Here is a 72,089-nt window from a genome sequence, read left to right as displayed (position 1 = left end):
GACATACAGTAGCACCCAGGAAAGACATGCTATGTTATAAACAAAGTATAAAAAATATAGCTTTTTACATATATAAAAGTTACTGTTGGAATGATCTCAAATAATTAGAGCAGCATTTATACTTTTAAAAGTTAAACCTGTATCACGCTTAATTGCCATTCTTTTAATGCATTAATCATCTCATACAAACAGTTCTTGCTGAATTATTAAATGTTATTTCTTTTAGTGCAATGGCTTTTTTAGTGGTTGGGTACTTTGTGATTTTTTTGTGTTGTTTTTTGGTGGTATGGAGGGGTTTGAGGGACTGATGTGTGGTGTGGAGGTGGCTTGGATTCATTTGTGAGCATTTTTGTATGAATTGTAGCTGATAAACTGTTCATTTTCAAGCCCTTATCATCAAAACCAATTTGAATCAACTTAGAGTCATGAACACTTTTCTGATGCTGCAGGAGTTCTGAACCTGTAAGGACTGTCCAGATTACTTCTTCATATCTAAAAGTAAATAATCATAATATTTTGAATCATATGCAAAAATGTCAAAGAATACAAGTTAGATAGTAAGCAAATGACAGTGAATTGCATTCTAAACCACTGTCAGTTATTACATTGTTCTGAATGCTTGATACTGATAGTATACTCAACATGCAATAGCACCCAGAAAAGTTATGCGATGTTATAAACAAAGTATAAAAATATAGTTTCTTACATTTATAACAGTTATTATTAGAATGTTATCAAATAGAGTAACATTAACACTTTTACAAAAACCTGAATCATACTAGCTGCCATTCTTTTAATGCAAGTTTATATTCTTCTATCTGTCCTTTAAAAAATGACAGTCTACTATATATTAAACATCTCATACAAATAGTGCTTACTGAATCATTAAATGTTATTTTTTAAAGACAATAGCTTTTTAATGGTTAACATACTTTGAATTTTTTATTTTTAGTGGTTTGGAAGGGTTTAAGAAATTGATGTATAAAGCAGAGGTGGCTTGAATTCACTCATGAATGTTTTGTGTGAATTGTAGCTGATAAACTGTTCATTTGCAAGCCCTTGTCATGAGGACTAGCTTGAAGCAACTTAATTAGCATCTTGAGAACTTTTGTGATGCTGCAGGAGTTCTGAAAATTCTAAGAACTATCCAGGTTACTTCTTCTTGTCTAAAAGTAAATAATACTACAATTATGAATCATATGCTAAGATGTTAAATAATGCAAGTTAAATAATAAGCAAATGTCAGTGAATTGCATTCTAAACCACTGTCAGTTATTAAATAGTTCTAAATGCTAGCAGTATACCAAAAGTATAGTTTATATAATAGCCTATAGAATGGCACTTCTGATAAAAAATATGATTGTGTTTCTCTGTCATTGTCTCTTTTTAGTGATAACAAAACTTAATATCACAGAACAATTTAATATGGAAAGTTCAAATCTTAAAAGGAAAGATTTTTTCAGTTGTTTGTTCAGTTACTATGAGACATAATATTTAAGGAAAAATAAGACTGATTCTAGCAGTAGTACTAGATTAAAGAATATCAAATATATAAGAGTAAATAGAAATGTTCTATTTAAGCAATAACTGATGACGTAGTGTGGTATATTGAAGATTGACCCACGGTTGGCAAAGTCCAAGTGATTAAATAAAGCCAGCCATGGATAAACTTCAATATACCACAACCACAGAGTCTGTTATTGTTATTACCCAATGACATTATTTAAGAAAAAAATACTTACTTTTCTTAAATAATGTCTTTGTATAATGGTGCTGTACTGTTCTTTCATGGCTGGTGGTATCCTGCTGCCTTGTTTTGATGTACTGTGCATGCGTATGGGACTTGCGTTCCCACGCATACCCAGTACATCAATGCTTTGAAAAGGAAGCAATGGAGAAAAGAAAGTCTCCGCTGCTCCATTTTTGTTTTCTTTTTTTTTTAATTAAAAAAAAAAGTTTTGGCTACTTTAGGGGTAGGAGAGAGAGACAGAATGGGGGAATTGCAAAGAAAATCAGGTGCATGTCTTTAGTTTTAAACAACAAACCTGATTTTCTTTGTATTTCCTCCATGCTGCCCTCTTTGGTATGTCCAGACTATAGATTTTTTTTAAACTTTTTGTTAAAAAAAAAAAAATAAAAGTTACGGAATATACGAACAGAAAGAAACCCGGGTGACCGGACCTTTTTCCGTTGGTATATTCTAGGATTTACAATGGGCACACTGGTTGGGCTGGCCAATCAGCATGCTCATTTTTTTAATATTAATGGGCAGTCATTGTATAATACATGATAGTCTACAGTAGGATTACAGATAACTATAAAACCCAGAAACAGTAAACGTACTAACATGGTATTCCAACAGAAATAGAAAGATATCAGAATAAGTAAATATGTATGTAGTTAAATAACATAAATATGCCTGCAAAGATGGGAGGTTAGCATACAGGTTAAGGTGTCCACCTTATAGGCACTAAGTGCAGGGTTTGACTCTGACATGGGGTAATTGGCTGGGCTTAGAATGGCCCATATCAACAGTTAGCTTGGTACTAATTTATGATCCTTTGAGCAACTTTACACATAGCAAATAAAATAGAACAAATATACAATCATCTGATCTATAAATTAATAAATATGAAAATAACAACTGACTTCCTCCCTATAGTAGACCAGGGAGATAATGTGAGGTGCAGGGAAAGATGATAGAAGAGATATTCAGTGTGATCAACTTATAATAGAGATTTTGCACACTTGTTTAACTTTTCTTATTCATAATAACTCACTGATGGGCTTTTTAAGATGATGCATACTGAAAATACGAAGCACATTAATATGAATTAGAAGCATGAGCTATGCGCTGTTAGCCTAATGAATAGTTTGAGAGGTAGTTTGTTCATCTTTTTTAACAAACTAGGACTATGTTATTCCATGGCAGAATGTTTTAGGGTTATTTCATTAGGTATTTTTTATTTGTTTCAAAAGTTTTGCCCATAGCTGAATATTTCATATTGTTATATAATAAGTTCTGTACATAAATGTGATTTCATTATACATGCGTTTTTTCTCTCTTGTATAATTAACTGATTTTAAATGCATACCTATTGATATTAATGGACTGAATAATCAGTAAAGAGGGAAAGTCTGTTAAAATACTTGCAATTGCATAAAGCTCAAATAGTATTTCTACAGGAAAACATTTGCTTAATAAAGATGTAAATAAACTTTCATTAAAGAATTATTTTGGTTTTAGCAGGTTCTGGCTTTTGAGCCAAATGAAGAGGCACCCTCATTTTATGGGAGAACTCACCAGTAATGCCTAAAGTCAAAGATATTATTTTGATAAAAATGGTATGGTAAGCATTGTTATGAATGACTGGAAAAGAAGACTATGTACATAGGTGAACTCTTATTGGATTCCAGTGGTTGGAGCTAAAGATCCAAAAAATTACACAGACACTATAGCCTATTACATGAAAAGTGAAGTCGTAATGGCTGATGATTTTAATTGCAATTTATCAGACAAAGATTCCACTGCAGATAGAAAGCTGAGAATCACATCTCCATTCAAATGCTTAATGAATTTTGTAAATGTAATGAATTTAGAAGGTATATATGAGCTAAGGAAAGCAAACTCACTTCAATTTAACTATTATTCATATAGATATGGAACACAAACAAATATTGATAAAATTTTTGTCTCAATCTATCATATACCAGAGATGATTCAATAGTTCCATGTCCATTATCAGATCATAATGCTATAATCTTTAATATTATTTTAAAAACAAAGAATTTAATACATCACAGAAGATTACCAGTGTACATTCTTAAAATTAAAGGATTCAAGTATTGAAATGTTAAAGAGATTAAACATTTCCTAGAAATAAACACGAATGGTGAAGTATCTGACATTGTCCTAGGGGATTCACTAAAGGCTTACTTATATGGAATAATTACAAGCTGGTATATTAGTAAAACAAGAGAATGGGACAAAGAATTGAATACACTATAGGCCAAAATAGTCACACTAAAGGTAAATCTAAAACCAAATGACACTATCAGTCAGTCTGAACCTAAAAACATAAATACAAAATATGTTGAAATTCTAATTCATAAAGTTTCAATAAACTTGAAAAAACTTAAACTTCAGGCATATTCAGTAAACCCTTTAAATTACATCTGTAAGGCCATGGAACATATCATTATGAACCTATGTACCTATGGAGTGGTAAGGGACCTGGGATCACAGCCTGTCCGCAACTTTATCTTTGACCACCATGTGCCTACCATTGTAAGGGAAACTTTCCATGTAGCTCACTTGATTAGTAAAGGTATCACCTTGAAAGCAAAAGAACTTATAACCCCCATATATATTGACATTTATCTGGCCCATAATTGAGTATAACACCCCATTCAGTATGTACCACACTAAGCACCTATAGCAATTAGAGAGACCTCAGAGGTTTATAACACAGAATATCAAGGGCCTCCAGTATGTGCCTTACATGGACTGACTAAAATCCCTGTCACTATACTACATATCGTATAGACTTCTTAGGGGAGACTTATGCCTGTTCGACAAAGTAACCCAAGACCCAAACCTAAGGAATATACTGCATATCCATAAATAAAATGGGTCTAGGGCTACCCATTCTAAGGACTTAAATATAGCCTGTGACTTAAATAGGACATGGTGGAGGGACACATTTATCTCCCAGCGACTGCCATGTCTTTGGAGTAGGCTACCAATTTGTGTGAAAAAGAGCACTTCTATGACACTGTTCAAGATGAACTTGGATGAGTGGATGGGGAACCATAAATTCTTACCAGGGATAGTGCTCACAACCCTTCTGGACATGGGCAGTCATCACTAAATGCAATCTAGGGTATTGACTAGTACTTCTGTATTACATTGGCTTGAAACAGCTGGCTTAAAATGACATCCTGGTCAATAGACTAATAATTTCCTAAGATCCTATGAAATTGCTCTTAGATCAAAGAAAATTAATAAAGTAAATCATATCAAAGAAATTATAACACATATAAATAATAAAAAAGAAAGAAGAACAGGTATTAAAGGCTTTAAAATATTTTATGAAAATATAAATAATGACACAAATTACCTAGACAATGATGATATAGTTGAAACTTTTCTAAGAGAAAATATAAATAATAGAATAACAAGTGAACAGATAGAAAATGATAGAGCATTCACTTTAACAGAAATGAAAGATCAAATAAAAAAGTTAAAAAATAATAAGTTGCCGGGCTCAGATGGTCTTATACCAAAACTCTATGAAATGCTACCAGATGATACAGTTAAAATATTAGATAAGGTCTATAGACAAATAAAAACAACTACTGAAGTCCCCCATCATGAAAATATTCCCTAATATCACCTATTTTAAGACAAGACAAAGATCCTACAAAGTGTTCATCATATACACCCATTTCACTTTTAAATGTGGACTATAAGATGTTCATGTCCATTTTAGTTAACATAATTAATCTACTTATACCTAAACTAATTGGGATTATTTTAAATAGATAAGTATAGGATAACATAATAAGAATACAAACATTAATAGACTACAAAAATAAAAATAAAAAAGAACTTTTGATCATTAGTCTCAATTTAGATAAGGCTTTTGACTCAGTTAATTTAGTTGCACTTGTTTAAAACACTTAAAGTGTATAATTTCACACCTGAGCTAATTGCATTAATTTCTAAGTTATACAATAACTTTTGTGCTTATGCTAAAATAGGTTATTTTCTTTACTAATTCATTTAAATTACAAAAAGGCACAAACCAAGGCTGTCCATTATCACCTTTACTTTCTGCATTAGCTATATAACTCTTTGCTAATAGTACATGACCCAATAAGAACATTAATGGTATCAAAATAAAATAAGATTTCAAACTAAAGATTAAATTATTTGCTGATGATATTTTACTAACAATAGGAAATATAGAACATTCATTAGAACATATAATTAGTTCTATGAGTCAGTTTGAAGAAATTTCAAACTTAAGATTTAATCATAATAAAACAAGTGCATTATTAATTAATAAAAATGTTAAATTAAAAAAATCAAATAAAACAAATTCTAATGTCAGTTGGAATAGCAACCAAATGAAATACATTCGTATAACCATTGTGTTTAACAGTAATTAAATGATATAAGCTTTCAATATTTTGTTGATAAAAGTTTAAGTTTAGTCAGAAATTGGAACAGATTCTTCTTTACTATGAATGATTTATGAGTATTAAGGTGGTAATTCTCCCTAAAAAACGGTTTGTCTTACAATCTTTAGGACCATCTCCACCATAAAAATGATGAAGAAGATAAATAATATTCTACTTAATTTTTTTTTTTTTGGTATGCTAATAAACCAAGAGTGTCCTTTGATTGGCAGAGAAAAGGTTGGGATAATGGTAGAATAGGATTCCCTTATATTTGATCATATGCTACTTCAACAATTGTAAAACTTAGAGCATTGCGGATAAATTCATTGTATGATTCAAAATCGAAACAAATACATCAAGAAATATTATTAGTAAATAATAAATATATCACAACCAGTCATAAACAAATAGTCCATAATAGTTTTCCCTGATTATTAAAATATTTTTTTCATAAGTGGAATTACACCCTCTTCTCAAATTATCTGTTTAAATAACATAATGTCTTCTTTCCAAGAGTTCACATATTCTAAACATTACATTAAAAACTTAATATTTTCTATGTTTCCAATTGCATATACAAATGACTGCTTAGAAACTCATAACTTCAACAAAGTGGTAGTACTGAAACTATAAATTAAGTTAATTTATTGGCATTGATTCATAAATGGCAGTGATATATATACTGTTGGAAATTTAAAGTCCAAATATAATCAAGCTTCTGAGAATTGGTTAATTTTTATAAATATTTTGAGATTTTGTGAACACACAGATAAATTTATTTATTTATTTATTGACATTTGTTGACAGGGAAAGTCCACTGGGTTGAATAACCCAATTTCAGTGGAGGCCCGGGGAGAAAAGCTCCACAAATAATTACATATTTAACAAGATAGTAAAGAGGTTACATATGTTACAGGAAACATGCAATTTGTGAGTTATAAGAAAATTACAAATATAATATAATATCATATAATATCATATAATATATCATATAATATAATATAACAATAATGTTAGTATGCAAAAGGTTACTTATGAACAGGACAAATTCAGCTGTTTTGAGTTAAAGGGAAAAACAATTTTGGACAGTATACTTTAAGACAGAGAGTTTGTCTAATAAATGCATAGAAATATTATAGATACATTAGGTTATAAAGAGATTTGACTACAATTCAGTATGTGATTCAGGGACGTCTCATGCCATCGGACTGCAGGACTGCAGCACCCCCAGCTGTGAAAAAAATAAAAAGAAGGTTAAGTGTAACATTTTAAATTAAAAAATTTAAAAAATTACTTTTAGCATAGCTCCTGTGAGTCCGACTGACTTGCTGTTAAAGTCTCAGAACTTGAACTGCATGCGCATGCATGCTCGGCTAGTTCCGGGTTTAAAAAAAAAATAGTTTCTGCAAATCTAGACTGCTGTAAAACCAGTCCAGATTTACAAAAGAAGGTATCAGTGCAGATGCCTACAAGTCTATGCGGTTTGTAACCACAGTAAAGTGGAAGGGGATCAGACTTTCATGTCTGCAGTCACGTACATGATGTGGATGGCTGGATGAGTACTGATTGGTTGGTTGGCTCTCTTCTCGCTCTCTTCCCATGCTGGTGCTGGGAAAAAGAGAGTAAGAAACAGGGAGTCAGCAGCAGATTACAGTACTAGACTAGTACTTGTTGTTTGGAGTTCGATGTTTGGACAGCAGAGAGAGCAGACAGAGAGCAGTGCAGTGCACCTTACTTGGACCTGTTGGCTGTTACCTTGGAAAGTGAAAAGGAAGAAAAGGAAGAGGAACTGAATAAAGCAGGTTAGTGAATCCAATCGAGATTACAAAAAAAAGTTAAGTTTAAGTTGTAGTTGTAACTTGTTGTCCCTGATTTTGCAGAATAATCCTGATGTTTGTCTTCTCATATGCTTGCCTGATGCCTGACCCTCAAACAGTCATACTTCTCAACTGTATAGATTTTCACAGAATGTCCAGATTTTTGCCTCATAGTCATAGCTTTGGTCTATTTTTCATAAAATTGTGTTTTTCTGGCAAATTAGTGGCAAGTTTCTAAAGATTAAATTTAGAAAATAATGACAGACATTTGAGTTTCCAACTTCATACCCTTCAGAAAATTCATGCTAATGCAAAACCTGTTATTTTATTAACTTTCTAAGTTTGTAAGAGCAATATTTAAAAATTGTCCCTATTTTGGGGCCTTTGTCCCACTTTTATGTATGGCATTGTCCAGATTTCTTGCTCTAAGAGGTTGAGAGGTATGGTACAGGTTTTGATTTTCTGGTAAACCAGTCACCATACCTCTTAACTGTCCAGGTTTTTGCAGAATGTTTTTGATCTGTTCCTCATAAAATCTATGTTTTTCTGGCAAATCACTGAGAACTAGTCATAAAATAATGACAGGCATTGGAATTTCAAACTTCATATCCTTAAGAAAATGATAAAAATCCTTTTATTCCACCAGTTTTTAAGGGGTCTATATTATAATCCTGAAAGGCCTTAACATCGAATGTATGTACACCGACACATAAAGGTCGATGTACATAAACATCGAAACACATAATTGGCGAAAATCACAACAGCGAACATGTTATGTCAAGCAAGAGTGTCTCACAGGTACATTCAAACTAGCATAAAAAACTGAAATTAACCCGCTTTTGCAGGAGGGCAAGCCCCCCTGCACCCCCCACACCCCCCTAATTAAATATACCAACTCCAAGACCGCACTACAGTGGGGAAAAGGATATATTTCCTTAATCCTACGATCAGGCTGCTGGCTAAAAAAAACACGTTCGGCGTTGTGATTTTTGCCGCTTACATGTTTTGATGTTTATGTACATTGACCTTTATGTGTCGATGTACATACATTCGATGTTAAGGCCTTTTGGGATTTTAATACAGACCTGTTTTTGAACATATAAGAGCTATAATTAAAGTTTGTCCTTATTTTATATCTTTATCTTCCCGATTACTTTTGGTTTTGACCAGATTTCCTGAGCTAACAGGTTGAGAGGTATGTAAACCACCTAGGAAAACTGTAGCAGATGATGCACAAAGTGTTAACAATTTATGCATAGAAATAGAACAAATACATAAATGAAATGTAGGACAGTGACAAAAAGGAAAAGGGAAATAAAGACAAATAATAACATTTCTATTACTTGTGTCACATATGATCGTCCAGAATGTAAAATAATGTTCTACTAGAGACGCAGTGTGGGTGAACTGTGAATGATTCTGCATACACTCGTGCTGATAATACATATTTTTTTTTGTTTTGTGTCTAACCCTATTCCCTTCTAAGGGCAATAAGGTGACACCTGCTGTTATTAATTCTTTTGTGCACTTTCTCTCCTATCTTTCTAAAGACGTGGGGAACACACAGTTTTTATTTTTGTTTATTCTACTCAGAGGAAGAGGACTCATCCACTCACATGCAGAGAGCGGGATTTAAATACAACTGCCTTATGACAGATTCAAGTCAAGCATGCATCTCGTGTCATATTGCAGATGTACATTGTGTGAGTTAGTGATTTTATGAGCTTTGGATTAAAAATCTGTGAGTCTAATTGTTACAGGTATTGTTTTTAAATCCTTTTTATAACTATAGTTTCAATTTTCTATTGTAATTTCATAAATGGACTAAGTATAATAGAATATGCTTTTAATGATTTCTTGAGACATCATTTTATAATGCATAATGTGTGACTACTGTTTATATGGAACAAAGCTGAAATACAATATAATGGATATATGGGTGTCACTGTTTTATCACACACAGATAGACATTTAGAATTAGCTATAACTAATGGGTAGGGATTGGGAGCTAATTGAAAGTAATTGACTTTCTTGTTGTTTGCTCAGTTTAAACAGTCAGTATAAGTACTAGTGTGCATTTGTGTAAAGTAAGAGGGATTATATTATGGAGATTGCTTTATTTTGACTAATATTGTTTATTTATTTTTCTTTATTGTTTTTTACCACAAGCACACATTTGAGGTGCACACAGTCAGTAAAGTGACCATAATTGATGGATATGGAGGTGATCTGTAAATTAAGTTTCTTTCCTCTGCTGTTGTTTGATCACTGCTAAATAACAATCTTTTTATCTGATGGGAACATGTCACTTTGAAAATGGAGTTTTGGCAAATGTAAAAGAATGGATACTGTTCACTGAAACTACTTTTACTCACAGTAGAGTTTGCTTTTTTCTCCACAGTTTTTTATGACCTTGGAGTTGGTTAATATGAATTTGTTTTTGGGTGGTGTGGTGTCCCCCTACATGGAAGTGGCAGGGAGGCTTGCCCCTGCAAAACTATTTTGTTGTATTTGATGAATGTAGCTTCAGTGAATGGCTACAGATTTTTTTTCCTGTCACTGAAAGTAATTTCAGTGACTCCACATAAATCCAGTCTGGTGTGGTTGCGATATTATTACGCATCTTATTTGTTGAAATCCATGTAAACCTAGGATTGCTATGGCTTATACCATGTATGTGGGGAAGTTGCAATGCATTTAAGAATAACTATATGGCCATCATTTTTTTCTTTCCTTTTTGGATAAGAAACATTTTTACAAGTGGGGGTATCCCAGAGATTGCTACTTTCAGCATATTACTTGGTACTTTTATAAAGCTGAATATAAATTATAATTAGAACTGCAAGGAGAAGTGGTTTGAGTTGAGTGCTGCTTGTTTTTTTTTATACTTGATTTTGACTGACACCATAGTTCTGACCCTTTCTAGTTGGTCACACCCCTTCCCATTTGCCCCACCCATTCAGCCACTACTGATGTGATTTGCCAAATGGTATCTCATTTTTGTTTAGTAAGAAGAAAACAATGTTAAGGTGGTTTGTTGACTTTACAGGAGCAATGTGGGTTATCTAGATAGTGGTGTTTTAATGCTGATTTAAAGTTTTTGAAACACTCAATTTGAGCTATGTGGGAGGGTGGGGAATTCCAGAGTTTAGCTACGCAATGGGAGTATCGACTTTGGACAGCTGATTTGTTTGGTTTGGTTACATTTAAAAGCATTTTTGGAGGATTTAAGGCTTCTTTTTGGAGTATATGTATGAAGAATGGAGCAGAGTGCAGGGCAGGAGTTGGGTTTGAAAATGATTTATGCACAAGAGTTAGTGTGGTGTAGTTGAGGTAGTTGGAGAATTCAAGCCAGTTCAATTCTGAGATAGCATGGCAGTGGTGGGTACGGTTCAGTTTACCTGAGGCAAATTTAGCTATTTTATAACAGCAGGATTGCATTTTACTGCTAAATGATGAGTGAAGGTTTGTAAAAATGGCACTGCCATACAGTAGGGAAGGGATGAGTAGGGTAGTGGCCTGTTTAATTTTAGTGTGGTTGTCCAGATAAAGTTTGTGATGGTATAGTTTCCCCTAGTTTGAAGTGAGTTTTATTGTATTAAGAATATGTGGTTCAAAGGTGAGCTTATCATCATTAATTATACCTAATAATTCTGCTGTGTTCAAGATTTAAATTTCAGTGTTGTCTAGAGAGAATATCCTGAATTGTATGTCTAGTTGTTTTATGGAGAAAGGTAATAGTTTGGTTTTGGGGGGTTTAATAGCAACTGTGCATTACTTAGCCAAGCTTCTATAGTTGAAAAAGCCTTCTGAGTGGTTGTCAGGAGATTTGAGAAATTATTGGCAGTAGAGATGATTGTAGAATCATCCGCATATTGGATAAGGGTACTTAGTTGAGAGGCTATGTGGAGATCGTTGATGAAGGTATTAAAGTGTAAGGTCCTAGTATTAATCCTTGTGGGACTCCGATATTGTTTGCCTGATAGTCAGATTGTTGATTGTGCCATTTGACTGATTGCTCCCTGTTGTTTAGATAAGAGGAAAACCAAGTGAGAGATGTGGGGGAGCAACCTAGTTTAGATAGTTGGTTTATAAGTTTAGTATGGGATACAGTATCAAAAGCTTTCGATAGATCTAGTAAGATTACTAAAGTAGGGTGGCCGGTGTCAATGTATTTGTAGACAGAGTTTAGCTACACAGTGGAAGTATAGACTTTGTCCAGCTCTTTTGTTTGGTTTGGTTACATTTAAAAGCATTTTTTGGAGGATTTAAGGCTTCTTTTTGGAGTATATGTATGAAGAATGGAGCAGAGTGCAGGGCAGTGAAAGAAAGTAGGGCTGTGATAGTGCTGTGGTTAGGATGTAAACCATGCTGGGTAGGGGTAAGGAGGTTATTGGTAGAGAGGTAATCAAGAAGCTGCATCTGTACACATTTTTCTAGTATTTTTAATAGCGGAGGGAGTATAGAGATAGGTCAATAATTGGAGCGATCATGGGAGTTTCCACCTTTATGAAGTGGAATAATGATGGATTTTTTTCCCATAGGTGGGGGACGTAACATTCAGAAATAGAGCGATTTATAAGAATGCTAACAGGGTATGCAATTGCTTTTGCTGTAAGTTGTAGATATTCAGGGAGTAGATTGTCTGCAGACAGAGAGCAGGGTTTTAGTTTGGATAGGAGTTTGAGTATAAGAGAGGTGGGAACTGGCTGAATAGAAAAGAATGGAGTTGAACAAGTGCTACATGTATTGTCTGAGGAGGGAAGGTTGTTGTTTTCCAGTGTTGGACAATTTTTGTCGAGGGAGTTTAGGTTTGGTGGTGAGTCTTTAATTAACTTTTGGATGGTAGTTATGAAATGGGTATTGAATTCATGAGCAATTTGTTGTGAATTTTTTTGAGGTGAAGAGGAAGGGTTTTGTAAGGTGCTGGGATGAAGTAGAGAAGAGACAGATTTCCAGAATTTTTTTGGGTTATTGTGTAGGGAGGATAGCTTAAAAGAAAAGTTTTTTTATCTTGTATGACTAGTTTTTGCCTTATTTCGAAGTTGCTTGAATTCTAGTTCATTTTGTTTTGTTTTGTTAAATAAAAATTACATTAAAGACAATATTTTGTTTTGTTGAATAAGATATTTAAGCTAGATAATAAATTATTCCCCAAATTATTGGAATTCTTAATAAATATCAGTAATAATGCAATGAAAAATAAATCATATGTGTCACAAATTTATAAAATTCTTAAGTTAAATAATAAATTCAATGACCAGTAGTCCAAAGCCATAGTCAGGATATTTAATTCACATAAAATAGTTAACAGAGCGGTTAACATAAACAGTTTATGTTTCGGAGGTAATTTAATTCTTAAGTCAGATTTCACATATTTATACAATTTCTATTGGAATTATTCCTCAACAATTAATAATGAAGACTTCTCTCTGAAGATTACAAGAAAATATTAAAATCTACAGATAAAACTACATTTTCATTTTATTAGAACATTTTTACTTGGAAATTCTTTCACAGAGCTTTTGCCACTCCTAACAAAATTACAATGATATGTAAATCAAATAGAATTAAATGCTGCAGATGTGATTCTGAAATAATACATAGCTTATTGGAAGCATATGGTATATGAATGTGACATCATTTCCCCTTTTTGGAAAGAAATCAATAACTTCATTCAAGCTTTATGGTCAGATAGATGTAATATTTCTAAATCTTTAGTTTTATTTAATGTTCCAATTCCTTAGATAATTCCAAAAGCCCAAGTGCCCCTTGTTTGGTCTAATCTTGCTCTAGCCAGAAAAATAATCACTAAAAATTGGAAAAGTAAAGTTATGCCCATCTAGTGTTGAATTTATTAGTATGGCAAAACGTGTTTGCAATAGTGAATCACATACAATAAAGATGAGAACTTCTAATACTAAACTGTCATATAAATTTTGGCTTTAAACCTAAAAAGACTTGCTTGAAAAATATTAATTACTGTTGATATGTATAACTTTGATGTACTGATCAGCTGTGGATGTATGCAAATACTTGTTTGTTTTATAATTGATTTGTTTAGCTATTGTTTTAAAACCAAATAAAATAAAATAAAAAATATACTTACATAAAGACACTGATTATATTAAATACATGAGAAATGTATGATTGTGTCAAGGATAAATTAAAACTAAGCCCTGTGAGCACAGGAGATTAATGAGTTATTTCAAACTAGAATCAATAATGGGGTTCATAGGTTTATAGGTTCATAGGTAAGAACTAGGCTATTGGCCCTGGGGCCTATACAAGCCCAGCCAAAAGGTACCCTGGCTTTTGCCACCCAAGAAAATTATTTTCCTGTGCCACTGTTGAGCAGAGCCACAGAGGTGATCCCCAGGGTGAATTTCTTATTTCCCATCCAATCATCAAGATTTTTCTTGAAGAGTGCTAATGAGGAGCTTTGTTTGATATAGATAGGTAGTTTATTCCAGAGTATGGGAAGTCTCTGGGACAGGAATCTATCCCTCCGGCATGTTCTGTTTATTGTGGTGACAAGGTTTAGGTGCCTGGAGCGTGTAGCTCGGAGGGATTGGGATTTCTTTAAGTGGAGTATGTCCAACAGCTCTGGCTTTGACATAGCTTTGTATGTTAGGCAGATATCACCCAGAGGGGCCCAAATAGAAAGGAATTAATATTCATTCCCCCTTACGAAATGTCAAGTGGCATTCAGCACAGCAAAGCTCTTTAAGTATTTTTCTAAATTCTGTCACCTTAGGTGGAGATATATCTTACCAGTGTCTATTTATAACTTTTGCTGCTATTAATATCAAAATAAAAGCTAAATTAGTTATAGTATTGTTGGGTCCAAAACCACAGACTACAATATCCATAACAGATATGGAAGAAATTGGAAATAAATCCATTATAAATAGGTGTATCTCTGACCAATAGTTACTTAATTTATGACAGGACCAGACTGCATATTCCCATCCTACAGGAGAGTCATGAAATCCACATATTCAACAAAGGTTGCTAGATGGTGAGGAGAAAAGGATGATCTGGGGTAATAAATAAGCTATGTAGACATGTCCAGGCATAGACCTTCCACCTAGGGGAATGTAGTAACTTGAAAGGCCTATGTAGGGCATATACAGCCTGAGTATCTGTGAAAGTCTGTCCGGTTATGCTGGTAGCAAGTTACTTGAAAGTCTTTGAGCAGGGAGTAATGGATGATTAACAATATCATGTAAAAAGGGGATATAATAACAAATCAATTCCTGTAGTGTCAATGCAAAGGGTAGAACACAGGTAAAATCCAAAAAGACTATTTATTAAAAGAGAATTTAGCACCTTTGTGCCAAATAAATACAACTCTATGGAACTTCTTCAGAACAATTGTAATAAAAAGAAAAAACTATTTTATATTATAATAAGAAATGTGATCCACCATTTGACTAATACCAAAAAGAAAACAATTAACATGGTTAATTAGCTAACTGCTTCAATTTCAAAAGAGAAGAAATTGAAACAGAGTCATTAAGCCCAGGGAAACAGGTAGCATCTAACCTAAGTTACCATAATAATTTATTTTACTAAAAAGGGGATATCACAAATTTACTGCTAGTAGATACTTCCCTTAAAGCACTAATGCACTGAAAAAATAGAGACTTACACAGATCTGCCTGGGTGTCTAGTGTAAGCACATTATAATAGGTATAGGATAAGTGGACAAAGAGAAAGTGTCTGGAAGATTATAATGTTTGAGAAAAATCTACATCTTTTTCCCTTCTCCTGGAGGTATATAATTGATTTAGAAGATATAAGCCTTGTTTGAACCAAAGCTACAGGGGAAGTGATCTCTGAGGGTTGTGAAATGGGAGATGAAAAAAGAACAGAAATGTCAGAGACAGTAAATTCCTTAAGACAAAAGATCTCCTCAACAAATTGAGCAGAGACATGTATATTTATTTATTTATTTATTTTACATTTGTTGACCGGGATAGTTTAACTGGATTTATGTCCATTTTCAGTAGAGTCCCGGGGAGATAAGCTCCAAGAGATTACTAAACTACTAACATACAGGTACTAGTTGTTATACAGTTAAATACTACAAATTTTAAACAATTCAGGAATCTTCACAATTTATACAAAAAGCATGTTACAAGCATTAGATAAGATATTTTAGACTTTATGTGCAAGACTTCATTAGTAACTAGAAAGTAATTGTTACACAAATGCATACTTCAACTTTCAACAGTTCAGCAAGGCTCACAGTTTAAACAATACTTGTTGTTTGCCTTAGGTAGGATGCTTTAGAATTATATGCAGAAGAATTTAACTAGAGATAATTTAAAATACCTATTAGGATAAGATATGTTTTTGCCAAGGATAGGCCTTGATATAAAAAGACACAGATAGAGCAGGAATTAGGTCTTAAGAGAGGGTATTTGGGATATAGTATGAGATTCGTCTGGATCTCCTGCCATGTTATTAGATTTACATGTTGATACAAGTAGTTTATTAGATGAGCGTAAAGTTGAAAGGTTCTTATATTGGGTAATGACACTAGCAAGTATTGGGGTATTGGTAGGTTGGAAAAGGGTTTTGTGCACAATGGTGAGTTGTTTAAAGTGAATCTGATTCAGAAGCTCTAACCAGCCTAATTGTTTCAGATTATGGCAGTGATGGGTCCTAAAGGAGGAAGCAGTAGCAAATCTGGCAATGCTATTGTAAGCGTTGGCTAGCTTGTTAAGGTTATTTTTTGACAAGTTAGTATATATGGAAGAAGCATAAAGAAGTGTGGAGATAAGGTGGGAATAGGCAATAGTGGTTCTGGCTGTGGGGAGAGAAAGGGTTTTATCCTATAGAGGGAGCCTAGTTTCCTGCTGACAGTTTTTATGGTATTGCTGATATGGGTTTCAAAGTTCAGGTTGTTATCAATGGTTACCTCTAGAAGTTTAGTGGTTGGATCAGGAGATATGAGTGTACCATTATTGGATAAGACTGAAAAGTTAATTGGGAATGATTTACGGGTAGGAGTGAAGAGGAGGTATTAAGATATTGTGAAGTACTCATAGTGGTAATCTTATTACAAAGTCCATAAGAAACAGTGTCTATCTGTGTATATTTGGCACAATTTGGAAAAATATGGGGAGATGAAAAGTAGGCACTAGATGAATCAAGCAGGTACCATATAAATGATTAAATTAAAGGGTAGGTAGGAGAATAGAAATCAGAAAATGATCTGAGCATAATAGCTTGATAGGCTAACCTTAGGGGGGTAGACAGATTCTATCTATTATTTTGTGAAACATAATGAAAAGTTTCTGAGCCTCCCTTTTGGTTGGAGACCAAAGAAACTTCAAATATATTGGCATTCCACTTCTGCAGTTGATGGCTGTGAATATATATATATATATATATATATATATATATATATATATATATATATAGGTTCATACTAGGCTATCTGCCCTAGGGCATTTATAAGCCTAGCCAGAGTGTGTTTGGCTTTCGCCACCCATTTTAAATTAATTTTGCTATGCCCTTTTTCGAGGCAAGTATACTATGCCTCTGTCTAACAGTGACACAGAAGTGATACCCGGGTTAAACCTACGATCTCCCATCCACTCATCAAGATTCCTCTTGAAGAGAGTCAATGAGGGACTCTGCCTAACCTGGACTGGGATTTTATTCCAGAGTGAAGGGAGCCTCTGGGTTATGAATCTGTCCCTCCAGCATGTCCTATTTATTTCAGTGCGGAGGTTCAAGTCTCTTGAGCGCGTAGCTCGATGGGATTTGGATTTTCTTTTTTTTTTTAAAACAAGTTTATTATTTTTAACATACACAATAAATATTATAAGAATCTTATACAAGCAGTTAATATATAAACAGTTATAACATTTGATAAAACAACCAAAGTATTTACAAAGACATCCACTGCAAATCAAATCAATTAATTAAATAAATTGTAACATCTTACTAATGAAACTAAGACTGTTTTAACAAATTTTGTAAAGTATCCCATATATTATAGTAAGATGTTTTCCTAATGGTTCTTGACTTTATTGTCATTAGTTCCATATGACATACTTCAATCATAACATTTTTAAATTCATTAAATGAAGGAGGAGTATCTGAAATCCAATTTCTGGTTATTATTTTTCTAGCCACTGCTAGAATAGACCATAATAAGGGAAGCTTAACTTTTTTAACACATTTAGGAACAGGGGTGTTAAAGGGATTTGGATTTTCTGAGGTGCAGCATGTCCATTAATTCCAGGTTGGACATGGCTTTCTACGTCAGGCACAGATCGCCCCTGAACAGGCGGTATGCCATTGAGTAGAGCTGGAGTTTCTTTAACCGGGCAGCATATGGCATCTGTTTGAGCCCTTTGATCCTCTTGGTGAGGTAATTTTGGGGTCTTTCCAGTTGCTGCAGGTGTCTGGTAAGGTACATCCCAAAAGGGGCATTGTACTCAATTATGGGCCTGATAAGGGATGAGTAAACAGGCACGATAACCTCCCCTGATCTAGATGGGAATCCCTTCATGATTAGGTGGGCTATATAAAATGTTTTTCTAACCACTTTGGCCAGGTGGTTCTCAAATGAGAGACTGCTATCAACTTGGGTCCCCAGGTCCCTAATTACTTCTTCTGTACTTAATGGATTACCACCTATGTGATAATTTGTGGGCACTTTGTTTTTGCCAAAGGGGATGACTATACACTTTTTGGCATTTAGCTTGAGGCCATGGTTCTGGCACCAGTTGTCTGTTTCTATGAGGCCCTTTTGGAGGATGCTTGTGTCGGCTGGAGAGTCGATTATGGCGCCCAGTTTGCAGTCATCTGTGAACTTGGTCAGCCACAGTCCTTCCATGTTGGCCTGTACCTCCGAGAAATATATACCGCACAAGAGAGGTTCCAGGACTGAGCCTTGTGGGACGCCACTTGTAACTGGTTTGGAGTCTGACATGGCTCCAGCAATTCTAACCATGTGGGTTTTGTCCTTGAGCCAGTTTGCAACCCATCTAGTGACATAGGGGTTTATATTTAAGCTGGTGAGCTTATCTATAATGCCCAAGTGGAGTATTGTATCGAAGGCTTTTGCAAGGTCCAGGTAGGCTGTGTGGACCACCTTCCAATCATCAATGGCCTTGGTGACTGTTTCAAAGAAATCAACCAGGTTTAAGAGGCAGGATCTGCCCTTAACAAAGCCGAACTGGGTAGGATTCAGTGACTGTAGGTCCCCAATATCTTTATTTATGAGGTCCATGATGATCCTTTCCATAGCTTTGCAGACCAAGCTAGTCTGGCTTATGGGGCGATAGTTTCCAGGATCCGTTGAGGCACCACCTTTGTGGAGAGGGACCACTGTTGCTGTACGCCACTCTTTGGGTACATATCCTGTAGTAAGGCTGAGATTGAACAGTAGTTTTATGTTTGGGTTTAGCTCTTCTTGGAGTTCATGTAGGACGCAGCCCGGGACACCATCTGGTCCCATTGATGCTGTGTTTTTTGCTTTGGAGAGGGCGGCTCTTACCTGAGCATCTGAGATGTCAGGGGGGCAGCACTCTGCTGGGATAGATATTTGCCCTTTTGGTGGGGATGGGGGGGAGAAGTTTGCACTGAACCTGTCAGCTAGGATGTAGGCAATGCCTGTGGGTTTGGTGTATTTTTTGTTATTTTGGACTAATTCTGAGCATATCTGGGAATTCCCACCCAGGTTCCTAACATAACTAAAGAAAGCCTTGTGATTATCCTTAGTGTCCTGTGCAATTTTTCTCTCGAAGCTGGCCTTAGACGATTTTATGAGTGCCCGTAGTTTTTTGCTAATACTGATCAGAGATGCCTTCCCTTTTTGGGATTTTGCTCTATCATTTAGTAGCTTCCTCCTTCTATTGTATAGTTTGTTTATGGCTGGGGTCCACCAGACAGGACGTCTGCCTTTGGAGGATTGGGTCTTGGTTTTATTTGGGATTGCATGATCCATGCATTCCTGAAGGTGTTCATAGAATGCATTTATAAAGGATTCTGTGGTCTGGGCCATATTTTCCACAGGCCCGGGGGCTTTGAAGGATTCCACCTCGGTTTTGAGGAGTGTGAAATTTGCTTTAGAGAAGTTTTTCACTGTGGTTTTCTGGGCAGGAGGTGGGGTCGGGATGTGAATATCCAGTGAGATTAGTTTATGGTCTGATCTTACCAGTGAGGGATACACTTCTGGTCTGGAGCACAGAGTCCCCATGTTGGTGATGATCAGGTCCAGTATGTTTTCCCCTTTTGTGGTAGTGGTAACAAGTTGTTGCATAGCATTTGAGTTTACAAATTCTAGGAACCTTTGGGCTAGGGTGTTGGAGCTAGAGTAATGCTCCCAGTCTATGTTTGGGTAGTTGAAGTCGCCCAATATAATGGTGTTTGGAGAGACCTTCATATTTTCCCGTGTTCTCAGGAAGGCCGAATGGGGTTCCTGGGTTTGGGAGGGTGGTCTGTAGCAGGCTATAAACTGGAAGGCGGTTTTACCCACTGTTAGTTGCACATGGATAGTCTCTGATGCTTCGTGCTGTGCCACCAACCTGGAGGTGTGGGTATCTTTGACGAATATTGATACTCCCCCTCCTTTTGTGGTTCGGTCCAAGTTTTGTAGCCGAAAAGCATGGTATGAGGTATAACCTGGTAGTGCTGGGGTGCTCTCGGGAGCCTTGAACCAGGTTTCTCTTACTGCACAGATATCGATGTTCTCCATGCTAAGGAGAGTTTCGAGTGCGTGCATCTTGAGGTTTAGACTTCTGGCATTGAGTAGCATTACTCTTAGTTTCTTATCCCTTGTGATACCTATGGAGGTGGGTTTGTCTTTTGAGCCTTGACTAAAAAAGGCACTATGGTGGTAGCAAGAGCCTTTGCCAATATCCGAAAGCCCAGAGGTGATAGGTGCAAGCCGTCCCTAGCGAAGCATCGTGGCTTGTTGAGCATATCATCCCAGGCTGACAGGCATTGGATCAGCTTTGAATGACACCAATACTTAAGCCAATTGTTGAAATTGATCATCTTGTCTTCATATTGTGGCATCATTCTTGGTGAGGGTAAGATGCTACTCAAGGTCAGGGTCATACCGGCCTGGGCCACATGCTCAGAGAGCTCCTCTATGTCTCTTTCCATGTAGTCCAGGGAGGTACGTCTCAGGTCATTCACACCAGCATGGACAATGACTGAGTCATATTTGTACTTGCCTTGGAGTGACCTGAGTGCTTGTGTTATGTGGCGGATCCTAGCGCCCAACAGGCAGCTCACCGTGACCTTCTCCTTGTTCAGCCTGGTGAGCAGGATGTCAGTGTGCCTGATGATAGAGTCACCTATTACAAGTGTATCAGGTGTGTTGTTTAGCCTTAAGGGTTGTGACTGTTCAGCACACTGGCTTTGTGAGCTATGTGTTGCGCGTGTTTTGTTTTGGGGTAGCGGTTGCTAGGGTGTCTGCTTTGGAGGTCTCTGCTGCTTAGGCATATTTTTATTTAGAGCTTCCGAGTATGTTTTTGTGTGTTTATGTGTTTGGTTTGCTGTCGTGGTAGGTCTATGTGAGACTGGAATTGTAGTGAGTGTGGTTTCCTTTTCCTCCTGACTGGTTACGCCAGTACTGAGTTGAGAGAGCTTAGCCTCCAGTTTGGCTATATGGATGCATCTCTCACATGTGTTGGAATTTGTTGGGAGGAGGAGAGGGTTGTCTGTGTACATGAGGCAGTTGTAACATTGCCTCAAGATTCCCAGATTCACCAGCTGGACCAGAGAGGAGATTGACAACTGACCTTTGGACATGCTAGAATAGTACTGGTAATTCCTTTATAATTGAAAAAAAAGGGCCAATGGGGAACAAGGTACTCAAGGGGTGTTTGTGAGGGTGTAGTGCTTTTAATTTTTTAGTGCTGACTTATATAATTGCTTTAGTGAGCAAGTGCCAGGTAACTTAAATGCAATGTGTTACAGGTAACTTAAATGCAAAAATGACAAACAGTAACTTTCTTTTAAGTGAAACAAGGAAATAAGTACAGTAAGCAATGCAGATATCACTAGGGATCCACAGAAGCGCTAAAAATCCACGTTTTAGGTGGTATTAGCATTTCAGGGAAATAACAAGCAAACAAACAACAAGCATACAAACAAAGCTAGATTCAGCAGGCCTGGAGCTAGTCTATGCTACAGCAAACAAGGTGTACCAATTTCAGTAAGAAACAGTTAAAATATGCAGGCACTATAAGCCTTTAACCAGAAATTCCCAGCTCAGAAGGGCAGAGTCCAGCCTCTCCTCCCACAAGAGTGCAGACCACAAACCTTCTTAATGTAAAATAACTGGCCTGAAGCCCAAGTGCTTAAACCAGAACTAATACACTTTTAGAATAACAGACACTGAGCCCTCAATCAGCAGTTCCCAACTTAGAAGGATGTAAGCTACCTGTCCTGCCATCACAGTGCCCTTCTCCTTCCTAATGTAAAACAACTGGTCTGAAGCCCAAGTGCTTAATCCAAAAGACTTAGAATGATAGCTAAACTTTAATCAAGTTACTACCAAGCAGTAGTAATTACAATTGAATACTTTAAAGAATGCCTGGATTAGTGCTCAAGTTATACAAACAAAGCTAGAGTCATAAGGCCTGGATCTAGTCTACGCTACAGCAAACAAGGTGTACCATTTTCTGTAAGAAGCAGTTCAAATAAGCAGGCACTATAAGCCTTTAACCAGAAATTCCCAGCTCAGAAGGGCAGAGTCCAGCCTCTCCTCCCACAAGAGTGCAGACCATGAACCCTTTTAATGTAAAATAACTGGCCTGAAGCCCAAGTGCTTAAACCAGAATTAATGCTATATATATGTATATAGGGAGGTTTAGGATAAAGAATCATTTTGAAAAGTAAGAGCCTGAATTCAAATGACTGGTTCCAGCTATTCCATTCCATAATCATGTTATCAAGTGTCTGTTTGATAGCCTGATGATTAAAATTCTTTGTCATAACTAGCATGGCAGCAAGTCCCAAGTACTTAATATGAATGAGGTTGACAAGAAAATGATACTGAAGGATTTCATGACTATTAATAGGAAATCTGTATCGTAACAGTGCTAATTTAGAAGAATTAATTTTACACCCTGATACAGCTTGCCAATCCTGCAAAATAAGCCAGACAAAGGAAAGACCTGTTTTCATGCAGAAAGAGTAAATATCATCACTAATAATGCTAATTCATCCAATGAATGCCCAGAAAAAAATATTTCCTGAGGGATGGGAGGCACTTTGGATTGCTAATGGTTTATTGGCTAGTAGGAAAAGCAGATGTGCCAATGGGTGACCTTGCTGTACTTCTCTTTCTAAAGATTGTGTTCCAGAAAGATATGGGTCAATTTTAATGGCATTCATGGAGCCTACTTAAAAAGGACTTAATAGCTTGAATGAAATGAGGTGTGGAAGTATATTCCTGTAGGATGGTAAATAAGTATGGCCATCTGACTATGTCAAATGCCATTCCTGCATTTAATAAAAGAAGGGCTACTTGGTTTTTATTTTGTTCTCTCCTTCTAACTGTTTTATGCCATGCAGCTCCACCTTTCATGAAGCCAACCTAGTCCGGCAGGAATGACTCTTGCCACCCAAATTCCCATAAAGATTTTTGCATCAGCATTTAATAAATGTTGAATAAGGAGAAGGTGATGGTCAGCTGCCTGTCGGGAGCCAGGATACAACACATAATGCATGCATTCAGATCACTTCACAACAGGTACAGATACGACTCGGTCATTGTCCATGTTGGTGTGAATGACCTGAGATGCACCTCCCTGAACTACATGAAAAGAGACATGGAGGAGCTCTCGGATCATGTAGCCCAGGAGGGTGTGACCCTAGCCCTGAGTAGCATCTTACCATTACCCAGAATGATACCACAGTACAAATAAAAATGATTGATTTCAATAATTGTCTAAGTTTCTGGTGTCATTCTAAGGGGATCCAGTCTCTGTCTGCCTGGTATAACATGATCGACAGACATTGATGCTTTGCCAGAGATGGTCTGCATCTGTTGCCCCTGGGATGCTGCATACTAGCCAAGGCCTTTGCCACCCCTATAGTGCCTTTTTTTAGGCAATGTCCAGAAGACCAAAAAAACACCATAACAGCTACAAGCAAATGTAATCTGAGGGTTATGCTACTCAAAGCTAAAAGTCTGAATCTCAAAATGCCTCATTCAAAGTGCTCCTTAAAATGCAGAACATCAATATTTGTGCAGTAATGGAGACCTGGTTCAAGGCACCTGAAAGCACTCCTGCATTACCAGACGATAACTCATACTGCACCGTTTGGCCCCAAAACATGCACCAAAGCCTTAAAGGCGGTGGTGTCTCCATATTCATAAAATATATGCACACCTCCAGGCTAGTAGCCTAAGATAACACATCAGAGATACTCCAGGTACAACTAACACTGGGTAAGACTGCAATCCAGGTTGTTGCCTGCTATAGATCCCCCACCATGTCCCAAGACTTCCACTCCACATTCCTAAACACCCTGGAAAATATTAAGGTCCAACCCAACAGACTCATACTGGGTGACTTTAACTGCCCCTCCATTAACTTGGAAAACTACTCAAATACCAACACACTTCCTCAACATTTCCTGGAATTCATCAATTCCAATACCCTGAACCAGCTCATTCTTACCCCCACTAGGGGGTAGCAACATCCTCGACCTGGTTATTACTAATATGGGCGACCATTGTTCTACACTAATTGTCAAGTCCTCCCTGGTCAGACCTGACCACAAGCCAGTCACCATGGATATCCACATCCCACCCACACCCCTCACAAAGGTAACCACCGTAAAAAACTTTTCCAAAGCTAACTTTTAGCTTCAAAAAACTGAGGTGGCTAACTTCACGATGTCCATGCAAATGGAGAATAAATGCCGGACTGCTGAACCATACTCCAATGCACTGTACGAACATGTACACAAATGCATGGAATGGGCCATTCCCAATAGAACCAAGACACTCTCCTCCAAAACAAGGAAGCCAATCTGGTGGTCTCCTGCCATAAACAAACTCTACAGAGAAGGAATAAACTGTTGCAGAACAAGGCAAAGTCCCAAGACTGGAAAAACTCCCTTGTTAGCCTCAACAAAAAGCTGAGATCCCTCATCAAATCCTCTAAAGCCAGTTATGAGAACAAAAGTGCAGCAGATACCAAAGACAGCCAGAAGGCCGTCTATAGTTACGCCAAAAATCTACAAGGCAATGCTCAGATCTGCTCAGAGCTACTACACAATGGTAACTCCTATAATGAGCCAACAGACATTGCCAATATACTGGCCGACAAATTCAGTGCCAACTTTACCCCCCCCCTCTCACCCCCTAAAGGCCAATCACAATATCTGAAGAATGCCTAGTACTTAATATTACAGCTGCACAGGTTAAAATCACACTGTCCAAGGCCAAGAATACAGCTTCCATGGGACCTGACAATATTCCTGTCTGTGTTCTACATGAATTGCAAAACGAACTGGCACCACACCTGTGTGCCCTGTTCAATCACAGCCTCATTTCAGGCTTTGTCCCCGCTGAATGGCACACTACTACAGTCATCCCACTACACAAATGGAGTGCGACTACAGACCCTGGGAACTATCACCCCATTAGCCTGATGAGTCTGGTATGTAAGGCTGTGGAATGCATAATCACGGACCTAGTAAATAAGTACATAGGGAATCTCCAGACTCTAGACCTGCCACAGTTTGGATTTGTCAAGGGTAAATTATGTCTGCTCAACCTAATAGACTTCTTCGAGTCTATCACCAGAGCTGTGGACAAAGGCAAGGTAGTTTACACAGCCTACCTCAATCTGGCCAAGGCCTTCGATAAAATTCCTCACTCAGGGATCATAGATAAACTCACTAAATTAGGCATCAACCCCTATGTCACAAGGTGGGTTGCAAACTGGCTTACTGATAGAACCCACGCTGTGAAAGTAGCAGACCCCAGGTCAGACTACTGACCAGTCACGAGTGTAATCCCACAGGGATCAGTCTAGGGTCCTCTCCTGTTTGGCAGCTACTTTTCTGAAGTCTGGGCCAAAACCAAGGGGCGCTGACTGACCTGGTTCACAGACGATTGCAAACTGGGAGCCATTATTAACTCTCCAAATGATGTTGAATTTCTACAGAAAGGCCTCACGGAGACCAGTGACTGGTGTCAGAACCACGGCCTTAAGCTCAATCCCAAAAAATGCATTGTCATTCCCTTTGGGAAGAGCACAGTACCCGTGAACTACCACATCAATGGTAGACCACAGAACACCAAAGGTGTTATAAGAGATCTGGGAACACAAGTGGACAGCAACCTCTCCTTTAACCACCACACTGCCACTGCGGTCAGCAAATCCTTCTATGTGGCACATCGCATTACAAAGGGTTTTGCATCCAAGAAGAAAGAGGTCATTGTCTCTCCCTACTCTTCCCTCATTAGACCAATTATCAAGTACAATGCCCCATTTGGCATGTACCTCACTAGACATATACAACTAGAAAGACCACAAAAATACCGCCCGATGTGAAAAGACTAAAAAAACTCTAGCTCTTCTTGGTATCATATCACCTACTTAGAGGCGCTCTCTGCTTCACCTACAAAACCATGTCAGACCCAGCACTGTTAGATATGCTACATCTAAAGAAATCCGAATCCCTCAGTGCCACACATGCCAGAAACCTCAACCTCATTACCACAATCAACAGAACTTGCTGGAGGGACAGGTTCCTAACCCAGAGACTGCCCATGCTCTGAAATAGACTCCCCTTACACATCAAGCAGAGCACCTCACTGGCCCTCTTCAAGAACAATCTTGATGAGTGGATGGGAAATAGAAAGTTTACCCTGGGGATAATTTCAGTGGCCCTGCTGGACAGAGGCACTGCGAAATAAGGTTGGGCATCATGTTGCCAGGAATCCTTTGGGCTAGGCTTGTAAAGCCTCTAGAGCCATTAGCCTAGTACACTCCTATGAATCTAAAGATATTGGTCAGTAACTGCAGGGGATAGAAGAGTCTTTATGTGGTTTTAGGACTAGGAATATAAGCTTCCAAGATAGAGGGATAGCTGTACCATCTGAGGCAAGAACACATGCATTCCTTAACAAGGCTAACCACAAGGATGGAGGTGTTTATATAGTTCAGCAGAAACCCTTCTGTACCTAGAGTATTATTTGACTTTAACTTCCGGATGACAGCTAGAATTTCTTGTTTTTGTATGGGTTTACATTGCACTTCTCAATGTTCGTTCATGAGCTGAGGGAGGTTGACATAGCCAAATTAGCTCTATTCCTATTGTGCTTAGCTAATTTGGATGATAGAGTTGGGTTGGCTGCATAATAATGGAGTCGAAGGCTTTTCAGGGCCAATTCTGTCTTCTTATTTATAAGTCCCTGTATTTGAAAATTAAAATTCACAGTCTGATCTTTATCAACTGTATGTTGATGATGGGGAATTCTTTTAGAGATGTTTTTATGCTTGACTTGGAGTAAGCATTATTCCTCATTCCATGATTTCCAAAGCCCATTTGCCCAAGCCCATAATTTAGCATGTAGCAATTCTTTATATGCTTTCCATAGAAAATGAGGTTGATATTTGTCTAAAGCATGCCTTGCCAAAAACTCCTCTGTGACATGTTGAACACAAGAAGCAAAGTCCTGTCTTTTAGTGTAATATGGGAATAAATGGAAATGCGTGACTAGAGGGAGATCTAGTTTATGAATGCAGCAGTATATGGCATCATGATCTGAGTATGGACAAGGCACAACTTCATAGTTAGTAAAAGAGGATGATAAATCCCAATCTACAAATATTCTACCTATCCTACTGAATGATTTGTGTCAGAAAAAGTAATGAGTGCACTGAGGAGGGGGTGGGCCAACTAATCTGTCTTGGCCAGAGAGGGACATTTCTCTAAGCTAGAAATTTAAAGCCTCAGAAGTGGAACAATTTCAAGGAGGAAGAGGTGCTATAATATCCTTTTGAGTGAAAACACAATTAAAATCACCGGCCAATAGAATATGACCTTTAACCTGGTCTTGAGCTTATGCAAAAGGGATTTAATGTCAGCAGTGGTTAACGTCAGGTGCCAGAACAAATTAAAGTGAGACATACTCTTTCTCTATATCAACAGATGACCCCAGCTAACTTCCCACCTGGAAAGGAAAAAACATGCAAGATCTGTAATGAAGTGGAAACTTTCTTTAATAAAATAGCTAACCCTTTCCACTGAGTAGAGGAATGTTCAGAGGCTACTACAACATGATATCACCAGAACCCAGGGTTAATTGCTCTTAATGAGAGCTTTGCATTTCTTGTAGAAATGCGAGATCTTACATAGTTGTCCTAATCCATATATGGAGTCTTGACCTTTTCACAGGGGAGTTTATGCTACTTAACTTCAAATGAATAATCAAATGTAGCGAGTGACGTAAAGCATAAACCTACCTGATATAATAATGGTGGCTGAGTAGCAAACAATTAGAAAATGCCAACACAAACTATCAAAAAACTTTCTAAGGTGATTTTTAAATACAATATAAGGAAAAGTGTGAAGTCTGCTAGCTTATAATAAGGAATAGAGCATGCAAGTGAAAGACGAGACAAACATATCAACATACAAACAACTTTGAGCTATGTACAGTAGATATGTGGACTCCCAAGGTTAAAGGGTGTCACATGCCTACAGTAAAATTCTCATCAGTGTAAAGTAACAAAAACTTACCAAAAGGAAATACACATGGAAAATCCGATAGGTTACCCAAGACCCCCGGACAAAATGAGATAAATACTAAGTTAAGAAATAATCCTAATAAAGTGACTATTAAAATAATGAATTAAATATATTAAAATAATAATGTTAAGTGTTCAGCTAACCAAGCTACTGCATAAACGATACATCACTTTGCAACCCAATTATATCAGAAGAAGAAACAGAGATAAAAAAATAAAAAAAATTTTATGAGATATTCATATTTACAAGGTTTCTAGGCTTAAACTGATATGACTGATGGTCATGGATGATTTAGAATGTTTAGGACCATGAGAAAGTGGGGCAGCCATGGTGGTGCAGTGCTTAGCATTGTTCGATCCTCGGCTAGAGTGCCTTCTGTGTGGAGTCTGCATGTCCTCCCTGTGGTCGTGTGGGTTTCCTCTGGGTGCTCTGGTTTCCGAGTTTATATCACGTTATCGAAAGATGAAAATAGTGAACGCTATTTCTTTGGCCCCAAAACATCTAAACATGAAAATATCGAACATTCAGAACAGCAAATTTTTTCCCATGGAATAAAATTGCTGCTCTGAAACACATACACACAAGCACATCAAACAAACAGCAACTACACACATACACTTAAATTCCTACATCCAACACTACACTAAACTAAACATACACTACTATCTACCCACTTACCTTAACCCAAACCCTAACCCTAAGGTCCATCGCTATCGCGCACTCACCTAACCTGTGCCCTAACCCTAACTCACTTAAACTGCCCCTAACCCTAAAGTCTGTCACTGTCACACACACACCTAACCCACGCACTAACTCTAACTCACTTAACTGCCCCTAACCCTAATGTACAAACAATCTCACACTTACCTGAACCCAACTCATAACTTTCCACCAGTGATAAGAATAGCGAAGCCACAGAAACAGCCAACCGAATTATTTCCTGAGGAAATAATTCTGTTCTGCAGCTTTGTTATTCTTAGTGTTCGCTGAATAGTGTTCGATATCAGAACTTTCGAAGTTTTAATACTTTGATGTTCTGATACAGACCCCAGTTTCCTCGCACATCCCAAAGACATGCTATAGGTGGATTGAACACTCTAACTTGGCCCTAGGCGTGAGTGTGTGCATGTGTGTGTGTGCCTTCTGTGGAAGGTTGGGCACTGGGCTGGCAACTCGACACCGTAAAGCTCCACTGCCAATCATGAGTGGACAGGTGTTTCGCTGTGGCAACCCCTCACCGGAAAAAGCCAAAAGAAGAAGAAGGACCATGAGAAAGTGCAGAGTGATGTAAAGCAGTTCAGCCATGTTTTCAGACACCACTAGACCAGTCCACATTCTCTTGATGTATGATTAGGCTATTCTCATGCACATACTGAACAACGTTCTCTAAAGCGCAAACATTTTGCTTAGCACCCAAATAATAAACACATGAGCTGGATACAATAATGCCATTTTAATTCCTTTTTCTTCCAGCATTCATAACAATAGGAATCACTGCCATAATTTGGATAGGGCTAGCTGGGAGTAATCATTGTCAAAGCAGATCTTATATCCCAGATATGGCCAGTCTTTTTCTTCCATGTAGATCTCAGAATTTTCTCCTTTTGATGGTTAGAGAGACAATGCACAATGGCATGTCTTAGTGGTGCACCTTGTTGTGAAATTGGGCTAAATATCAATGAGCCCTTTCCAGCTATAGCTTAGAGGCTACATGCACATTCAGGGGAAGGTAGGGAGCCACTCTTGTAGAAACCTTAACATGTGTCCCTTTTCAACCCCCTCCTGAAGCCTCAAAATGCGCAGATGATTTTGGCACCCTCTATTTTCCTGGATGTCTATTATGTCAAAAAGATCCCAAGTGAAGATCAAGTGAAAAAGAGACTTGATGTTCCATGTAATGCAATCACAAGTTTAAATCTTCATTTCTACCTTCACGGTGTGATCGGTCAACTCACGGATAGGGCTCTTGATTTCTTGCACTTGAGAGTGCATGGAGCACTGGAATGCAGACATCGATAATGTCAGCTGATTTATCAATGCAATGGCTCTGGACAGTCTGGCCAGGATAAATGATCTGACGCTTTGAGTAGCAAATTGTCTTTGGCCATAACAGGTTGAGGAGCAAGTCCACAAGTAAACATTCAGAGTTTCTCAAGGCTCATTCTAGCTTTAGGAGAAAGATGCTACCTTTCTGGTGGCACTCTTGTAAGCAGCGACTTCAATGTTCAGTTATTGTAGCATTACAATTAGATTTCAAAGAGGAAAAGCCAATTAAATTATATAATAAGTGATCTGGTTACTGGAGCTGTCTTAAAGAGCGCTTACATGCTTGACCATGAAACCAGAAGCCCCTTAGTTCTACTTACATTTCTTCAGTATCTGATATACATTTAGCCAGAAGCCTTACAACTATTTATCCACAATGTCATCAAATTAACAATGTAAAGTGACACACAGCATGCATAAATATGAAATAGACTTCAACCACTAAAACTTAAAAATATATAAAAAAATCATCTTAGGAAAAGTATGCTTGATCCAATCCAAAAACAAGTAGCGCATCTGTAGAAAATAATTAGAATTACTCATGTAATCATGGATGAAATAGTGCCCATGTATTCAGTATGCAAGATTGCTCTTTGTCATTCAGTAAGGCAATATAATCATAATCTAGACTAGAATTTCCCATTAAAACAAAATGTGCCTGGGAATGCTCAGTAATAAGCTTGTAAAACATACTTATTTTTATTTATTTATTTATTGTTACACCTGACATCAGTTATTCAGCCTTTCAGCATTTTCTTGGTTTGACCCACATAAAAGGTGCCATATTTACAAAATAAAATGATTGATGATAGAATGATTTTTTTCTGAGTAGTACTAGTTATATAATGTCTAATATCAAAGATGGGCCTCACATTTCTAAGAGAAAATGCTGTTCGATTAACACACTGTCATAATATACACAATTTCTACAATGAAAGCATGCTTTCTTCAATGACAATCCATTTGAAACAGCAAACATGTACTGACTATGGCTCAGTTACTGACCAAGATTCTTACTGTTACACTCTGAGCTAATGTAGCTGGATATTAAGACATCACTGTATAAAACAGACCAGTGTCTACTGATAATATTCTCAGTAGAGAATGAATTATTAACATATACACTGAAAAACCTAAGCATTCCTGCACCACATCAGTAATGCCTGCTAATCCCAACCCTCACCCAAACACTGCACAATACCCTAAATCTATACCTTACCAATGGAAAATAAACCTTCACATAACACTACCACTACATGATACAGCTCAGACACATGCAAACACAAACCTATTTCTCTGTCACACCCAAAAGTATTCTGCTTAAAAAATGTACCACACAGAGGTGTCAGCTGTAAGGAAGATAGTGTTACTCTTGATAGGGGAAAACTGCAGTGTTTTCATAAACTTGTTATGAACTAACGCACTGATCCTAACTAGTGTGTTGCTAACAAACCATAACTAGTGTGGTGCTAACAAGCCATAACTAGTGTGTTGCTAACAAACCATAACTAGTGTGGTGCTAACAAACCATAATTAGTGTGGTACTAACAATCCATGCCTTACTTTTTCCTGGTTACCATGGTACAATCACTGTTACTGGCTTCTGTCCTCCACACAAAGTAAGTCCTTGACCGTTTGCACTACTTTATTTTGGAGCTAAAGTTCTTCAGTCACCATTTGCTCCTTTGGCTGTCACTGTTGAACTTGATATCTTCTCAAACCTTGGAAATGGTTGGTATTAAGTGCAGAACATTTGTTGTGTCACTTCTACAACTACTGATGTTGCTTTAATCACATTCACTATTGGATACACATGCCCTCTGAAGAAGTATAAGGCAGAAGAAACATAGAAGTAGATATGCACACAGTTTTGGATCCCACTAATCTCAAATCCAATATCCTGAATGAAATTAATAATTTCTCTGCAAAAATTATGTTGTACTACATAAGAAACTTAAGAAGATAAAGCACATATATAATTTAAAGTGTATCAACAGTCCCATCATGTATAAAACCATGTACTTTTCTGGAAAAAGGTAAAAAACATCACTGACAGATTCAAAAACATAACTGATCTCTGTCTCAAGAATGAATAAACCTGAATATCTTTTTACTAGAATTGATGAAGTATGTTAAACTCATTTCTCTTCATTTTCACTCTCTAAATCTGTCTCAAATAGTCCAGAAATATCCATGCAGCCCACATACTAGTGGATACTGATTACTCTGCCCTTACTTTCCAAAATATATTTGACCATAAATGTCTGCAAATTTCTCTTTGGACTACCATGTAGTGGCAGCCAGTTCAATGATAGCTAAGCTCTTACATGCTTGTTTGCAATATTTTCAGAGGTTGTAATCACTTTGATAACATCAGCATAAATTGATGTGTTTTTGTGCTTCCAAATCTTGAAAAAAAAAACAGAACAGGAGGCAATACCTGAGGGAGATGTGGAGAATATAGTCATCTCTGCGGATGTGGGCCTCTATGAGTTTTGAAGGTCAGATAAGAAAAATATAATGCAGATCTGATCAAATAATGTATGGATTGCATTGGATGTGCTTATGCATAAACCACAAAAGTTGCCGGGTGTGCTATTGAGATTTACAACCCAGTTTCAAACTTTGGAATGTGATACATCTGAACTTCTGAGACCAGTATAATGCCATTTTACCGCTGAATCAGAGAAGTTATGAATTATAGAATAAGTTAATTGGAATGTATGGCCAAATGAATTAAACTTAGCAACAATTATTTACCCTGGAGGATAAGGCTTGAAGAAGAAATTTGAGGGTGAGTGTAGTGTTGGGAGGTGAAGAAGGCTCAAGCTATGTGTAGTTTGTGAAAGCTAAACTCACCCGTTGGGTTGGGTGTTTTAAGAGGTTTGTGGAAGATGAGATAGTCTGTTGTCTTTCATCGACTGTGGCTAAATGGAATATGAGGTTGTGTACATATAAACCCTCGGGGAAGAGATAACTCTTTGCTGATATATGATCACATAAGATTAATATGTGGGCTTTAATCTGTAATCCAAACTAAGAAAGGTGGAGAGGGAGTCAAGGTTTGGAAGTGATGAGACATCATAGAAACAATGCATAGAAAGACTGATTCCAGTTAATTTTCAATATGTTATCAGGATGTATTTATACACCACTCAGTTGTACCTTTCAAAAGTTTTGTATTTTCCATATATTAATTGTGTGCACAGCCTGAGTCTAGTATTTTTCGTGTGATGTCTTTCTTACTTTATTTTTGAGAGTAAATTGATTGTATTTATTACTTTCTGGATTCCATAATTGCATTCAGTTTATGAGATAATGTTATTAAAAGGTATAATTGTAGAAAGACCAAGGCCAGTTCTTTTTCTTAATGCATTCATTATGGTGTATTTAAGTATTTCCGACTGACATTTCTTAAGATCTTGCATAAGTTAATTTATATGTTAGTTGTCTATTCAAATTCATCCAGTGTTTCCATGGTGTTTTTTTTTTTTATTTATTTTATTCATTTTATTTATTTATTGACATTTGGTTACCAGGAAAGTCCAACTGTGAAGGAGCCCATTTTCAGCAGATGCCCAGGGAGAAAAGCTCCAAATTATTACAAAACATTTTAAGAATAATAATTTTACAGTCTTTAAAAATAATACAAAATAACTATAGTTTAAATAATTATACCAAAATTAGACATAATATGAAAACATTGGTTAAAAATAGATGCATGTTATATGACAATGATTTTAACATTTAGAGAAATTTAACCAGTTTGCAGATAAATTTGGTTTGTAGACAGACAGGAGTTTTTGGTCATTAGATCATAATGACCGATTGGTCATCCAGTTGGATGCCGGATAATTTTATATGTGATAAGACTCTGTGTAATGTTAGTTGACGGTGCATTTCTAACCAATTTATGCTTTTTAGTGCTATATAGTGGTGGGTTCTGAAAGGGGTATGTGCTGCAATTTAGCAACTTTATCATAGCATTGTTCACATTTTGATTTTTGTGATGCCTCGAGGTTAATAAGGATTGGAGCACCATAAAGAAGTGTGATGAGGGGGTAATTAGTGGAAAGTTTAACTTTAGTTGCATTGATGAAAAATATTTTGTTTCTATAAAGTATCTCTAGTTCTTGATGATTTTTTTTATACAATCTTGTATTTGCATGTCAAATTTAAGATTATCATCCACTATCCTCCCTAATAATTTGCTGTCAGAAGTGACTTCTGTGGTTTTATTATCAAGAGAGATGATTTTAATTTTTTTTTTTCATGAAAGATTGATTTGGGGGGAAAAGTAGTATTTTGTTTTCAGGATTGAGCATGAGTTGTGAGTTAGAAGGTCATGTTTCAATGAGTGTCAAACTTCCTGAGTCATTTTATTGTGGATGTCAGATGTACAGATGAGTGTGGAGTCATCTGCATATTGAATGTAAGGAAGCCTATTTTGTGGATGTGTGGATAGTGTTGCTGAGAATGGTGAAGAGGGGTGGACCAAAGATAGAGCCTTGTGCCCACCGGTGGTGACTAGGAGGTATGGAGAAAAGGTGGAATATCATTTTACTGACTGATAATGAACTAAACAAAAAACAGAGAAAATCTCGAGAAAAGAAAAACTAAAAAAATGCTCAACGTAGTCCCAAAATAAAATAAATAAATAAATAAAATAAAATGAATAAAAATAAGTAGATGTAAAAATAGAATGAAGAATTTATTTTATAAGACTTTAAGTGCTTTTGTCCCTGAAAACAGGACTTCATCAGATTGATACCTATTGGATAGGTAGCTTTTGAACCATAAAAGGGTAGTTTGAGAGAAACCTAATGAGGACATTTGAAGTAGAAGTTTGTGACAAGCTGTGATGAAGGCTTTAGACAAATCTAGAAATAAGGAGGAGACTAGTTTGCCATTATCTCTAGTTTTATTAACAGTATCTATAGAGGTTAGAAGTGCAGTGTTAGTACTATAGGAATGATGGAAGCAATGCTGTGTGGGGGATAGGGGCTCTTCCTTCAGTAAATAGTTTAGCAATTGTTTTTCAAAACACTTTTTAAGTATTTTGGAGAGGGACGATCAGTAGCGGTCCTAGGTCAATTGGTGCCCTAGGCAAAAGGGCACCACGGTGCCCCCCACCACACCACCCAGTGCCCCCATCCTAGTCTACCTACACCAAACAAATACTGGAAAAGTGCCCCTACCAGAGCGGCACCCTAGGCGGCCGCCTAGTTGGCCTATACCTAAGGCCGGCTATGGGGAGGATAAGATTGCTACAGGTCTAAAGTTAGTAGTGTCTGTTGAATTTTTTCATTTGTTCAGAGGGATAAAGTTTGACTTTTTCCAGAGAGAGGCAATGTGGAATTCCCGAATTAACCTATTTATAAGGATTGAGACAGAATATACAAGGCTACTGTCTGCTATTTAAAGGTACTAACTTGGAAGGTTATTGGATGAAGTTCAGCATGGTTCGAGTTTGTTTAAGAGTAGTTTTATATAGGATGTGGACTCAGGTTTGAAGGTGAAAGTCAATGTGGTGTTACTTGGCTATTGGGTAGGGTTAGGATTAGACATAGGGAAAATTTGGTTAGAGATGCTATACTATCTATGAAATAAGAGTTGAACTGCATTGCAGTTTTCAGTGATGAGTTACTGGGAGAGGGTTTAGGGATGAAGTTTTGGCTGGGATGCAAGCTTTCTTTAATGGCTCTCCAAAATTTGTTAGGCTTGTGTTTACGATTATTCAGAAAGTTATTATAGTATAGTTTGTGTCTTAATTTATTTGCTTTTTAGTATTATTGCAACGCATTCTGAAGTTTTCAAGGTATTGAGGTGTTTTATATTTTTGCTGTTCTTTCCTTGCATTTTCTCTATCCTGCATTAGCATTCTACTCCTTTTTGGATAGCCAAATTGCATTATTTGTTTTAGTCTCTTCCTTCTATGAGGTACAAGGGTATTAAGGGTGTTCAGGAAAGCTGTATTTAATTCATTTACAGCATCAACTAAGGGACGGATTTTTAGGAAGTTTCAGTTAATAGGTTATAAGGTAGTAATAAACATTTCTGGGTTAAACTTGGAAAGTTTTTGTATTGCTTTATAAACATGCTATTTAAGTGGATGTGTGAAATGTCTGGTTGTGCAGACTAGGACATGATCACTGAGGCAGTCAGACATTGTACTTGTGGTGGGTAGTTGCTAGGGCCTGGTACTGGGATCCACTCTAATATGGAATTTAATGTCTTGCTATAATGTGTGGGGCTGTTAATAAGTTGTGTGAAACCACATATGTAGGTAGGTTAGAGGTTATGTCCAACCAATTGATATTCACATCACCTAGTAATATTTTTCTTGAGAAAACGTTATAGATAACCACTGTAGGATATCTTCCAGGATGGTTGCATTGTCTCCAGAAGGTATGTAAAGAACAGTAATAGATATTTATTTATAATTGCTTAATTTCAAGAAAATTATGAAGGGATTGAATTTTGTGATTGGTTTGTCGTAAGGGGAAATGTGATAGCTGTTGGGAAATATTACAGCAACACCACCACTGGGTTATAGTGGCTAGGCTTATTAGGGCTCTTAAGCTGTTAGCCTAGTAATCTCCCATGAACCTATAAACTTATTTCCTCTTTATTTGGTCATTGCAGATGATATCATAGCTGGGAGGTATAATTTTGGAGCCGTTTATACTGGGTTTAAGCCAAATTTCAGTTACAGCAAGTATATCAGGCTTACGCTGGGTAATAAAGGCATGCAGTTCAGCAACTTTCTTTCTTATACTTTTAAACTTTATGGCAGCAAAAGTTTTATTACCAGGTTTGGGGATTGACCATTGTAGGGTTAGAATACTATGTGGAAGACTGGCCATTGTAGGGTTTAAATAGTATGTGGAAGACTGACCATTGTAGGGTTAGAGTAGTATGTGGAAGACTGACCGTTGTAGGGTTAGAATAGTATGTGGAAGACTGATCAATGTAAAGTTAGAGTAGTATGTGGAAGACTGACCATTGTAGGGTTAGAATAGTATGTGGAAGACTGACCATTGTAGGGTTAGAATAGTATGTGGAAGACTGACCATTGTAGAGTTAGAGTAGTATGTGGAAGACTGCCCATCGTAGGGTTAGAATAGTATGTGGAAGACTGATCATTGTAGGGTTAGAATAGTATGTGGAAGACTGACCATTGTAGGGTTAGAATAGTATGTGGAAGACTGACCATTGTAGGGTTAGAATAGTATGTGGAAGACTGACCATTGTAGGGTTAGAATAGTATGTGGAAGACTGACCATTGTAGAGTTAGAGTAGTATGTGGAAGACTGCCCATCGTAGGGTTAGAATAGTATGTGGAAGACTGACCATTGTAGGGTTAGAATACTATGTGGAAGACTGACCATTGTAGGGTTAGAGTAGTATGTGGAAGACTGACCATTGTAGGGGTAGAGTAGTATATGGAAGACTGACCATTGTAGGGTTAGAATAGTATGTGGAAGACTGACCATTGTAGGGTTAGAGTGGTATGTGGAAGACTGACCATCGTAGGGTTAGAGTAGTATGTGGAAGACTGACCATTGTATGGTTAGAATAGTATGTGGAAGACTGACCATTGTAGGGTTAGAGTAGTATGTGGAAGACAACTGTCTTGATGCTCATTGGGATAGGTGGGGACAGGATTAAGGTGAATGGCTCCTTCTAGAAGGATATTAGTACACTGTGGATTTCTTGATACTTTTTCTGGAGAGTTTTCTCCTCTTAATTTTGTTTTGGTTTGAGTTGAAATACAGTTAATTAGTCTATATTTGGAGTAAAGGTGAGGGGCATCATTAAGTAGGTTTGGTGCAATGTCTGGAGAGAGCATGGACAGAGTATGAATAGGTGGTTAATACAGACTTGGAGATATGTTGAAAGCAATAATAGAGTAATGGTAGGAGAACAGATAGCCCACTAGGACGAGCTGAATAGAGGGTAAGCTGAGGAGCGGCAGGAAAAAGTAAAGGGGTCTGTATGTTATAGCTGACAGGTAGTGTGGAAGTAGGGATCAAGAAGAAATAAAGAACTTGCAAGGCAGAATGACATATAACAGTGACAGAGTCTGAAAGCGAATAGAGGGTAGATATGAAAGAACTACTTTCTATGAAGGAAGAAATACTGTCCTGTTATCCTCTCTGGAATGCAAAGAATAGAGGGATTTAAAAGGTAGAGTATGAGGATGTAGCTAAAATAATAATAAGTGAAGGTTTATGTAATAAAAGTAGAAGATAAAAAAGATACAATGTAAGGGAGTGGTCTCGCTATGAATGAAGCAGTATGGGAAGGCGAAAGGTAGTTAGAAATGGTGTGAAAAGATTAAATGGAAGTTGGGATTTAGGTAGAAAGAACTAGAACTGTTTTTATGATAGTAATAAGGCTGTTTGGGGAAGGTTAAGGAATGGGAGTCATAAGTAAAATAAATATGTGGGCAGTATAATAGTAGAGTAAGAGGGGTGTATGGGAATTGGGGGTAGGGTAGTGGGCTTCCACCCTCACGTAAAATTATAACAAAAAGTAATCAATTATAGCCTGCATGAAGTAATTATCAGTGAAAACGAAGAAACTGCAGCAGACCACCACTAAAATGAACTGTTTAATTACTCAATATAAAACAATAAAAGTACAGATGAAAAATCAACACAGACATAAGTGATTTCGGGCTCCTGCCCTTTATCAGATAATTTGTGTATTTGATGCTTTTAAATTTAAGCCTAATGTAAGCTAATTACAATTCGGTATTGCACCCGCCGATTCTTAAGGGCGGGCTTCATTGGTATACCCTCATTTAACCCCAGATATTTATGGGCTGAAAGCTCGATTATACATTTAGTTTCTTCAACCTCAGTGATGTTCTTTATATCACCCCCCTACTGTTCAATTTAATGTTCAATAATGCCCTAAAAATAAAGTTATGTCCTTCATTGCTGGAAATATGTCTGTATAAGGAATTATGCTCATTCTACATTCTTATAGCTGATAAGTGTTGTAAGATTCTAACCTTGAACATACAATTTGTTTTACCTGCATAATACCATGAACACCCTTGACAGTTAGCTAAATAAACTATGTTTTAGTCCTACAATTGGCTTTAGCACCAAAATGAAAAATCTTACCCGTAATCAACTCTTTCTCATCCCCCTTCCACAACATTCCCAAAAGGATAGGACTAAATTTGCATAGGTATTGGTACAGGGGGTGCCCACGGCTACCCCCTGTACCTGCCTATATGTGTTCATCACACAAAGAAAGAGATTGTATTCTAATACTAAAGCCAACAAGTTAGTCAGCAATTCCAGCTCCTTTCCTTGCATCAAGTGCAAATCTCTCAATAAATTGGAAATAGCTTGTAACCTATAATCATTGCTTATAACTGTGGATACATTTTTAACATCTAATAATCATTGCTTAAAACTGTGGATACGTTTTTAACATCTAATAATCATTGTTTTTAACTGTGGATACGTTTTTAACATCTAATAATCATTGCTTATAACTGTGGATACATTTTTAACATCTAATAATCATTGCTTATAACTGTGGATATGTTTTTAACATCTAATAATCTTTGCTTATAACTGTAGATACGTTTTTGACATCTAATAATCATTGCTTATAAAGGTGGATAAGTTTTTGACATCTAATAATCATTGCTTATAACTGTGGATACGTTTTTAACATCTAATAATCATTGCTTATAACTGTGGATACGTTTTTAACATCTAATAATCATTGCTTATAACTGTGGATAAGTTTTTAACATCTAATAATCATTGCTTATAACTGTGGATACTTTTTGAGATCTAATAATCATTGCTTAGAACTGTGGATCCGTTTTTGACTTCTAATAATCATTGCTTAGAACTGTGGATAAGTTTTTGACTTCTAATAATCATTGCTTATAACTGTGGATAAGTTTTTAACATCTAATAATCCTTTCTTATAACTGTGGATATGTTTTTGACATCTAATAATCATTGCTTATAACTGTGGATAAGTTTTTAACATCTAATCATCATTGCTTATAACTGTGGATAAGTTTTTAACATCTAGTAATCATTGCTTATAACTGTGGATAAGTTTTTAACATCTAATAATCATTGCTTATAACTTTGGATAAGTTTTTAATATCTAATAATCATTGCTTATAATTGTGGATAAGTTTTTGATTTCCAATAATCATTGATTATAACTGTGGATAAGTTTTTGACTTCTAATAATCATTGCTTATAACTGTGGATACGATTTTGGCATCTAATAATCATTGCTTATAACTGTGGATAAGTTTTTAACATCTAATAATCATTGCTTATAACTTTGGATAAGTTTTTAATATTTAATAATCATTGCTTATAATTGTGGATAAGTTTTTGACTTCCAATAATCATTGCTTATAACTGTGGATAAGTTTTTGACTTCTAATAATCATTGCTTATAACTGTGGATAAGTTTTTGACATACAATAATCATTGCTTATAACTGTGGATAAGTTTTTAGCATCTAACAATCATTGCTTATAACTGTGGATAAGTTTTTAACATCTAGTAATCATTGCTTATAACTGTGGATAAGTTTTTAACATCTAATAATCATTGCTTATAACTTTGGATAAGTTTTTAATATTTAATAATCATTGCTTATAATTGTGGATAAGTTTTTGACTTCCAATAATCATTGCTTATAACTGTGGATAAGTTTTTGACTTCTAATAATCATTGCTTATAACTGTGGATAAGTTTTTGACATACAATAATCATTGCTTATAACTGTGGATACGTTTTTGACATCTAATAATCATTGTTTATAGCTGTGGATAGGTTTTTGACATCTAATAATCATTGCTTATAACTGTGGATATGTTTTTGACATCTAATAATCATTGCTTATAACTGTGGATAAGTTTTTGATATCTCATGCTACCATGATGTATCTTACATTGTCATGCTTGTAATCATTGCTTATAACTGTGGATACGTTTTTAACATCTAGTAATCATTGCTTATAACTGTGGATAAGTTTTTAACATCTAATAATCATTGCTTATAACTTTGGATAAGTTTTTAATATTTAATAATCATTGCTTATAATTGTGGATAAGTTTTTGACTTCCAATAATCATTGCTTATAACTGTGGATAAGTTTTTGACTTCTAATAATCATTGCTTATAACTGTGGATAAGTTTTTGACATATAATAATTATTGCTTATAACTGTGGATACGTTTTTGACATCTAATAATCATTGTTTATAGCTGTGGATAGGTTTTTGACATCTAATAATCATTGCTTATAACTGTGGATAAGTTTTTGACATCTAATAATCATTGCTTATAACTGTGGATACGTTTTTGACATCTAATAATCATTGCTTATAACTGTGGATACGTTTTTGACATCTAATAATCATTGCTTATCACTGTGGATATGTTTTTGACATTTAGTAATCATTGCTAATAACTGTGGATAAGTTTTTGACATCTAATGTTACCATGATGTATCTTACATTGTCATACTTGTAATCATTGCTTACAACTCTGCATACGTTTTTAACATCTAATAATCATTGCTTATAACTGTGGCTAAGATTTTGACATCTCATAATCATTGCTTATAACTGTGGATACATTTTTGACATCTAATAATCATTGCTTATAACTGTGGATACATTTTTGACATCTAATGTTACCATGATGTATCTTACATTGTCATTCTTATCAATTTGTTTCTTAAGGGAGGCCAAAAAATGTCCTGTATCCCTAACCATTGTTGTAATGTGGGGTCTCAGTGTATACTCCAACCATAATGAGATATTTTCAGTAAACCATCCCCTTCCTGATACTATGGGTCTAAGAGTAGGGTTACATAGGTCCTTGTGTATTTTAGGCAAGGCTTTGAATATAGGGATAGTCGGATGTTCTATCCATAGAAATTCTAGTTGATCCTTACCCATTAATCCTATGGCTTTCATGTGTTTCAGTCTATCCTGAACTTCCTCAATCAAACTATTAACCATAACAGGTGAAATATGGACAAATGTGGTGGTATCTGATAGTAATTCTTCTAACCTAGCATGATAAATGCTTCTGTTCATCACCACCACAGCTCCCCATTTGTCCGCTTGTTTGATAATTAACTGTGACCTCCTCTGCAAAGCTGTGAGTGCTTGCCTTTGTTGCATGGTTAAGTTATAAAACTTCCTGTTGTTAGCATCCTGTAGGTATAACATAGCATAATCTCATGTTCACAGACTCTAATAAACGTCTACATAGTCGAACTAAATAATGGAACAAAACAGCTAGGCCGTCTCAATGCAAACTGTTGTGATTGGCTATTATTACCATACACTCCTTTCAACATAACATTTCTACCAAATAACATAATATCCATTATAATTTCACTGAAGTTACTATCTCTGCTGGGCACAAATGTCAAACCCTCATTTAAAATATAAAGTTCATCTTTATTAAGAATATGGTCAGATAAATTAAAAACAATACAGTCACCAGTCACTGAGAAATTCTCCTCTTCTTCACCCCCCTGGTTTCACTGTGCGGACGTTTCCCTTCACCCTTCTTCTTTACTGGTGCTGGCAGCTGTACAAAAAAATGTACATTACTGTTCTCCACAACCGGGGCCTTGGGTCTAGCCCCCATATTTAATATCACAGTACTGGTATCCTCGTTGGTAACTGAATGCATTGAAGTTGCAGCCTACGAGGTTATGAGTGTAGTATCTCTCTCTGTTACTGCCCTTGGTGATGTTACATTGTTGTTTTCATTTTCTTTCTCTCCATTGCAACCTTCCAAAACATATCTACTGCTCTCAACATAACCCTCACCTCAGATTCTTTCTTTCTCATCAGAGGTCATGCCCCCATCATCATCTGGCATCCCCTCTCATTGGTGATCTCCCTGGAGACATAGTTGTATTCTACCCACCTCTCCACATTGGCACCGATCTCCCGGTCTGTTCCTCAGTGGATAACAGTTGTGTATTAACAGAATTAGTTCCCTTTATATTATCTCTTGGCCATACAAAAATCTGTCCAGACATAAAATCATTATAACCTTGACTTGTTGCATCCTCTGATCCATTGCAGAGAAGATGCAGTATGTCTCATCTAAATGTTTGACATATTTCTCCTAAATAAAATCCATCTCCAGTTTATGTTGCAGCACCTCCACTTCCTTACTTAGCTGTTTCTCTTCTGGCTTGAAGAATTCCAATAATAACTTAATGTTGGAAAACCTCTGTTAATGTTTATCTGCTGCCATTTCGCTAAATGCTTGGGTAATGCTCACCTTGGGTGGGCATACAGAATACTCTCATGCCCCTTGGTACAATCCCAAATTGTAGACAAGCCTCAAAATGGTTATGTTGCCATTTTAATTTATTAACCTTGTTAATAAATTCTTTTAATGTCCCTTCAAACTGAGATCTGATTCTGTACTTACAGACCCCAAGGTTCGCTGCTCTGTAACCACATGTAAATCTAAGTTCAGCAGTGGATTCACTGGCATAACTAGATTCCTCCCGGCCCTTTTGGCCCAAGTAAACATTGAAACATTGGCTGCACCTTCCTTCTCTTTATTCATAGGATGAGTGTCGTCCACTAGTGTGTGAGATATTGAAATACACAAAAAGTCCAGAACAAAATCGTATGAAGATCTCACTCAAGGTCTAGCTGCTCAGCACCAATAATCCACAGTGAAAACAAAAAAACCTGCAGCAGACCACCAGCACAATTACGAAGCAATTATCAGAGAGATACAAAACAGAACATGTTTTCTTTCATTCCTGAGTGCAGAAACCTGACAGTTAGGAAGATTAAGTAACTGGCACATGCACTGTAAACTGTTGGTTAAGGGAAAGGACAGTGGCCGACTTAGTAAGTAATCCTTAGAGTTCAAGGACTACTCTTTTGGAAGGGGGATGTTAAAGTCAATTTCCAGTACAGGCAGAGATGTATTTGACTAGTTGAAGTTTTTACACATCAAGGATCTTCAGGTTTAATTGCCTCATTTTTTATAATTTAAAATATTTTTTCTCTCTATTTTCATAAGACAGAGAAATCATTGATACTACGTTTTATCAGGATGTGTTGATATAGCACTGAGTTGCTATACTAAAGATGTTTGCATAAGATTTTTTTATTTGCTAATTGTATAGACAAATTCAGTGTTTTCAGTATGGATGTTATCCTTCCATTGCTTTTATTAGTAAATTTGTTTTTTTTTTTATATTACTAGCTAGATTCCATAGAACTTATCTCATCAAAATTTCTATTTTTGTTATTGACAAGCATAGCAATAGAATGACTGTAGACATTTCTCTTTTTATTTTCATTTTGTTCTTTAGAATATCTTTAAGGTAAATATCTCCTACTGGTTATTCTTATTTTTTTTTGCCTAAGATGTTCATCAGCTGTACAGATTGAGCCCAGTTTTTTATTGTGCCTTTATTTTTTTATTTTTTTTTTTTGTAAAATGATTTTGTCTACAGTTTACTGGATTCTATGATAATGTATATATTTCATCTGTGGTTTCTTCTTTCTAAGATGTATAATAAAATCAATGCTTTTAAAGAATATTCTAACTGTTGAGCTTGAACAATGTTAATCCATAGCCCAAACTACAATGGAGAAAACTCACCACTAAATGTGTGTTTTCTGCTTCCAGCCACTCCACATGAACTTAAACAGGGCCACTACTATGAATTGGAAGTAAGCACAGCTTAGCTGCATAAAATAAAAAGCTTTACAGGAATATACTATTTTCTCCATTGTGGTCTGAGCTGTGGATTATTTCTGTTGCTACTTTTGGCTTCCTAGCTTGAGCAATGTTCATTGCTAAATCCCTTGCCTGCATCATTGTTGTTTTACTACTTACTTCTAAAGTTTTATATTGTCTGGAAGAGAGCAATCATAGTCCCATTGGCCAGTCAAGGTTTTCCATCTTTGCTCATTAAGTATTGGTCCATCTCACTATTCCACATAATAACAAATGTGGAGTAAGACTGATTGCATACCAATGTATTGTCTGTTTATGGAATAAGGGGATCTTGCTTAGTCTTTGACACATTTCTTAGTGCATCATGACTTCCATCTTGTGTGTGCAATATATTGAAACATGAAACCTAAGCTAGCAAAGAAAGCTGTGCTTGTTAACCATGTGGAGTAATCAACTCAGATAGTTATGAAGTACTCCTGGAAAAGTTACAATGCATAAGTCTTATTGATGGAGTCATTGCCTTGATTTTATAACTGTCTCATTCAGAAAATTTAATGTTTGTCTCAAATGCCTCTGTATTGAAATGTCTGCACACATAACATTAAGTGCCAACACACAGAAAAAAGACCGAAAATGCAGAAGAGCTAATATAAAGCACTGCTGTCTTCATTTGATCTTTTTTTTTTTTTTGCAGAATAGGCAAGCATCCCTCCTCCTCCCAAAGTGGGGGCAAAATTCCCCACTCTCCAAACTTATGCAAACCAACTTTGGGATTACAATACCTTGGAGAAAAGGGAATATTCCAAGGATAGGCCATCTCAGACTTGATGTATGCAGGTCCATTTTTTTTGGCTTTTCATTCTCTGCATTACGGGATTTGCTGGTATGGGTTCCAACACTTCAAATAGTATCAGCTCAAAGACTGCATAATGCTGTCTTCCTGTATAACTATTGAAGTACATCAAAGACTGACACTTGGCTCCTTGTTTACTACAGCATTGATTTCTGTTTATGAACCAAAGTAAGGCAAAGCAATATTGTTGCAGCAAATTATGACAGCAGGTAAGTTTCAAGCATTGCAGCACAAAAGAATGACAATCCTGATGAAGGTAGAAAGTCTTAAGAAAAAAAATACTTTGAAAAGCAATGAGGCAAAGCATGCCATGGGTCAAACTGGGTCTTCAGACAGCAATGCCTGGTAACAATGTAGACAGCATAGTCAGTTAGTATGATGGAGCCCCAAATGGTGCAGTACACACTAATGAATAGTAACTAGGGTGCTGAAGTGATGGTGCAGTTCATTTTGCTCATAGGTTCATAAGTTCATAGGAACACAGTTATATGCATAGCTGTATGCTGTCCCTGATTGCTTAGTAATAAAATGTTATAGACAGGCAGAGAAAAGTGCATGAGCTACTGCTGTGACAGAAGAAGAAGCTACGATCAAGACAATATTGCAAGCCAATTTTATAAGGAGTGAAGGAGAATTAGGAAACTTGTTCTGTTTCTGGATGTATTAGATGCTGTTTCCTGTGCGTCTATGTTCCACTACCAAATACTAAAAAACTCAAACTGCAAAAGACTGAAAGTAAAACAGCAAAAGGGATGATTATTGAACAATGGCAACTTCAAAAAAAAAAAAAATACATCAAATGGTCATAGTTGGTCAACATTCCACACACAACCAGCCAAGGTGGGGTGCTGTGTCCCCCACATCCCTCCTAACTATATATACCAACTCCAAGATTGCACTACAGTGGAGAATAGGGCAAATTTAAATGGTTTCCCTTGACTTAATGTATGCATCGTGTTACTTCCTGGTTGTTGGCCAACTATGGCCATTCCACAAATTTATTTTCGATGGTGTAACTTTTTGATAATTGTCCCTTTCATTGTTTTATGTTCATTATTTCATTTTGAGTTTTTAGTATTCGGTAGCCAAACATAGACCTGTTTCCTGAAGTTTTGTAGTCCTCTCCAAGTTTCTTATCTATGAACTCTACACTGTTATGTAGGCATTTGTTTTGCATTACGTTACTTTTACTAAACTTTTTGCAGACATGACAATGTTCCTTTCAATAAACATGAAACATGGAACACATTCTATATATATATATATAAAATATCCCAAACCGAAAATGGTGCACGGAACACAGTAACAGTGCACAGACTTAAAACACACAATCCACAATGCTTCCAGCGCTCCAAAATTATTAAATCCACAGTCAGCGTGAAGTAAAAGTAGTTTAATGGACAAAACAGCCCAAAACAACACAAACCGGTGGCCGGTTTCGCTCGCAGCGTCTTCAGTGTGCATAAACCTGTTACAAAGGCCGTACTGATATACGTATAACACGTACTCTTCATCTCACTATTTAAAGGTGCAGATGCACTCGAAGTAAACAGCTTGACTCTTATGGTGCATGAAAATTAAAACCTATGATAATGTTTAATTGTATTAAACAACAAAATCTATACTGATATGCAATGAATAAATAAACCTACATGTAACCTAAATATACCCTAATCTAATAAAAGATAACTTTATTATCATCATTCTAACCATGAACCCTAAACTGCAACCCATATAACAAACCAACTTGTACACAAAACGTTTACCAATAATAGCTACCAGTGATCATTTAGTCCTGGCTTAAACAAAGCCCCCAAGTTTACTATCCAGCGTTGTTCCTTATGAGTCAACATACGATGTTTATAATGATCCCCTATATTATGTGTGGATATTTTATCGAATCCTATAAATATAAAATGTGCTGATGAATGAACCAACTTATGGTTATAAAGGGCACTTCTAGTACGTTGACACTTAATATCACTTATATGTAGAGATATTCTTTGTTTAAGTGTACAAGAAGTCTGCCCTACATAAAAAGCACCACATTGGCATACCGCCATATATATTACCCAAGTACTGTTACAGGTAATAAAGCATCGAATGTCAAATACTCTTTTTGTAATCACAGATGTAAAGGACTTGGGTTTGGCCATAACCTTACAATTTTTACAAGCTCCACAAAAAGTGCTACCCACTGTAATCAGTGATCCAGTGCTTTTAACATAATCTTTTTTAAAATTAGAAAAATGTTGTCCCAAATTTTTACCCCTTCTATAACCAAAATGGCATACACTGTCAACACAGTTAGTAAAAAATTTGTCGGCCTGCAAAATATGCCAATGTTTCAATAATATGTCTTTAATGTGATGTGTATTGGTGCCAAATGTTGTTATAAACCTGATAGAAGGACTATCATCCTTATATTCACGATCAGTCAATAATGTGTTTCTGTTCATTAGACTAGCTTGCCTATAAGCTTGTTGCACCTGATTCCTGCGATAGCCCCTACTCTGAAATCTTAATTCTAAATCCTTAGCTTGCCTCTCATACCGAATGTTTGTAGAACATATCTTCCTGGTAAGCTGAAATTGAGACCCTGGTATGTTAAGGATAGTGTGGGGGGATGACAACTACTGGCATGTAAAAAAGCATTCTTAGAAAAAAGCTTTCTGTAGAGGTCAGTATAAAGAGACCCTTCGTCAGCTTTACCCACCGTGACATTCAAAAACTGTACCTCCTGTAAATCGATATTGCCCGAAAACTTTAAATCATAACTGTTGGAATTAAGAAATTCCACAAATAACTGCCAATGTTGTTCAGATCCCCCCCACACCATCCAACAATCATCCAGGTATCGTCTCCACATGATCAAATGTTGCTTGAAATGTGTGGGCAAAGAGTATATATATATTGTATTTCAAAATACCCCATAAAGAGGTCAGCATATGTGGGGGCAAAAGTTGCCCCCATAGCTGTTCCCTTAACCTGCAAATACCACTGATGATTAAAGGTAAAAGCATTATGTTCCAACACTAATTCAAGTACCTTGATCAAAAATTCTTGTTCATGAGTGGAGTATATACCAGAAATAGTCATCCAATATTGCACTGCCCTAACATCCCCGGAGTGTGGTATACTCTTATATATATACTCTTTGCCCACACATTTCAAGCAACATTTGATCATGTGGAGACGATACCTGGATGATTGTTGGATGGTGTGGGGGGGATCTGAACAACATTGGCAGTTATTTGTGGAATTTCTTAATTCCAACAGTTATGATTTAAAGTTTTCGGGCAATATCGATTTACAGGAGGTACAGTTTTTGGATGTCACGGTGGGTAAAGCTGACGATGGGTCTCTTTTATACTGACCTCTACTGAAAGCCCTTTTCTGAGAATGCTTTTTTACATGCCAGTAGTTGTCATCCCCCCCACACTATCCTTAAAATACTAGGGTCTCAATTTCAGCGTACCAGGAAGATATGTTCTACAAACATTCGGTATGAGAGGCAAGCTAAGGATTTAGAATTAAGATTTCAGAGTAGGGGCTTTCGCAGGAATCAGGTGCAACAAGCTTATAGGCAAGCTAGTCTCATGAACAGAAACACATTATTGACTGGTCGTGAATATAAGGATGATAGTCCTTCTATCAGGTTTATAACAACATTTGGCACCAATACACATCACATTAAAGACATATTATTGAAACATTGGCATATTTTGCAGGCCGACAAATTTTTTACTAACTGTGTTGACAGTGTATGCCATTTTGGTTATAGAAGGGGTAAAAATTTGGGACAACATTTTTCTAATTTTAAAAAAGATTATGTTAAAAGCACTGGATCACTGGTTACAGTGGGTAGCACTTTTTGTGGAGCTTGTAAACATTGTAAGGTTATGGCCAAATCCAAGTCCTTTACATCTGTGAATACAAAAAGAGTATTTGACATTCGATGCTTTATCACCTGTAACAGTACTTGGGTAATATATATGGTGGTATGCCAATGTGGTGCTTTTTATGTAGGGCAGACTTCTTGTACACTTAAACAAAGAATATCTCTACATATAAGTGATATTAAGAGTCAACGTACTAGAAGTGCCCTTTATAAACATAAGTTGGTTCATCCATCAGCACATTTTATATTTATAGGATTGGATAAAATATCCACACATAATATAGGGGATCATTATAAACATCGTATGTTGACTCATAAGGAACGACGCTGGATAGTAAACTTGGGGGCTTTGTTTAAGCCAGGACTAAATGATCACTGGTAGCTATTATTGGTAAAAGTTTTGTGTACAAGTTGGTTTGTTATATGGGTTGCAGTTTAGGGTTCATGGTTAGAATGATGATAATAAAGTTATCTTTTATTAGATTAGGGTATATTTAGGTTACATGTAGGTTTATTTATTCATTGCATATCAGTATAGATTTTGTTGTTTAATACAATTAAACATTATCATAGGTTTTAATTTTCATGCACCATAAGAGTCAAGCTGTTTACTTCGAGTGCATCTGCACCTTTAAATAGTGAGATGAAGAGTACGTGTTATACGTATATCAGTACGGCCTTTGTAACAGGTTTATGCACAGTGAAGATGCTATGAGCTTAAACCGGCCACCGGTTTGTGTTGTTTTGGGCTGTTTTGTCCATTAAACTACTTTTACTTCACGCTGACTGTGGATTTAATAATTTTGGAGTGCTGGAAGCATTGTGGATTGTGTATGTATATATATATATATATATATATATATATATATATATATATATATTTTTTTTGGAAGTAATTAGTATTTTCTGAAGTCTGACTGATGGCGCTTGTTCTGTATTTGCCTACATCTTTCCTGTCTTTTGTTTTACTAAAAGAAGGAAACTGAACAATAAGAATATTAATGCTGGTTCTGGGTTATGCGATATTACTGCAAACATTGCTGTAAGTGGCAGCTGTAAAAATGTTCTTCAGCTGAATTATTCTCAAAACATAAAACACAGATGGCCTTATTCCCCAGAAGAATAAAACAACTGACTGAGTGGGCATACTAAAGTCACTTCTCTTGATAAAAGCATTCATTTTTAAATGTGCATTTTGCATGTGTTTTGACCACTGTTTACAACCTATTTGCATCTTTCTCAGAATTAACTAGACAGGTGAATAATTAACTCATTTTAAAATTATGCAGAGTAAAAATGTTGAAAGGAAATGAGGACTTGTAAGAAAGAATTTTACTCCTTTTAACATTTTGAAATAAGACTGCTTGTATGTCACTGTCTTATGCTCAAAATGCACCCAAATATAGTTACATTAACTGAAAGTAATGCTGCATACATTAATGATTGTTGCTGATAACCACAGATGACAGGACCTCATAAGTCAACACTTCCTATCATGAAATTTCCGGTCTAAAATAATCAATGCCTTTACTTAATGAATAAACCTGCAAATGTAGATTAATACATTTGAAAATCATCTGGACAGTATATTCAGTTCACAAGAAAAGGACTGCATATACATACCAGACATGCATGCTTATATTCCTCTCAAAGCCTTAAACTGCATGAATAGTGATGCTGAAAACTATTGAAAGGGAATGTGACTGTGCCAGTAAAATGTGTGGGAAAAGACTAGTGAAGAAATGGAGGGAAATATGTAGAGACATTTAAATAACGCAGTTATATCGGTCTATGGAAAAAGATCAAAAGACCCACGTCAACATTTATAACATAAGCACTGACATGCAACTATCCAAGCAATAACCTCGGCACATACAAAATCAAAACAAACAAAAAAAAGATAAAACTTTTTTTTTTTTTGATGGTGATTGGAAGAAGGTTAGATTTAAACATAAAACAGGCCATTCTATTCTTAAAAACCCTAACAGTTTCAGAAATTTTGAATCAAGTGCTTCTGATTTTTCATCAAACCTTTGTAACACTGACACTGAGGCAGAAGTGGTTGATTTGGTTGATATGACCTCATCGAGCAACAAAAGATTTAGAACACAGAAGGGGCCTTTAGATGAGGGGGCTGGAAACATAAGCGAGGATGTCGAAGCTATATGTTCAGGACACTAACCCATATTTGACTGTTACTAACTTATGTGATACTAAGAATGATTTGGTGGTCAGTTTGCCTACAAATAGTCTGTCTAATTCAAAAATTCCAGAATTGAATTAAGGCCTAGGTTTTATCCCATCATTTTATGTCTCTGAGTATTCTACTGTTTTGGATCTGAAAGAGTTTTGTTGTAACCTAAATCTGAGATATTTTTGTAGTCAAAGGGATAATGAATGTCAAGCTTCTGATATATCTTTCATGTTTAAAAATCTACTGTCCAACCACCATACCACCCAGCTGTGAGAATGTTTGAACAACAGCTGATTCGTGAGCTACATGTAAGTAAAAACTTGATGTTTAAAAATTTTTGTCATAATTTAACTAAGAATGAAAAAGTAGCACTGGATAAATTAGCGATGAATGAACAAACTGTAATAGATAAAGTGGATAAGGGTGGTGCGGTGGTAATATGGGATTCTGTCGATTGTGATAAATCCAATCTACTCAGCCACCCCCCACCTTCCACTCCCTTGACTCTTCTATACTTTCCTCCCTACACATCTATAATTTCCTCCTTCCTCCCCCTTCCCACTCTTTCCTTTTTTCCTTTTGTCCTATTTTACCCTACCATCCATTTTCCCCTCTCCCCTTTTCTAAAGACACAGCTGCCTGACTTATTGAGTCCTAATCACAAACATTAAGCTCCCCTTTTCTCTCCTCTAATTAACTACTAGTCTTACTAATGTACATTTTAGCTAACCTTTACTTTCTTTTAATCACTTTTTACAAAGGTCCACTTGCAGTCTACCTAAATACTCTTGTGGACGTCCTCTAATTATGGTATCTTTCCTTATAAAGTATACAGTCAGCCTCAGATAAACTAACTGAACAAACCTATTTATCTCTGTATTTCTTCAATGCTCAACTACTGCTGAAATTGAAAGTCAACTGCCTTTTTGTCAATAGGGCTATCTTGTAACTTTGTAAGCTATGCACCTGCATAGAAATGCAATGACTATTGTACTTCTACTTTGTCAAATGCTTTTACTTTATATTTTGTCAAATATTTTTTAGTTTGTGGAGCTTTGCTCCTGGAGCCTCCACTGAAAATGAGTTCCTGACCCAGTCAGACTTTCCCGGTCAAAAAATATCAAATAAATAAAATAAATAAATAAACAAATAAAGAAGCTTTAAGACAACTGGGTGACAGGACTTCCTATTGTAGGTTATCTATTGATCCCATATTAGATTTCAAAAGGTATATTGATAGCTTTTTGACAGAGACAAACAGTTGTTGAAACAGTTGTTGGTAGAAGATCCTGAACAACAATATATTATATATTCCCTAGGATTCATAAGACAATCAAAAATCCCCTGGGCAGACTGCGCAAACTGATAGTGTCTGGAAGGGGCTCTCTAATGGAGCCATTGTCTGTTTATTTGGAAGAACAACTGAAACTTTTATTGGAATTACTGAGAGCCCCTATTAAGGATACTGGAGAGTTTCTGAGGCTGATGAATGCTTTACAGGTACCTAACACCTCGTATTTATATACATTGGATATAGAGTGATTATATACGAGCATTCCCCATGAAGGGGGGTTAATGGCTGTTGGGTACTGGTTAAGGTATTCTAAACTGGTTTTGGATTCACAAACAGAGTTTCTATTAAAGCTATTGGGTTCGATGCTTGAACACAATGTATTCCTTTATAAAAATGACAATTTTCTCCAAATTAAAGGTACTGCTATGGGGGCAACTTTTGCCCCCATTTATGCAGACTTGTTTATGGGCTACATTGAGATGTCATTAATTTATAGTAACAATATTATTTTCAGAAAATATATAATTATGTGGGGTCGCTTTCTTGACTGCTGGTGTGTTTAGTCAGGAGGTTTAGAACACTGGCATAATTTTGTTGATTACCTTAATGGAAATATATATGGTCTGATCATTTCAGGGAAGGTTGACTTGTTCAGTTTTGGCTTCCTGGATGTCAATGTGACCAGATTGTTGGATGGAACCATAGCCACCAGTATTTATAAAAAAGACATTTACTAAAAGTTCTTTATTAGAGGCTGGGAGTTGCCATCCCATTCATATTATTAGGAATATACCCAAAGTTTAATTTACTCGACTTAAGAAAATGAATAGCTTAGTGCAGGAATTTGAAGCTGAAATAGAAAAGATGGAGGCTAGATTTGCAGGTAGGACCTAGAATAAAATGCAAATTAGGCAAGCAAGTTTATATGCATCTAACATGTCTAGGGATGAACTGCTTAGTTATGATAACAAAAATATGGTAAATAATGTTCAGGGGTCTTTCCCTAGATATATTACTACCTATAGCACAAATTATTTTAAAATTTGTGAAGTCATTAATAAACTTTAGCACTTATTGAAAAATGACTCATTTTTTGAACGTTGTTTAGATGATCGTTGTCATTTTGGTTTTAGATGTGGTAAGAACTTGAGGGAACATTTCTCTTGGTATAAAAAGGCTGGTATGAGCTTATGGAAGTTTGAACAGGGTAGGACATATGGCAGTAAATATTGCAGTAATTCCACATATTGTAAAGTAATTTCAAAAAGTAAATTATTTATTTCTGTTAATACCTCTAAGGTTTTCAATATTAGGTAATTGATTACATGTACAACTGAATGGGTAGTTTATTTGACAGTATGCAAGTGTGGGGCCTTCTGTGTAAACCAGACTTTGAGACCCTTTAAACAAGCTATAGCAGTTCACCTTAGTGATATTAACTCTAAGCACCTTCAGTTCATGTTTGGCATGTTGATTGGTTTTACTTCCAGCTTTCACTCAACAGAGCTATCCCAGGAAACCTAGGCTAGGCAACTAGACACTAGCTAGCCAGTAGCTTATTGACCCAGGGCTGCTGGGCTTTATGGCAGGCACACCCTGGCCAGTAGGAGGTACATACATCTTCTCCCCCATTTTCAGATTAGGCCGGGTCCTCAACCCACTTTTCACTGGTAGCTTCCCATGCCCATTTTGGTGACAGTAGTCAACATGACCAAATCACCTACAGCCATATTTTACACAGTTGAGTGGCTAACCCTGCCATGGTGCACACAGTCTGTAATCCATGTTATCCTATCTTGAGGATACTGCACACCACAGCAGATGCCCAAAGTGGTCAGTCTGTACAACTCTTCCCCCTGTAGGGCATCATGTAGAGTCTGTGCTGATGCCCACAGATCCATTCATTGGTAGGTTTTGAGATGGAAAAACTTAGCATGTTTTTTGGAGGTGGGAGGAACCCCACAAAGAGAACATGCAAACTTCAAACATGTTTTGGTCAGAGGTCAGGACTGAACCTTGTACCTTGTGCATGGGAGATGAAGACCTTAACCATTATGCCAACTGGTCTATTAACCCAGACTGAACCCTTGAAGTACATTATATAAGCATCAGCAAGAACATTCTTCTACATATTTTATTTTTGTTAGAATTGATGCAGTGGTTGGTGATGGTTTATCTAATCTAGCTAAACATCATTTATTAGATAAAAGAAGAGAAACTTTGGATCATGAAATTAGGGTCTATGTACAAACCAATAATGAAATAACCAAAACGTCTGAGTAAAAAAGCCAACAAACAAATAGCAATTAACCATATATCTTTTTACTCCCCATGTATTTATTTGTTGGCTTTTTCACTCAGAAGCATTTTGGTTATTTGATTATTGGTTCTGTGTCTGACTGCTGTTATTGGATATATGTCAGAAAACAAATAGAAAATGCGATTGCTAGAAACCTAATTAACTCATTCCTGTGTACATCATTGCAGCAATGATCAGAAGCAAAACACATCTGATCCATCTCTTAATCAGTTGAAACACACCATCCATGGCTCAGAGATCTTACCTCTAGGTTGCAATCTCCAGGGGTCAGATTGGAAACACAAAGGTACAGAGGGGGTTCTATCTTACTTTATGTCAGTCTTACTTCTAATCTGAGAAGTCAGTCCAGTGTTTGACCTAAATGAGTACATCTTAATAAACTACTTAGGCTACAAGGTAAAACTACAATCACTTTTTTATATTCCATGTCAGAGATGCTTGTACCATAATAAGTTCATAGATTCATAGGAGATTACTAGGCCTACAGCTAAAATGCCCTTACAAGCCTAGCCAATATAACCAAATTTTACCCAATATATGGCCCTTAGGGCCAAGAGGATGGCATGGATTTATGCCTGTGCATTGAGTATCTTACAGATTGCAACAGTCCGTAAAAGACACAGGCACTACCCCAGGTGTGAATTTGTAATTCCCCATCCATTGATCCAAACTGCATTTGAAGAGGGCCAGGGAAGAGCTGTGCTTAATGTGAATAGGAAGCCTGTTCCAAAGAAGGGGCAATCTCTGAGACACATTTCTGTCTCTCCAGCACATTTTGCTTGAGTTGTTGACTACGTTTAGATCCCTAGAATGAGTAACTCTCCTGCTGTTTGACTTGTGGATGTGTAGCAGCTCCATCAGAGCTGGACTTACAAGTGTCTTGTAGGTCAGGCATAGGTCACCCCTTATTAGTCAGTAGGATATAGAGTAAAGGGATAGGGCTTTTAGTCTATTTGTATGGTTCATGTTGTTTACACCCTGTATTTTCTTTGTGAGGAACCTCATAGGTCACTCCAGCTGTTGTAAGTGCCTAATTAAGCACCATACTGAATTATTGGTGTAAAGAGGGCTGAGTACACAGGACTATGATTTCCTTCACTCTGGATGCCATGCCTTTACTTATAAATTGTGCTATATAAAAAGATTTCCTCACCACTTTGGACACATGGCAGTCAAAGTTCAGGTTACTATCTATTTGTGTACCTAGGTCTCTCACCTCTGAGTCTACTGTAAGGGATGTGCCATTGATGTTGTAATTTGCAGGGGTATTTGATTTCCCAAAGGGTATAATAATACATTTTTTTGCACTTAGCTTTAGGCCATGGTTCTGGCACCAATCATTTGTTTGATCTAGACCCTCCTGAAGGATATATTCATCACTGGGTGATTCAGTGATTGTCTCCATCTTGCAGTCATTGGCAAACTTTGTCATCCAGGGTTCTTCCACATTTACCATGACTTCAGAGAAGTATATTTTGAACAGGAGTGGTTCAATGCTCAACTACTGCTGAAATTGAAAGTCAACTGCCTTTTTGTCAATAGGGCTATCTTGTAACTTTGTAAGCTATGCACCTGCATAGAAATGCAATGACTATTGTACTTCTACTTTGTCAAATGCTTTTACTTTATATTTTGTCAAATATTTTTTAGTTTGTGGAGCTTTTCTCCTGGAGCCTCCACTGAAAATGAGTTCCTGACCCAGTCAGACTTTCCCGGTCAAAAAATATCAAATAAATAAAATAAATAAATAAACAAATAAAGAAGCTTTAAGACAACTGGGTGACAGGACTTCCTGTTGTAGGTTATCTATTGATCCCATATTAGATTTCAAAAGGTATATTGATAGCTTTTTGACAGAGACAAACAGTTGTTGAAACAATTGTTGGTAGAAGATCCTGAACAATATATTATATATTCCCTAGGATTCATAAGACAATCAAAAATCCCCTGGGCAGACTGCGCAAACTGATAGTGTCTGGAAGGGGCTCTCTAATGGAGCCATTGTCTGTTTATTTGGAAGACAACTGAAACTTTTATTGGAATTACTGAGAGCCCCTATTAAGGATACTGGAGAGTTTCTGAGGCTGATGAATGCTTTACAGGTACCTAACACCTCGTATTTATATACATTGGATATAGAGTGATTATATACGAGCATTCCCCATGAAGGGGGGTTAATGGCTGTTGGGTACTGGTTAAGGTATTCTAAACTGGTTTTGGATTCACAAACAGAGTTTCTATTAAAGCTATTGGGTTCGATGCTTGAACACAATGTATTCCTTTATAAAATGACAATTTTCTCCAAATTAAAGTACTGCTATGGGGGCAACTTTGCCCCATTTATGCAGACTTGTTTATGGGCTACATTGAGATGTCATTAATTTATAGTAACAATATTATTTTCAGAAAATATATAATTATGTGGGGTCGCTTTGACTGCTGGTGTGTTTAGTCAGGAGGTTTAGAACACTGGCATAATTTTGTTGATTACCTTAATGGAAATATATATGGTCTGATCATTTCAGGGAAGGTTGACTTGTTCAGTTTTGGCTTCCTGGATGTCAATGTGACCAGATTGTTGGATGGAACCATAGCCACCAGTATTTATAAAAAAGACATTTACTAAAAGTTCTTTATTAGAGGCTGGGAGTTGCCATCCCATTCATATTATTAGGAATATACCCAAAGTTTAATTTACTCGACTTAAGAAAATGAATAGCTTAGTGCAGGAATTTGAAGCTGAAATAGAAAAGATGGAGGCTAGATTTGCAGGTAGGACCTAGAATAAAATGCAAATTAGGCAAGCAAGTTTATATGCATCTAACATGTCTAGGGATGAACTGCTTAGTTATGATAACAAAAATATGGTAAATAATGTTCAGGGGTCTTTCCCTAGATATATTACTACCTATAGCACAAATTATTTTAAAATTTGTGAAGTCATTAATAAACTTTAGCACTTATTGAAAAATGACTCATTTTTTGAACGTTGTTTAGATGATCGTTGTCATTTTGGTTTTAGATGTGGTAAGAACTTGAGGGAACATTTCTCTTGGTATAAAAAGGCTGGTATGAGCTTATGGAAGTTTGAACAGGGTAGGACATATGGCAGTAAATATTGCAGTAATTCCACATATTGTAAAGTAATTTCAAAAAGTAAATTATGTATTTCTGTTAATACCTCTAAGGTTTTCAATATTAGGTAATTGATTACATGTACAACTGAATGGGTAGTTTATTTGACAGTATGCAAGTGTGGGGCCTTCTGTGTAAACCAGACTTTGAGACCCTTTAAACAAGCTATAGCAGTTCACCTTAGTGATATTAACTCTAAGCACCTTCAGTTCATGTTTGGCATGTTGATTGGTTTTACTTCCAGCTTTCACTCAACAGAGCTATCCCAGGAAACCTAGGCTAGGCAACTAGACACTAGCTAGCCAGTAGCTTATTGACCCAGGGCTGCTGGGCTTTATGGCAGGCACACCCTGGCCAGTAGGAGGTACATACATCTTCTCCCCCATTTTCAGATTAGGCCAGGTCCTCAACCCACTTTTCACTGGTACCTTCCCATGCCCATTTTGGTGACAGTAGTCAACATGACCAAATCACCTACAGACATATTTTACACAGTTGAGTGGCTAACCCTGCCATGGTGCACACAGTCTGTAATCCATGTTATCCTATCTTGAGGATACTGCACACCACAGCAGATGCCCAAAGTGGTCAGTCTGTACAACTCTTCCCCCTGTAGGGCATCATGTAAAGTCTGTGCTGATGCCCACAGATCCATTCATTGGTAGGTTTTGAGATGGAAAAACTTAGCATGTTTTTTGGAGGTGGGAGGAACCCCACAAAGAGAACATGCAAACTTCAAACATGTTTTGGTTAGAGGTCAGGACTGAACCTTGTACCTTGTGCATGGGAGATGAAGACCTTAACCATTATGCCAACTGGTCTATTAACCCAGACTGAACCCTTGAAGTACATTATATAAGCATCAGCAAGAACATTCTTCTACATATTTTATTTTTGTTAGAATTGATGCAGTGGTTGGTGATGGTTTATCTAATCTAGCTAAACATCATTTATTAGATAAAAGAAGAGAAACTTTGGATCATGAAATTAGGGTCTATGTACAAACCAATAATCAAATAACCAAAAACGTCTGAGTAAAAAAGCCAACAAACAAATAGCAATTAACCATATATCTTTTTACTCCCCATGTATTTATTTGTTGGCTTTTTCACTCAGAAGCATTTTGGTTATTTGATTATTGGTTCTGTGTCTGACTGCTGTTATTGGATATATGTCAGAAAACAAATAGAAAATGTGATTGCTAGAAACCAAATTAACTCATTCCAGTGTACATCATTGCAGCAATGATCAGAAGCAAAACACATCTGATCCATCGCTTAATCAGTTGAAACACACCATCCATGGCTCAGAGATCTTACTTCTAGGTTGCAATCTCCAGGGGTCAGATTGGAAACACAAAGGTACAGAGGGGGTTCTATCTTACTTTATGTCAGTCTTACTTCTAATCTGAGAAGTCAGTCCAGTGTTTGACCTAAATGAGTACATCTTAATAAACTACTTAGGCTACAAGGTAAAACTACAATCACTTTTTTATATTCCATGTCAGAGATGCTTGTACCATAATAAGTTCATAGATTCATAGGAGATTACTAGGCCTACAGCTAAAATGCCCTTACAAGCCTAGCCAATATAACCAAATTTTACCCAATATATGGCCCTTAGGGCCAAGAGGATGGCATGGATTTATGCCTGTGCATTGAGTATCTTACAGATTGCAACAGTCCGTAAAAGACACAGGCACTACCCCAGGTGTGAATTTGTAATTCCCCATCCATTGATCCAAACTGCATTTGAAGAGGGCCAGGGAAGAGCTGTGCTTAATGTGAATAGGAAGCCTGTTCCAAAGAAGGGGCAATCTCTGAGACACATTTCTGTCTCTCCAGCACATTTTGCTTGAGTTGTTGACTACGTTTAGATCCCTAGAATGAGTAACTCTCCTGCTGTTTGACTTGTGGATGTGTAGCAGCTCCATCAGAGCTGGACTTACAAGTGTCTTGTAGGTCAGGCATAGGTCACCCCTTATTAGTCAGTAGGATATAGAGTAAAGGGATAGGACTTTTAGTCTATTTGCATAGTTCATGTTGTTTACACCCTGTATTTTCTTTGTGAGGAACCTCGTAGGTCACTCCAGCTGTTGTAAGTGCCTAATTAAGCACCATACTGAATTATTGGTGTAAAGAGGGCTGAGTACACAGGACTATGATTTCCTTCACTCTGGATGCCATGCCTTTACTTATAAATTGTGCTATATAAAAAGATTTCCTCACCACTTTGGACACATGGCAGTCAAAGTTCAGGTTACTATCTATTTGTGTACCTAGGTCTCTCACCTCTGAGTCTACTGTAAGGGATGTGCCATTGATGTTGTAATTTGCAGGGGTATTTGATTTCCCAAAGGGTATAATAATACATTTTTTTGCACTTAGCTTTAGGCCATGGTTCTGGCACCAATCATTTGTTTGATCTAGACCCTCCTGAAGGATATATTCATCACTGGGTGATTCAGTGATTGTCTCCATCTTGCAGTCATTGGCAAACTTTGTCATCTAGGGTTCTTCCACATTTACCATGACTTCAGAGAAGTATATTTTGAACAGGAGTGGTTCTAATTCTGAACCCTATGGTACACCACTAGTAACTGACCTCTTGCTGGATCTTGATATGGATTACTTTTGATCCAGTGAATTTACGTTTCATTGAAACTTAAATTCACAACCTCACTTACGCGAAATGCATTTTTTCGAAACTGCACTTTCGTGTAAAAACAGAATTAAAAATAAAATAAAAAAACAGAAAAGAAAAGAAATAAAAACATGCAGTTTGCATGTAAGGTTAGTTGTACATCAAAGTTTAATGGTGATGTACAACTAAGCAAACTATTGCTGAGATTGTGGTACAGTGAGGATAAGGGAAAATTCCCTTTTTCCCACTGTAGTGCAATCTTGGAGTGAGAATATTAAAGTGGGGGGGGTGCAGGGGGGCTTGCCCCCCTGCATAATTGTGTTTAGTGTGTTTTTTTTTTTTTCGGTTTAGGTTTTCTTTTTGTTTTTACACAAAAGTGCATTTTCAAAAAAATGCACTGTCGCGTAAGTGAGGTCACGAATTTACGTTTCAATGAAGCGTAAATTGGCTGGATCAAAGTAGATCCCTTGATACACATACTTTAACCACATGTCCTGTCCATGAGCCAATAGGAATTTATGCCCAGTTTTGCGAGATTATTTATAATACCTAAGTGGAGAATTGTGTGAAATGCCTTGGGCAGGTCAAGGTAGGCAGTATGTACTATTTTACCCTCATCCATGCCCCTAGTAGCTTTCTCAAAGAAATCACCCAGATTCAGTAGGCATGACCTGCCCTTGACAAAGCCAGATTGGGTCGGGTTCAGTGTTTGGACGTTTCCTATGTCATTATTTATCAGGTCCATGATTATTATTTCCATGGCCTTACATATAAGACTAGTCAAACTGATGGCTCTGTAATTTCCTGGGTCAGCAGATGGGCCCCCTTTTATAGAAAGGGATGACTGTTGCTGTCCTGCAGTCTATTGGCATAAAGCTAGTCTGGAGACTGTGATTAAATAGAGATCCTAATGGACTTGATAAGTACTGACTTAAGCTGTTTAATAGGCAACCTTGTATCAGGACCCATTGAAGCCATGTTTTTAGCTTTAGAGAGTGCAGTGGCAACTGTTCTTTGGTAATAATTGATGGTGGAGTGGTGGAGGGTATTTCTTGGGGAAGGGGAGAAGAATCATTTCACTATCTCCGTCTAATGTTAGGACTAAACTTGCAATTGTGAATGAGCTAAATGTATACTGGAAATGTTTAGTGGTGACTATAGCCATCACCCTGTTCAGTTTTACAGTGCCCCACACTTAATGTAGACAAAAATACTACTTGCAAGGATATTCCTGACTGGATGCTCACAACTCCTCATATAATCATTATACAGACAGGTATCAGGGATGACTCCCTTATACAGACAGGTGTCAGGGATGACTCCCTTATACAGACAGGTATCAGGGATGACTCCCTTATACAGACAGGTATCAGGGATGACTGCCTTATACAGACAGGTATCAGGGATGACTCCCTTATACAGACAGGTATCAGGGATGACTCCCTTATACAGACAGGTGTCAGGGATGACTCCCTTATACAGACAGGTATCAGGGTTGACTCCCTTATACAGACAGGTATCAGGGATGACTCCCTTATACAGACAGGTGTCAGGGATGACTCCCTTATACAGACAGGTGTCAGGGATGACTCCCTTATACAGACAGGTGTCAGGGATGACTCTCTTATACAGACAGGTGTCAGGGATGACTCCCTTATACAGACAGGTGTCAGGGATGACTCCCTTATACAGACAGGTGTCAGGGATGACTCCCTTATACAGACAGGTATCAGGGACGACTCCCTTATACAGACAGGTGTGATGACTCCCTTATACAGACAGGTGTCAGGGATGACTCCCTTATACAGACAGGTGTCAGGGATGACTCCCTTATACAGACAGGTGTCAGGGATGACTCCCTTATACAGACAGGTGTCAGGGATGACACCCTTATACAGACAGGTATCAGGGATGACTCCCTTATACAGACAGGTGTCAGGGATGACTCCCTTATACAGACAGGTATCAGGGATGACTCCCTTATACAGACAGGTGTCAGGGATGACTCCCTTATACAGACAGGTGTCAGGGATGACTCCCTTATACAGACAGGTGTCAGGGATGACTCCCTTATACAGACAGGTGTCAGGGATGACTCCCTTATACAGACAGGTGTCAGGGATGACTCCCATATACAGACAGGTATCAGGGATGACTCCCTTATACAGAAAGGTGTCAGGGATGACTCCCTTATACAGACAGGTGTCAGGGATGACTCCCTTATACAGACAGGTGTCAGGGATGACTCCCTTATACAGACAGGTGTCAGGGATGACTCCCTTATACAGACAGGTGTCAGGGATGACTCCCTTATACAGACAGGTGTCAGGGATGACTCCCTTATACAGACAGGTGTCAGGGATGACTCCCTTATACAGACAGGTGTCAGGGATGACTCCCTTATACAGACAGGTGTCAGGGATGACTCCCTTATACAGACAGGTGTCAGGGATGACTCCCTTATACAGACAGGTGTCAGGGATGACTCCCTTATACAGACAGGTGTCAGGGATGACTCCCTTATACCGACAGGTATCAGGGATGACTCCCTTATACAGACAGGTGTCAGGGATGACTCCCTTATACAGACAGGTGTCAGGGATGACTCCCTTATACAGACAGGTGTCAGGGATGACTCCCTTATACAGACAGGTGTCAGGGATGACTCCCTTATACAGACAGGTGTCAGGGATGACTCCCTTATACAGACAGGTGTCAGGGATGACTCCCTTATACAGACAGGTGTCAGGGATGACTCCCTTATACAGACAGGTTTCAGGGATGACTCCCTTATACAGACAGGTGTCAGGGATGACTCCCTTATACAGACAGGTGTCAGGGATGACTCCCTTATACAGACAGGTGTCAGGGACGACTCCCTTATACAGACAGGTGTCAGGGACGACTCCCTTATACAGAGAGGTGTCAGGGACGACTCCCTTATACAGACAGGTGTCAGGGACGACTCCCTTATACAGACAGGTGTCAGGGACGACTCCCTTATACAGACAGGTGTCAGGGATGACTCCCTTATACAGACAGGTGTCAGGGATGACTCCCTTATACAGACAGGTGTCAGGGATGACTCCCTTATACAGACAGGTGTCAGGGATGGCTCCATCAGCACACACTTGCCAGTGGTTTCTCTGTAGGGATACTGACATTCATATGGTAACAATATTTTTGTGATGATAGGATATAATGAAAAATTTGGTAGCAGTAGTTTTATTCAAATTGTTTGATGTCAGGTGGAAACTGTTATAGCATTTTTCAGTAGGTGATGCAGTACATTTCTTCAACACAATATTTGTGAATGTCTTAAACTGCATAATTCCCTTACAAAGATGGTATAATAGGTTGTTGAAAAACTGTCTATTGCCTGTCCAGAACTCAAACCAGTTTGAATAAATTTAGATAACCTTCAAAACTGGTGAATAATTTAATACAAGAAAAAACTTTTATCCTATACAGAAATGGCCTGCCCTGAAGACTGACTGTCTTCCCTGTAATTAAATTTCCTTCCTTCTGCCTTCAAACTATCCCATATAACACTATTCTGCATGTTAAAATCAATGTCAACATCAGTTGATGAATTACCCCTGATTTTGTTTTTAACTTTCATGAGTGATATCATTTACAAAATCCCATTACTAATTAATAGATAAGGAGAACCTTGCTCCAAATAGCTAGAACATATTTTTGTTACTCACCTACACAAAGGAGGCTCTTTTACATCAGAATATCACTGTGTTGTCACCCTAAAATACCTCCAAAAAATATTCACTCACAGTCATATAACCACTTAATAAAATTCAGTCTTTTCTCCATCTCAATCTATGGTTTCAGTCTTAACCATGGAATTAGTGCTACTCTACATGGTGTTGTTACAGTGTTACAACATCTTAACCATGGAATTAGTGCTACTCTACATGGTGTTGTTACAGTGTTACAACATCTTAACCATGGAATTAGTGCTACTCTACATGGTGTTACAGTGTTACAACATCTTAACCATGGAATTAGTGCTATTCTACATGGTGTTGTTACAGTGTTACAATATCTTAACCACAGAATTAGTGCTACTCTACATGGTGTTGTTACAGTGTTACAACATCTTAACCATGGAATTAGTGCTACTCTACATGGTGTTGTTACAGTTTTACAACATCTTAACCATGGAATTAGTGCTACCCTACATGGTGTTGTTACAGTGTTACAACATCTTAACCATGGAATTAGTGCTACTTACATGGTGTTGTTACAGTGTTACAACATCTTAACCATGGAATTAGTGCTACTCTACATGGTGTTGTTACAGTGTTACAACATCTTAACCATGGAATTAGTGCTACTCTACATGGTGTTGTTTCAGTGTTACACCATCTTAACCATGGAATTAGTGCTACTCTACATGGTGTTGTTACAGTGTTACAACATCTTAACCATGGAATTAGTGCTACTCTACATGGTGTTGTTACAGTGTTACAACATCTTAACCATGGAATTAGTGCTACTCTACATGGTGTTGTACAGTGTTACAACATCTTAACCATGGAATTAGTGCTACTCTACATGGTGTTGTTACAGTGTTACAACATCTTAACCATGGAATTAGTGCTACTCTACATGTTGTTCTTACAGTGTTACAACATCTTAACCATGGAATTAGTGCTATTCTACATGGTGTTGTTACAATGTTACAATATCTTAACCATGGAATTAGTGCTACTCTACATGGTGTTGTTACAGTGTTACAACATCTTAACCATGGAATTAGTGCTACTCTACATGGTGTTGTTACAATGTTACAACATCTTAACCATGGAATTAGTGCTACTCTACATGGTGTTGTTACAGTGTTACAACATCTTAACCATGGAATTAGTGCTACTCTACATGGTGTTGTTACAATGTTACAACATCTTAACCATGGAATTAGTGCTACTCTACATGGTGTATTACAATGTTACGACAGGAGTTAATTATGGAACAGATATTCAGCTCAACTGCTTTTAATGACCTTTGAGAAGCATTTCATACAGTTGAGTAAGTTACATTTCACAAGATCTTCTGTGAAAATGGTCACTTTTGTAATGCCACTAGGACAAAATATTATTATCTCTCATCTCTCTGCACACCCTCTAGCTATAATACTGATTCATTCCTTTATACAGTCTTTGTTAATGATGTGGACTGTTTCCTTGAAAATCCAGAACTGCTCTATTTGTTGATAGTGCTATAGATATTCTTGCAGATTACTCATGTCTTACAGTCTGGTCCAAACGCCACTCCAGTTTTCATTCAGTGCAGTTATGGTTCAGGTTTATAAAACTGTTTCTTAATTTCTCAAAGACAAATGAATGCTTTTCTGAAGTGAGAATGTATCTCAAATAGCATTTGCACCGATATCCTGAGCAAAACATGTTTCCAAATGAACATTTTGTCAAAACAGGGTACTACTATTGCATCTTTCAATAGTTTATCTCTTCAGAAAGGAAGCTACTTGGTCTCACAGCAGCTAACTACATTAGGTTTGTCAACTGAGCAATCAATGTATTGGCCTAACAAATGAAAAAAACATATTAGCTAGTCTCTCCATGGAGCCAATACATATACTTCTCACTTACTAACAAACTGTCAGACTTCTACTTATCTCTCTTCTATTCTGATATCATTTTATAACTAAATTGCAGTCTCCATCATTGCACAAGCTAGAAGCCTACAACATGATAGCAATATTCACTGTATGGTAGTCAGCATTATTACATTGTTCCTTATACTCTTAAATGACTGGATTTCAAGCAGCAGTTTTCCTTCTTTCATCTAAACGGTGCACATATGCTTCTGCATTTGTGTAAGTGTGTGCTCTGGTCAATATTGTTGTGCAGTCCCATGCATAAAGGGGACTTAACCTCATATGGGATGGTAAATCTGCATATTTAGGATGAAAACAGATATGGTGATGCAAAGTGTCCTGTATTCCATGATAGGTTTGAGAATAAGCTTTTCTCTACCTTAAATGTATCTCTGAAAAACAAGTTTTTATTACTGCTATTAAAAAAACACATGCATAATGGAACTTCCACCTCGATGTAATGTAACAGCAATATAATTACCTAGCTTACAAATATTTGGGTTTCCGTCTCTATGACTAAAATCCTGAAGATGTTCTGTGACTATATAATGTTGAGAGTTCCGTGTTTGTTCACCCTTATAAGACAAGTGTGGCTAGTACAACAGAAAGTATATACCAGAAGATTTTGAAAAAGCTTCCAGTATCTGGGAGGGGTGGTTGAGGAGAAGGGAAGTCTGACTGAAGAGGTCAAAGCTAGAATCAGAGAGGCTGCAGCCAATTGGCATAGAGTATCAGGTGTAGTCTATGACAGAAGAATGCCAAAGAAGCTAAAAAGTAAGGTGTACAAGACAGTGGTGGGACCAGTACTACTGTATAGTACAGAAACCTGGGCAGTAAAGGCAGAGCAGATGAAGAAGCTAGAGGTGATGGAAATTAAGTGCCTGAGAAGGGTTGTAGGATGCACACTGTGGGACAGATGAAGAAATGAGGACATAAAAGCAGAAGCCAAAGTAGCTCCAATTGCAGAAAAGGTCAAAGAGAACAGATTACAGTGCTTTGGTCACATGTATAGAAAAGCAGAAGACAATCTGATGAGGAAGATTTGGGACAGACAGGAAGAAGGTCGGAGGAAGCAAGGACGTCCAGCAAAGAGGTGGATGGACTGGGTGAAAGAAGATCTGCAACAGTCAGGTATGAGTGTTGAAGAAGGCAGGAGTTTAGCACTGAATGGAGAGACTTGGTAACAGTTAACATGATACTCCAACCCCATATAGAAAAAATGTGAAAAAGGGGGCTGATGATGATGATGATGATGATAATGTCTCACAATCCTGAACTAAAGACAAAGCTGCATGAGCTGTAAAAAGAAGTAAATCCAAAAAGAGTACAATTCAGCTCTCTCTCTACACATAACTGAGTAGGTATAAGGCTTAGTCAGAAAAGCTGCAATAGTTGTAGCCAGAGATGAACTGAATGCCAAAGAGAAAATGGTACAGCAATTGGCCTTTTATTAACATCTGGTTGTCTTGCAGTCTGGTTAATTCTCAAATATTTATATATGAGACGAACTTAGAAAAAACACTTCAGACTTAATCTGGATTAGTTATGTAAGAAAACTGCAAAGACTGCTTTACTGCACTAGGGGCTTGACTCGTAGTAAAAGGGTGCTCAGAAGTTCATAGGCTCATCAGTCCAATGCTTATAAGTCCCAGGGGGGCATTCAAAGAACTCAAACTCTATAAAATAGAGACTAAATCTACACAACCTAAGGTCATTGTTAAACATGTACTTGTTAGTGTCATGGTCAGAAATGAAGAGTTGTGTTGCCATTTATTCAGCTGGATCACCTTAAAAGAACTGGAAAGGTTTCCTAGCTTTAGTACACAAAGTATTCTAATTTTCAAATGTGGGCCCAGTAGAAAAATAAAAAAAAATTAGCTTAATGCTTAGTTACCCTGTTAAGGGTATGTCATTAAACTCATCTTCATGCAGAATGGAACTGTGGTGCTTGGAATGCATGATGCAGTCATGGACTTTCTTTATGATTGCAGGCAATACATAAGCTTGGTCCACTAAACTAGCATATCATCTATATGTATATCTATATTTATATCTGCATCTATATGTACATCTATATCTACAGGTTACATTCAAGTGGTCTGTCAGTTTATCTACTCACAAGCAGTCTAAAAAGTGATCTAATCACAGCTGATTTAATGAAATCTCCAGTGTATTTTACCATTTATAACATTGATAAGAAGGGGAGTTTATGATGTTTTTTATCAATAGTATTACTTTTCTTACAGATTAATAAGTAGTATTGCAATTTGCTTAACCACAGTGGGTTGGATTGCCCTAGCTGGTTGTGCATCGCCAGTATTTTTTTTCCTTTTCTTTGATTATAGTATGACCATGGAGTTATGCACATAATTTACGGTGATGCAGGGAAGCTGTCCCCACCCAAACAAAAACATTTTTATTAATGTTTTAGAGTTATGCTGGGTTAGATGAAGTCTATTTAGACCAGCTGTACTTAGATCAGATAAGTTTAAATATTCTGATATTAAATCAAATGATATAGACATATATATATATATATATATATATATATATATATATATATATATATATATATATATATGGATTCACTAGACAATCTCAAAATACTGAAATGTCGAAGTTCAGTATTTCAAGACTGAATAGTCGCCACATACCTGAACACGCAAAACAGCGAATAGCACAATTGCGACAACACACACACACACACACACACACACACACACACACACACACACACACACACACACACACCTACCTAACTACACTAAAACAAACAAAACAACACACAAAAACACAACATAACATGCACACACACACACACACACACACACACACACACACACGCACACACACACACACACACACACACACACACACACACACACACACACACACACCTACCCTACTTATAAGCAGGGGGGCAAGCGCCCCTACACCCCACATGTGGGGGGCTGTGCCCCCACACCCGCCTTACTTATATATACTAACTCCAAGGTTGCACTAAACACACAAACACACAAAAACAGCACTACACACACTCACACAAACTAACATCCCCAGCCAATACCCTCACACAAAGACCACTTATCTAAAACCCCAGATAAATCCACAAACCACACCGCAAGCCACGAATTCGACACCACGATAGCAGATTCGGTATTTCCGCAGTCGACATACTGCAGTTTTGTGTAACTGTACTTTCGTGTATTCAGTCTCGATGTACTAAAATTTGACATTTCAGTACGTTGAGATTTTCTAGTGTTTCCATGTATATATATATATATATATATATATATATATATATATATATATATAAAACCCAGCCACTGGGGATGCACAAGCCAGTGCATTTCTTTGTGCTGGTCCCAAGCATGGATAAATGGGGAGGGTTATGTCAAGAAGGGCATCCAGTGTAAAACCTCTGCCAAATAACATATGCGGACAGCAATACATATTTCCATATCAGATCGGTTGAGGCCCGGGTTAACAATGACCATCACCAGTACTGTTAGCCAACAGGGTGCTGGCAGAAATTGGGATACTGTTGGCCAAAGAAGAAGTAGAGGGGGAAAGCATGCCCGAAAGCAGAAAGAGAGGAGGAAGGTTAGGAGTGTAGCAGTGAGGGTAGGAACTTTGAATGTTGGCAGTGTGACTGGTATAAGGAGAGAGCTAGCTGATATGATGGAGAGAAGGAAGGTTGATATAGTGTGCGTGCAAGAGACCAGATGGAAGGGAAGTAAGGCCAGGTGTATAGGAGACAGGTTCAAATTGTTCTATCATTGTGTGAATGGGAGGAGAAATGGGGTAGGCGTTATCCTGAAGGAACAGTATGCCAAGAGTGTTTTGTAGGTGAAAAGAGTATCAGCTAGCGTGATGTTTATGAATCTGGAAATTGATGGTGTAATGATGAATGTTGTTAGTGCATATGCTCCACAAGTTGGGTGTGCGATGGATGAGAAAGAAAAATTTTGGAGTGAGTTGGATGAAGTGGTGGTGAGTGTACCCAAGTGTGAGAGACTGGTGATTGGAGTGGACTTCAATGGGCATGTTGATGAAGGGAACAGAGAGGATGAGGAGGTGATGGGCAGGTATGGTGTTAAGGAGAGGAATGCAGAAGGTCAGATGGTAGTGGAGTTTGTGAAAAGGATGGACATGGCTGTGGTGAATACATATTTTATGAAGAGGGAGGAGCATAAGATGACGTACAAGAGTGGAGGAAGATGCACACAGGTGGATTATATCCTATACAGGAGGGCCAGTCTGAAGGAGATTGGAGACTGTAAAGTGGTGACAGGGGAAAGTGTAGTTAGGCAGCATAGAATGGTGGTCTGTAGGATGATGTTGGTGATCAAGAAGAGGAGGACAAGTGTGAGAGCAGTGCCAAGGATAAAATGGTAGAATGAAAAAGGGTGATTGTGAGGTGGAGTTCAGGGAAGAGTTAAGACAGGCACTGGGGGCAGTAAAGAGTTAGCGAATGGCTGGGAAACTACAGCAGAGATGGTAAGGGAGACAGCTAGAAAGGTACTTGGTGTGACATCTGGACAGAGGAAGGAGGA

The sequence above is a fragment of the Protopterus annectens genome, chromosome 17.part0, assembly GCF_019279795.1.
Source record: "Protopterus annectens isolate FY-2018-M chromosome 17.part0, PAN1.0, whole genome shotgun sequence".
NCBI classification, from domain to species: Eukaryota; Metazoa; Chordata; order Ceratodontiformes; family Protopteridae; genus Protopterus; species Protopterus annectens.
The sequence above is the reverse complement of the archived record's forward strand: the minus strand, read 5'-3'. Positions refer to the sequence as shown.